The 66122-nt window shown below is 35.8% G+C and overlaps 3 protein-coding genes and 1 non-coding gene across 5 annotated transcripts; 3 read left to right on the top strand and 1 right to left on the bottom strand.

Annotated features, from left to right (window-relative positions):
• Positions 1–14654: 14654 nt before the first annotated feature.
• Positions 14655–19930, top strand: LOC141713624 (uncharacterized). 2 transcript variants are annotated; one of them, XM_074517123.1, is made up of 3 exons: positions 14660–16447; positions 16771–16843; positions 19560–19927. In XM_074517123.1, exons 1-2 carry the CDS (start codon positions 15376–15378, stop codon positions 16803–16805), a joined length of 1107 nt encoding a protein of 368 aa, XP_074373224.1. In that variant the 5' UTR covers positions 14660–15375; the 3' UTR covers positions 16806–16843; positions 19560–19927. The 2 variants fall into 2 exon arrangements, with proteins under 2 accessions (XP_074373223.1, XP_074373224.1); XM_074517122.1 differs by having other exon boundaries at positions 14655–16843; positions 19560–19930.
• Positions 19931–25388: 5458 nt separating this feature from the next.
• Positions 25389–25495, top strand: LOC141715373 (small nucleolar RNA R71). Its single transcript, XR_012572138.1, has one exon. It is a non-coding gene; the product is annotated as a small nucleolar RNA R71 (small nucleolar RNA).
• A 10523-nt stretch (positions 25496–36018) lies between these two features.
• LOC141715215 (protein ALP1-like) lies at positions 36019–37598 on the top strand (the record flags this gene model as incomplete). Its single annotated transcript, XM_074518692.1, has 1 exon — positions 36019–37598. A coding segment is annotated over one exon (1416 nt), but the record flags the coding sequence as incomplete, so codon positions are not given.
• Positions 37599–38900: 1302 nt separating this feature from the next.
• On the bottom strand, positions 38901–39788 carry LOC141713623 (uncharacterized). Its single transcript, XM_074517121.1, has one exon. It carries the CDS (start codon positions 39693–39695, stop codon positions 39060–39062), a length of 636 nt encoding a protein of 211 aa, XP_074373222.1. The 5' UTR covers positions 39696–39788; the 3' UTR covers positions 38901–39059.
• Between the last annotated feature and the right edge of the window lie 26334 nt (positions 39789–66122).

Raw genomic sequence — 66122 nt, 5'->3', positions numbered from 1 at the left:
ATCGAGCCGAATTCGAGTTTCAAATTATTGACTTGTAAGATCGCGAGTCTTTAGACTTGTAAATTTTAATATAGAATATATTTTAAGATAAATATTAATATTTTATTTATATTTTTATATTAATCAAACGAAATTCGAATCGAAATGATTATATGAGTTTTTATCAATATTGTTAAATCGACTTCGAGATTTCGAGCCGAACCAAGCATAGAGATTCGAGCGAACCCCAACATGTGAACATGAGCTCGAGCTGATTTCGAACATTTTAATATTATTATTGTAAAATAGATGATTGTATAATAAACAAAGACAAGAGGCTTTTAAGGTTTAGGGGAAGCTGCTGGACTTTATGAGTCAGTCTTCTAATCCCCCTAGTACGCTAGCGTAGGGTGGACGGGTGGTCTTGTGTCGACGGGGCTGTAAAATGACCCGACCCGACCCGACTAATTCATAGTATATTAAGCGAGACTAGTTTATAGCCGTGCTCTGCACACGGGTATTTCAAAATTATTTAATAAAATAAATAAATAAATTTATAATTAAAATGAATAATATTAATTCTGAAAAATTAAGTTATTTATATAATAAATGTATTGCATCTACATGATAAATTTATTTAATGAACTACTTTCGTTACATAAATTATTTATGTTATACTCTCAGTCCCTTCCAATTATTTACATTTATGAGGAAGTGTCCGCCACGTATTTTAATGTGCATAAAAAGTATAGGTATGTAACTTATTTTTACAATTTTCTTTTTTATGAATAAAAGTGAATGTTTTAATTTTTATTCAGAAAAACAAAATTGTAAAAAAAAAATTACAAAACTATATTTATATGCACCTTAAAATGCGTGTCGGCACTCTCCAAAAAATGTAAACAATTGAAAGGGACGGATGGAGTATATTTATGAGATTATTTCTCTAAATAGGTTTGTCAAAATTTAAAGTTTACTTCAAATTATATTAAAAACTTACCATAAGTGACACAATATATATTTATAATTGTATTGTAAAGTTCTATAATTAAAATGGATAATAAAATATTGATTTATTAAACTAATATGAATACCAAACCTATATGGATCTTCAAATACGCAGTCTGAAAAACTTATTTGACTAGTAATTTCGTCTATTTCTTAAACATGATACTTTGGTTACCCATTCAAAAATTGTATTAATTCGGCCATCACCTTCGATAAAGTATAAAAAAAATATTAAATATCAATAAGATCCAGGGTACTGCAGGATTAGCAAGTTACTCCTCCATTCCTAAAAACGTTTCTTATTGTGTTGAACACGTTTGCCAATACACACTTTTGATGTTAATATCTTTAATTTCATATTAGTATTAAATATAAAATTTTATTGTATAAATTACTCATAAATACGAATTCAACAAGATCATGACTATATTTGATCTATAGATTAGACGTAAATTAATAGTCAATCGATTATGATGAATAGTGTCAAATGTCAATATAGGAACGTATATTGGGACGGAGGGAGGGAGTAGTATTGAAAAATCTTAAATCTAAATGTGATTGTTGGGTGGAGGATGAGCTCGGGTTAAAGAAAATATTGTAATTTACGGGTATTTTTGTAAATTGTAGGAGGTTGTATTTATATTCACATATTTGTTATTAATATTTTATATTATAAAATGTCATAATCTCATATAATTTGCATAATAAACATCTTCAGATTATTTTTTCAATCTAAATACACGAATCATTCAATTTCATAAATAATATCATATGAGGAGTTACCGTAATATGACATCTTATAAACTCAATTTGACATACAAACATGATAAGTTTGAAAAAGGAAAATATAAATTAATAATAAAAAGTCAGATGGCATTTACATATATGATCAAAATCGAACAAACGTAAAAATATATTGTTAGATATATTTGATAATGTCATGGCTAATATGTTTTATGTTTAGATTTCAGATCTTATTTGAACAGAACAAATCAGTACTTAACTGATCAGTACTTATACTGGACGTCAGAACTTAAGGGATATCAGTACTTATGTTATCAGGAGATAAGCATCAGGAGATAGATATCAGAACTTAAGTGTTGAAGGATGATCAGATAAGGACAGTAGCTGATTAAAGTTAAGAAGATCAAGATAAACATAAGAAGAGATATGCATGAAGAAGGAATTCCGTGAAGAATGGAATACTTGGAATAGAAGATATCTGATTGATATATATTAGGAAGCAGAATTATATTCCATATCAATTAGCGATTATCTTGTAACTGTGTAGTATATAAACACAGACATAGGGTTTACACTATAAGTGTTATCATTATCGAGAATATTATTTACTGTAACCCTTAGCAGCTCTCGTGATATTTTGTTCATCACTGAGAGATAACAGTTCCAGATTGTAACAGAGTTTATTGTTTCAATAAAGTTTGTTTTTCTGTTACATAAGTTCTTGAAGTTTGATTTGATTGTAATAACACTGTATTCACCCCCTCTACAGTGAAAGTGTGACCTAACAAGTGGTATCAGAGCCTTCTGTTAACACACATACAGTTAAAGATCAAACACAACTCATGTCTGACACAGAAACTCCAACTAAGCCTACCAAAACTGAGGAATCATCAAAGACATCAACTCAGAGTCGATATGAGACTATCAGAGTTCCCATATGAGACATCTGAATATTCCATATGGAAGGTAAGGATGACCATGTTTCTGGAAGCAACAGATCCAGAATACCTTGATAGAATCAAGGAAGGGCCTCACAAACCTACCAAGCTCGTTGTTGTAGTTGCAGGGTGAAGCAGCAAAGACCGTACCAAAGGAAAAAGAGTGATTACACTGCTGAAGATATAGCATCTATTGCTAAGGATGCCAAGGTACGACACTTATTGCATAGTGCCATTGATAATGTAATGTCAAACAGGGTAATCAACTGCAAGACTGCTAAGGGCGATATGGGATGCACTGGAGACAAGGTGTCAAGGAACTGAAACAGTTAAGAAGAACAGGAAGATAATACTCACTCAAGAGTATGAACACTTTGACTCTCGGACTAATGAGTCATTGACTGATGTATATGATAGATTTGTCAACTCTTGAATGGACTTGTCATTAGTAAATAAGGAGTATGATCTTGAAGATACAAACCTTAAATTCATGTTAGCTCTTCCTGAATGTTGGGATTTGAAGGCAACAACAATAAGAGACAACTACAATCTTGATGAAATTATGGAATGCTCAAGACTCATGAACTTGAGATGGAACAAAAAGAAGCAAGAGGAAAGGAGGAAAGTCAAGGACAGTTGCTCTCAAGGCTGAAGAGGAATCCCCCAAACCACCTTCCTCAAAGAAAGACAAGGGTAAAGCTCTTATCATAAAGTCTGATACTGAGTCATCAAGTTCTGAGAGTGATGATGACTCAGATTCTGAAAGCTTGCCTGAAACTGATGCTGATGAGGAGATGATGAAGCTGTGTGCTCTTATGGTGAAAGGAATCACAAAGATTGCATACAGGAAGTTCAGGAAGGGAAAGAAGTTTTCCAGGAAAGGCATAAGTTCTGATAAGAAGAATTTCAGAAGATCTGAAGGAAGAGGAGGAAAGTCTGACAGAGGAGATTACGCTAATGTTAAATGTTATAATTGTGGTGAGAAAGGCCACATATCTCCTGATTGCAAGAAGACCAAGAGTGACAAAGGCAAAGCTCTTGTCACAAAGCAGAAAAGCTGGACAGACACCTCAGACTCTGAAAGTGAGGAGAACTATGCATTGATGGCAAATGCTGATAAATCAAGTTCTGAGAGCAGTTCTGAAGCTGCTGAAACAAAGGTACCCTCAGACTACTTATGCTTTTCATACTGATGATATTAATGAGTTGAGAAGATATCTTAAAACCATGTTTGTTAGTTATAGAGATCAAACTTTAACATGTGAAAGATTAACTTCTGAAAATCTTGCTTTTAGGAAAAGAAATGATTTCTTAGAAAAAGAGTTAGTCATGTTCCATCAAACTCAGCAGGATAGAGATGATGCTTTTTATGTTAGGGATGAAGTGCTAAAAATGAATGAATCTCTAAAAACTGAGTTAGAAAATGAGAGAGAGATTATCAGAACTTGGACTAACTCTGGCAAAACAACTCAAAATTTACTAAGCAGTGGAAACTGGAAAGAGGGCTTAGGTTATGGAGAAAATAAAAATGAAAAAGGAACTGTAGAAATTAAGCCTGTTGATAAGCAAAAGCTGAAGTTAAAACCTGTTAAGTTTGTAACTGAAAAATCTGAAAATGAGAAATCAGAAGTTAAAAAGGAATTAGCTTCTGACAAACTAAAACAGGAAAAGACAGCTGAAGTTAACATAGGCTTAATGACAAAGAAGCAGCTTAAGCATAAGCTGAAAGATGTTAAGAATGCAAACAAGGTAAAATCACCTAGGAAAAAACAGGAATGGAAAGGAAGGTGTGAATAAAAGCAATAACTATAAATCTGTTCCTGATGCTCCTAGGAAAGCGTGTCATAACTGTGGAAGTTCTAACCATCTGGCTTCTTTTTGCAGGAAGAATAAGAATATTAACTCCTTATCTACAAAATCAGGAGTTAAGAGTCAGTCTGTTAGATACAAACCACAAGATCCTTGTTTTCATTGTGGTAGTTTATGGCATTCCAATTATACTTGTAAGGAATATCATAGTTTGTACTATGATTATTATCAAATAAAACCTTCTTTAAAGAAAGTTTCTGTTGTTCCTTCTAGTGTAAGTTCTGATTCAAAGTCTGGTAGTATAAGTTCTGATAAGAAAACTGTTAACATAAAATCTGATGCTAAATCCGCTGCAAATGTTAACAAACCTAAAAAGGCCAAAGGATCCAAGCAAGTCTGGGTCCTTAAAACTAATAATTAGTGGTTTTTTTGATTGCAGGGCAACAGGAAAAATATTTTAGTTCTGGACAGTGGATGTTCAGGACATATGACTGGAAATAAGGCCCTGCTATCAGACTTTGTGGAGAAAGCTGGCCCAAGTGTTTCTTATGGAGATGGCAACATTGGAAAAACTTTGGGATATGGCAATATCAATCTTGGGAATGTCATCATTAAAGATGTAGCTCTGGTCTCAGGACTTAAACACAACTTACTGAGTATAAGTCAAATCTGTGACAGAGGTTATCATGTTGATTTCTTTGCAGAACATTGTGAAATAGTTAGTAAATCTAAAGAAAAATTGTTCTGAAGGGATTCAGGCGTGGTAACATTTATGAAGCTAAGCTTTCAACAAGTTCTGATGGTTCTGCAATCTGTTTAGTAAGTAGAGCCTCAACTGAAGAAAGCTGGAATTGGCACAAGAAACTCTCTCATTTAAACTTCAACAAGATAAATGAACTGATCAAGAAAGATCTTGTGAGAGGACTGCCAAAATCAGTGTTTGTTCGTGATGGTCTTTGTGACTCATGTCAGAAGGCTAAACAAAGAAAATTTTCGTTCAAGAGCAAGACTGAATCATCAATTCTTGAGCCTTATTATTTGCTTCATGTTGATCTATTTGGTCCAGTGAATGTCATGTCTATTGCAAAGAAGAAATATGCGTTGGTCATAGTAGATGAGTTCACCAGATACACATGGGTGTATTTCTTGCACACAAAAAGTGAAACTGCAATCTATCCTGATTGATCATGTCAAACATCTGAATAAATTGATCAAAGATTCTGTGAAAATTTTGAGGAGTGATAATGGCACTGAATTCAAGAATCTGATAATGGAAGAGTTCTGCAAAAATCATAATATAAAGCAGGAATTTTCTGCTCCTGGAACTCCACAGCAAAATGGAGTTGTTGAAAGGAAGAATAGAACTCTCATTGAAGCTGCACGAACAATGCTTGAAGAAGCAAAGCTTCCAACCTATTTCTGGGCTGAAGCTGTGCAGACTGCTTGTTTTACTCAAAATGCAACACTCATTAACAAGCATGGAAAAACACCATATGAGATGGTGAAGAACAAGAAGCCAAATCTCAAATACTTTCATGTATTTGGATGTAAGTGTTTTGTTCTCAAGACTCATCCTGAACAGCTATCCAAGTTTGATCTAAAAGCTGATGAGGGAATCTTTGTTGGATATCCACTTTCTACAAAAGCCTTCAGAGTCTATAATTTGAGAACAAAAGTGGTCATGGAATCTATCAATGTCTCTTTTGATGACAAGAAGATCACTGGACTTGAAGATTGCATTGATCATGATCAGCTGAGATTTGAAAATGAAGATTCATATTCTGATACCTCAAGTCCTGACAGTCTAAGTCCTGATACTGTAAATTCTGATGGATTAAACTCTGATGTTATTGAAACTGTGGTGACTACGTCAAAGGAAGATGCACCAATGCAGGGGGAGCATACTCAAGATATTATCACATCTCAAGAAGCATCAGAACATACATCTGGCTCTTCAAATTCTGATTCGTCAAGTTTTGATAAGCCAAGTACTGAAAGTACTGAAAATCTAAATACTGAAGGATCCAACTCAGAGAGCATAGTTTCAGGGGGAGCATCAGAAAATGAAACCGAAGACAGCATGAATCATGGGGGAGCATCCAGTTCTAGAGAAAATCTTCCATCTGCAAGGAAGTGGACAAAATCACATACACCTGATTTGATAATTGGAAATCCTGAGGCAGGTGTCAGAACTAGAACAGGTACTTCGAATGAATGTCTTTACAATTCTTTTCTCTCTCAGTCTGAGCCAAAGAAAGTGGAAGAAGCTCTTCAAGATGCTGATTGAGTGCAAGCAATGCAGGAAGAGTTGAATGAATTTGAAAGAAACAAAGTCTGGACCTTAGTGCCAAGACCTAAGAATAGATCGGTTGTTGGTACAAAGTGGGTATTCAGAAACAAAACTGACAGTGATGGCATAATTGTAAGGAACAAGGCAAGGCTGGTTGCAAAAGGATATTCTCAACAGGAGGGAATTGACTATGATGAAACATTTGCGCTAGTTGCTAGGTTAGAAGCCATAAGGATATTCATGGCTTATGCTGCTCACAAAAAGTTTACTGTCTTTCAAATGGATGTGAAAAGTGCTTTTCTCAATGGAGAATTGGAAGAGGAAGTATATGTTGAACAACCTCCAGGCTTTGTAGATTCCAAACATCCAGATTATGTCTACAGGCTTGATAAAGCACTTTATGGACTTAAGCAAGCTCCTAGAGCATGGTATGAGACTTTAGCTCAGTTTCTTCTGGAAAGTGGATTCAACAGAGGAACTATTGACAAAACACTGTTCTATCTCAACCATGGCAAGGACTTACTTTTGATTCAGATTTATGTTGATGATATTATTTTTGGGTCTCCAAATGACAAACTTTGCAAAAAGTTTGCCAACCTAATGCAGTCAAGATATCAGATGAGTATGATGGGAGAACTTAGTTATTTTCTGGGCCTTCAAGTCAAGCAGAGTGAAGAAGGAACTTTTATTTGTCAATCTAAGTACACCAGAAACTTGCTGAAGAAATTTGGAATGCAAGACTGTTCAAGTGCATCCACTCCCATGGCCACTGCAACAAAACTGGATAAGGATACTGGTAATTCAGTAGATATTACTGATTACAGAGGTATGATTGGCTCACTTCTTTATCTAACTGCTAGTAGACCAGATATCATGTTTGCTACCTGTCTTTGTGCAAGATTTCAAGCAGATCCAAGAGAACCTCACTTAACAGCTGTAAAAAGAATCTTTAAGTATCTTAAAGGAACAGCTGATCTAGGATTATGGTATCCTAGAGAATCAGATTTTAAATTAATAGGTTACTCAGATGCAGATTTTGCAGGTTGCAAAATTGACAGGAAAAGCACAAGTGGTAGCTGCCAATTTCTTGGAGGCAGGTTGGTTTCTTGGTATAGCAAGAAACAAAAGTCAATTTCCACATCAACTGCAGAAGCAGAGTATATTGCTGCAGGAAGCTGCTGTGCACAGATTCTCTGGATGAAGAATCAGTTACTGGATTATGGGTTAACATATTTCAAAATCCCTATTTACTGTGATAATCAAAGTGCTATTGCTATGACAGGTAATCCAGTTCAACACTCTATGACAAAGCACATCAGCATCAGGTACCATTTCATCAGGGAACATGTGGATGAAGGTACAGTGGAATTGCATTTTGTTCCCACAGATCAACAAGTAGCAGATATCTTCACAAAACCACTGTGTGAAGCTACCTTTACAAAATTGGTAAATGAACTTGGAATGATTTCAGGTTCTTTCTCTAAATCTGCTTAAACTTGTTCTATGTTATCAGACTTTATGATCAGTATTTACAGAATTAATCTCTTTGTATATTCTGTGCATTAATTGATAAATGTCTTTAAGTACTGACTGTTGTCTGATATATGTTTCTAAACTCTGATAAGTGATATGTCTGTTTCAGTAACTATTCAATCCTATGAGGATAACTGTGCTAAATACTGATCTAGTAATCTTCAATAAACAAATGATTCCATAGAAGAAGTAATTATTTCAGTGGAAATCTTATGACACTAGCAAATTCTGATAACTGAGCTTAGTTAAGTTTACTTTGTATATCTTATTACTAAGTCACAAATTAGAATAATGCTACTCATCTGTTAAGTTCTGATACTAGTAAAACTGCTGAATGTACTAAGTGCTGATAGACCTCTCTTATTAAAAAAAAAAAAATCTAAGAATAAAATCAGGTACTCCTTTGAGATCTAGAGTAAAAATGTGAAAGGGACGACCCAAGTGCATTGCTGGTATTAAGTAAATATGCATTATAAAAGCAAAATATTTTCTTGGTGACTTTTCACACTCTATGATTACTGGAGAAATACTCTGATAATAGCATAAATTCTGATAAGCAGTCGTGACTCACTTACACTGAGAAGCCACTGTAAAAGAGAATTTTAAAGATGCATAAAATTAGCACAAAAACAGTTGAGGTGGACTCATGCATGAACTCATTTATCAGTAGGTTTCAGGATAATGACAGCTCTTTAGCAAAATTTTAATTATGACTTATTTCTAAGATGTACTGAAGTAGATCAGACTTTACTCTTTGTCTGTTATTTAGCTTAATGCACACACTAATCACTCCATCTGAATGATGAAAATTTCTGTGGTGGTCTATGTTATTTTAGATAAACAGTCATTGTGTCATTTTTGCACAAATTCTGAGGACAAGTTCTAGTTACACGTTCTGATGATTAAGTTCTGACGTTCATAACTAAGAACTTGTATGAGTATTTACTAAGATGAGCATTCCTTTTTCGAGTTAAGAAATTATGTTCTGATGACTGTTAAGTTCTGGTATAGGTCTAAGTTCTGATTTCTCAGTCTAATCCTTTACTTGGCTTATCTTTGAATGAAATTTAATACCAGTCTCAGTTTGTACTCGCATATGTTGAAGTGGAAGATTAATAGTCACTATGATTAGGATTAATAGTTTTGTACTTGAACAGTCCACTGTTTCTTGTGTCTTGTGCGGTCTAGACCATGATTCCTCTTTCCAATGACTGTTATTCTTTTTCAAAGTCTAGGGAGACGAGGTAGAATTAATTCTACCTGTCAGCATTAAATATCTTTGCGTCTCTTGGCATTCTCTTGCCTATATACACAGCCACTTCACATTAGTCTTCTCATCACACTTGTATCACAAATTCAGTCTTGTTTTTCATTTACTATCACAAATGGCTGAATTTGGCTGGTTCTACAATTACGGTGATGAGACTGTGCATGTCTTTTTGAATGGAATTCCAACTCCCTACCATATCACCAACATCCCTCACAATCTCTGGATTCAATTTCCAGAGGTTATCAAACGTGATCTGGTGGCCATTCGAAGAGACCTTCACCTTCGTCGTATCCGTCAGCAAGAGCGAATCATACGACTCGCCATCTTGTTCGTCGAAGATAGGAAGAGGAAGATGACTTAATCTCGTCTTCTTCCTGTTCTTCTTCATCCTCAGCTTTGTCAGGCTTCTTAGCTAGGACTAAAGCTGTTGACGTTAGGATTAGAAGCTTAGGGAAAATCTTGTATTGATGTAATTTCTATTTCATATATGTATTGACTTGATATATTAATGAAAACTGTTTTTACTTCAAGATTTTGTCTCTGAGTTATTTTATCTTGTGTTGTTAAATCCTGCTTGATATTCTGATGACCATTTAAATTTTGTCTTTATTTAAGTTCTGATTCTTTGTCAGCACTTATTCATCGAAATTATCTCGGTCATTTTTAACATGATTCATTTTCAGAATATTAATGTTGCAGTGAAAAATAATTCAATCAGTGCTAACGGTTTAAATTTTGAATTAAAACTGTGTCTCTTGATAAATGAAATGGTTTTTCCTTGAAACAAGGCAACTGGGTAAGTAATCATTCCTGTGTCTTCTTCAGCACCTACTGTGAAGCCTACATCCTCTAAGCCAAAGAGAACAAAGACTGTTCCTCAAACACCTCAAAAGAAGAGAAGCATTACTTTGAGAGATGAATCAGATTCTGAGGATCAGATTCCCTCTTCAGAACCTGTGGTAAATGAAGCTGAGAAGGCAACTTCTCAGAAGGATTCTGCAATTGGGGGTTCTAGGCTTCTCAAGAGGCTTAGACGTATGACGGTTCCTGAAACTCCCAAGGAATCCAAATCAACAAGGAAGTACAAGAAACAGAGGGCACAAAGGCCAGTTTCAGATGATGAGGAGGAAGCAGCTAAGGAAGGGGATCAGGAATCTCTGATCTCACAAGACAAGGAATTTGCTCCAGTCACTTCTTCTCCATCAACTCCATCTCAGGAACCTGTATCTGACAAGGCTAATTCACCTTCTATGTCTCTTGTTGATCCAGGCACAAGTGCTGAAATTGATATTCAGAACCTGGTTGTGCCTGAAATACTTTTCTTAGAAGCTCCAACGGCAAATAATCCTTCCACAACACCTGTTACTGATGCTGTTCAAACTCCTGAGTTATCACTAACACCTTCTATGCATCAAGATGCTGATGATCAGATTTTAGGTGAGCATCGGGATATGGCTGTTGATCAGAACTTAGTATCAGATCAGCAATTAGAGGATGTTAAAGCCTCCATTGCTACTCACACAGTTGTCTTATCAGAAGATACTGATTCTCTAAGTTCTGATGCTGCAAATGTTGGAGATACTGGTGAGGCTGCTACAACTGTAGATGCTGATGAAGCAAGTCCTTCAGGACATACTCCTCCACTGACTCTTCCTAAGTCTGAACTGGTAAAGGAGTTTGTTATCAGGGATGCACCAGTACCTTGGAGTGAAACTCCTGCAGGTCAGGAGTGGACTAAGGAATGGAACTCAGTTTCATGTGTTCCAAATGCTTTACATCTTGCTGAGCACTTGACTAAAGCTGATGAAATGTTACATTCTGATGATTTTAAAACCCAGCTTAGAGTCACTGCATTGAGTACTAAACATCTACAAGGTCTTCATTCCAACACTCATGCAGAGCTACACAAGATTCAGGAGAACTTTATCAAACAGGAACAAGTTTGGAAAATTGATAAGAAAAAGTTCTTCCAACCTACCATTGACAGGGTTGCTTATATTAAGAAAACTCAAGAGAAGCAACAAGCTCAGATTGATCAAATTCTGACAAATCAAGCTTCTCAGCAATCGCAACTTACTGAAATCCAGACCTCAGTGGAACTACTTATCTCTCTTTTATTACCTGCTGATGCCAAAAAGGGGGAGAAGGTAATTAAGTCCAAATGCAAAACCAACAAGTCACTGCAAGGAAAGGATGATGGAAAAGATGACCAAGGAAACTCTGGAATGGGTAGTGGTCATAGTCAAGGTAGAAGGTTTACATCAAGACAAGCTAGTCACAGAACAAGTTCTGATACTGGGAAAAGAATAAGTTCTGCTGCTGGTAAAAGGATAAGTTCTGATGAACTTCTAGATCTTGATGAGGAAATGTCAAGACAGTTATTTCTTCAAGAAAATCCAGGGATGGACTTGGAAAGTTTAAAGGAAGAAGAAGCCAGACTTAAATCAGAGAAAGTCACATCTAAATCTGAAGCTTCTGGTAAAAAGTTACTTCCAAAACCTAAAGGCATTGTGATCAAAGAAAGGATACATACTGAAGAAACTTTGGCTAGATTACAACCACAGATAGATCCAAGATCCAAGGGTAAAGAAAAGGTTGGTGAACCTATCAAGCCTTATGTACCTCCTGAGGAAGAAGAAATTACTGATGGAAAAGATGATCTTGCTCTGACTTCAAGAAAAGTTCTTAAAACAACCTCTGACATGGCTCAAGTTGTTCAGAGTCAAGAAATTGTAAGTTCTGATATTCAGAAGAAGCAAGTAACCTCTGACAGTGCTCAAGTTAACTTGATATCAGAAAATAAATCTAAAACACTCCTACCAGGATTCACTAAAGCAAAACAGACTCAATCTTTGAAGACTACTCCAAGTGGTTTTGAAGCAAGAGTAGTTACTGGAAAGGAAGCTAGAGATAAAACTGGATTGGGAAGTGCTGATGAAAGAAGAGTACACAACACTACCGATGATCCAACTTCCTTGAGTGAACCAGGTATTGGAGCAACTCCTGAGAGATTGAATCAACTAGAATCTGTACAGATGGTTTACCATACCTACTTGAAAGAATACATCATGTTGTATTTCATGACAGATGGTAGGGTTTATCATATAAGACAAAATGCCATTCCTTTGAAGTATTTTGAAGAATTGGAGCATGTACTTTTCTTACTTCAAGTGGATAACAGAATAACAGAGACTGTTGCAAACTACTTAAAAGAACAGATTCAGAGACAGAAAAGGCTTTATTCTGTTAAGTCTGACAGCAGATATGTTCCAAAGTACAGAGATCACAATGGGGATATTGTTGATATGAAGCCTAATATTGCACAGATTAGAACATATCTTGGTATTAAGGGGCTTGAATTCAATCTAGAGTCTAACAAAGCTTATATCATAAGACTAGATCGGGAGTTGAGAAGAGCAAAGATTAATGATCTCAGAGCTGCAATATTTCAAACTGGTGAAGATACTGCAGAGCTTAAAGATGTCAAACGGAGAATGATTGATGAACTCAGATATGCTGAGAAATGTTTGTTGAAGAATTATCTCAGAACAACTCCTGACATCAGAGAGATCAGAAAATGATGAAGCCAAGTCAAAGATTTACAACTACTTAAATTCTGATGTGTATACAGACCAAAGTTGTTATCAGAAGTTGAATTGGTAAAAGCTTTAAGGACTGTAAGTTGTAGTTATCTTGTCTATTTCTCATGCATTTGTACTTAATGTTTTTGAAATCATCAAATATCTGTTAAACTTGTATATTTTGCTAATATACAAGTTGGGGGAGATTGTTAGATATATTTGATAATGTCATGGCTAATATGTTTTATGTTTAGATTTCAGATCTTATTTGAACAGAACAAATCAGTACTTAACTGATCAGTACTTATACTGGACGTCAGAACTTAAGGGATATCAGTACTTATGTTATCAGGAGATAAGCATCAGGAGATAGATATCAGAACTTAAGTGTTGAAGGATGATCAGATAAGGACAGTAGCTGATTAAAGTTAAGAAGATCAAGATAAACATAAGAAGAGATATGCATGAAGAAGGAATTTCGTGAAGAATGGAATACTTGGAATAGAAGATATTTGATTGATAAATATTAGGAAGCAGAATTATATTCCATATCAATTAGCGATTATCTTGTAACTGTGTAGTATATAAACACAGACATAGGGTTTACACTATAAGTGTTATCATTATCGAGAATATTATTTACTGTAACCCTAGCAGCTCTCGTGATATTTTGTTCATCACTGAGAGATAACAGTTCCAGATTGTAACAGAGTTTATTGTTTTAATAAAGTTTGTTTTCTGTTACATAAGTTCTTGAAGTTTGATTTGATTGTAATAAACACTGTATTCACCCCCTCTACAGTGAAAGTGTGACCTAACATATATTGTTTTTGAATCCTTCCTTCTTGGAGAGACAATCAAATGATTTTTGAAGAGATATGTATATGATGTCATCTTCCAACTATTGTTTCGAGAAATCGACCACAAATGCATTACTATAAAAACCCTTATCACTGAATCATAAACATGAAAATGCCGCAAATCTGTAATCTCGGACATGATGAACAACAAACAAATCAAAATAAAAATTAAACTCTCAACCAAAACAAAAATCAAAGTCTCAAAAGGAGAGACCGAACAAAACCCAAATAAATTGGGAACTCATTGAAGAAAAATAAGAGATGAACTAACAATAATAAAAAGAAGTCGAGATTAGGGTTTTCCACCGGTGAAAGCCGATACAAACTTTATCGAAAATACTGTGCAATTGCGGTAAACTTTACCGTCTTATATGGTTATCTATCTTATTAATAATCTTATTAATAATAGCCCAACAAGGGGTAATATGAGACTTTTAATTATGCTCAAAACTTCTTGAGCCATTTTAATGCCTTCCAAAATGGTGAGTAATTTTATTTTATTTTTGGGTAAAAAAAACCGAATTGGCCCATCAGTGTAGCCCGTCATCTTTTAGGCGCCCTTGTCGGGCCCCTTTCATTTATATTCTCCATCTCTGTGGTTGTTCCCGTCAATCTATTGGTGGGGATGGAGGGTCATTTCTGGAGCGGTTTAATTAATCTTGATTGTTTAATATCAGCCTTTCTTTTTGGTCGTGTATGTTGTTAATACTAGTAGTCTTTAGTAGTAGTCTAATCAAGTCAAACTATAAATAGTCTTTTAGTAGACCTTTTGTAATTTAATTCAGTTACAATATTCTGTAATCATTTCTATTTTTCCTCTCAGCTAAAATGTAGACTTACAGTCTTATGCGTATACAATTCTGTTACAGTTTCATCTACTTTCTTGATCTTCATTGCTTTAATGGAGATTTGTTAACTTCAATAAACTCTAGATGGTATCAGAGCAATTCCGCATATACTTCTCGTTTATTTTCTTGTGATTGATTGATTTTCGATCTGTTCTCATTTTTCTTTTCGATCTTATTCTTACGATCTCGATCTCTCTCAGATTTTATCTTCTCAATCGATCTCGATCCCTATCTCTCTCTCAATATTTCTCAATCTTTGATTGATTGATCTCTCTCAATCTTTCTCGATTACTTTGAATTGATCTTATACGATCGATTCACTTATCTGTGATTCTAATGGCTTCTGCATGACATCAATTGTATGCCAATGCTGTGTCAGGTGATCATTCTCATCGCCCTACCAATACTACTACACAAGTAAGTGATTCAGATCCTCTTTTTCAAACACAGATGATATATCCAGTATAAATGTCAATACGCATCCATTATTTCTGCACAATAATGATCAGCCTGGTATGATTTTGATATCTAAGAAGCTTACTGGATCTGATAACTTTGCTAGCTGGAAACGTTGTTTACAAATAGCACTTTCTGCTAAGAATAAACTTGTCATTTTAACTGGTGATTTTGTTGCTCCTGCTGTTGATTCTTCGCTTTTTCCGCACTGGAAACGAGTTAATGATATGGTAATTACATGGATTCTTAACACTGTATTGGATGATATTAGCAATAGCATGAATTATATGGACAGCGCCATTGATGTTTGGAATGAGCTTAATGATCGTTTCTCGGTTGTTAGTGGTCACAAGTTCTATGAAACGCAAAAAGAATTATTCAAGTTAGAACAGGGCAATGATTCCATTGAGTTTTACTTTCACAAGCTTATAGGTCTATGGGATGAATTACATGCTTTAGAACCAGTTGTTAAGTGTACTTGTGGTGCCACTAAAAACTGGGAAGAACAACTAGAAAAGAAGAGGCTGATTCAATTCCTTATGGGCTTACATACAAGCTATACTACAGCTAGAGGAAATTTGCTTATGATGAACCCTTGGCCTTCTGTTAATCAAGCCTATATGCTGCTTAAACAAGAAGAGAGGCAACATCAAGTTCATACTACATCTTCTCCACTGGCTATGATGGTTAGCTTGCCCAAACAACATTTTCAGCATCAAAATAAGCCTTTTAGTTCTGGCTCTTTGGAATGTAGCTATTGCCATGGTAAAAACCACACACGAGATAAGTGTTTCAAGTTGATAGGATATCCTTTGGATCATCCTTATCACCCTAATAACAAAGGCAAGAAAAGGCCCTTTAATAATCCTACTGGAGTTTTTTCTAATCCCCAGACTTTACAGCCTCATAAATCTGATCATGCTATGCACATCAGTACATCTTCTGGAAGTTCTGATTCTAGTTCTTCTCTTCATCCAACTGCTGCATCAGAGAGTTCCTCTACTTTGAATTCTCAGATGGATGTTCTGCAGCAACAAATGAATACACTAATGCATTGTCTTTCTAAGAATGGTACTGGTCCTCAATCTTCAGTCTCTTCCATACCTTTTGCATATGGACACAATGTGGCAGGTACAACATTCTCTTTGACTTCTATTTCTGATTTATCAAGCAATGTGTGGATACTTGATACTGGAGCTACCAATCACATGAGTTGTGACAGTAAAGCAATGCATGACATTAAGGCTTTGCCGGAACCAATTTCAGTTAACTTTCCAAATGGAGAGACTTCTGTTGTCACTCATTCAGGATCTGTTATGCTAAAGCCAATTACCACTATTATTCATGATGTTCTCTTAGTTCCTTCTTTCAAGTTTAATTTGCTTTCTATTAGCAAATTGGCTTCACAGACTAATTCTCACATTTACTTTACTACCAACGAGTGTGTTATGCAGGACCAGTCCAAGACCAGTCCTCAGATTCTTGGTAAACTTGATGAAGGGTTATATCAGCTTCAAAATCAACCTGGTAATTCTTCCACTTCATCTACTTCTTTTCCTGCTGCTTTGTCTATTGCTGCATCATCTATACCTTTGTTATGACATCAAAGGTTGGGTCATGTCCCTAGTCGAATTATGTCAAAAATACCATTGTTGTCAGGATTAAAATCTGATTCTCATAAACTGTCTTGTGATACTTGCCCTTTAGCTAAGCAAAGCAAACTTCCATTTCCAGTCAGTCATTCTTATTCTGATTTCATCTTTGATCTTGTGCATTGTGATTTATGGGGACCTTATCGTACCTCAACTTGCAATGGTTGCAAGTATTTTCTTACAATCCTAGATGACAATTCTAGAGCCTTATGGACAATTCTTCTACCTATTAAACAACACGTTGTTCAGGCTTTACAGGATTTTCATTTTTATGTTCAAAATCAGTTTAAGCGTTCTATTAAGTGCATTCGTTCAAATAATGGTCGAGAGTTTATAAACTCAGAATTATCTTCTTTTTTCTCCAAACATGGAATTATTCATCAAACTTCTTGCCCATATACCCCCCAACAAAATGGTAAAATTGAAAGAAGACATCGAAATCTTCTTGAAATGACTCGAGCACTCTTATTTCAAAGTAAACTTTCTACCAATTTCTGGGGAGACTGTTTACTTACCTCTACCTATTTGATAAATCGATTGCCAAACTCCAAGTTGAATTTTGATACTCCTTATGCCAAATTATTTAAAGAACCACCTGATTATAGTCATTTAAAGGCGTTTGGTTGTCTTGCCTATATGTCACTTCATTCAGGTGATAAGTTGGCTGCTCGTGCCCTTAAAACAATTTTCATAGGTTATCCATCCCATCAAAAAGGTTATAAGCTGTATGATCCTATCACATCAACTATTCATGTTTCCAGACATGTAATTTTTGACGAAACTCAATTTCCTTCCATTCAGCCTTCTGTATCTTCTCCCATTTTCATCCCTCCTGATCCAGTTTGTCATGAATTTGACAATCCTGTTCATGAAATTCATCTTTCATTACAAAATTCTAATGATTCTTTATTACCTACCCTCACTACTCCTGATTCAGTTTCTACTGATTTACCCGGTACATTACCATCTGTCATGCCCAGTGTTCCAGCCCCTCGTGTATCTTTACGCAGAAAAATCCAGCCTTCTTGGTTTAAAGATTATACAGTTTCTTCTATTACCACTTCTGCTAATAACTGCATTTCTGTAACTTCAATCCTGCAAGATTGTCCAATTGATGCAACTAAATATGGTTTTAGTCTTTATTCTAAAATTCCTAGCACAATTTATTCATGTGTTGTCAGTAAAGATGTTGTTAAGGAACCTTACAACTATAACCAAGCTATAACTGATTCTCGTTGGATTGAGGCTATGTCAAAGGAATTACTTGCTTTAGAGTCAAACAATACATGGACTCTCATGCCTTTACCGCAGAATAAAAAGGTTGTGGGTTGTCGTTGGGTTTACAGAGTCAAGTACTTAGTTAATGGTGCTATTGATAAATTCAAGGCCCGTTTGGTGGCCAAAGGCTACACCCAAACTGCAGGGGAGGATTATCACAATACTTTTGCACCCGTAGCCAAAATGGTTACTGTTAGGACCATTCTTTCTATTGCTTCAGCAAAGTCTTGGCTTGTGCATCAACTTGATGTAAATAACGCTTTTTTACATGGCGATTTACCCGAGGAAGTATACATGGAACTTCCACAGGGCCATCCTCAGTATAATTCTGCTGTACCTCTTGTATGTCGTCTCAATAAAAGTATCTACGGTTTAAAACAAGCTTCCAGGTTATGGTTTGAGAAACTAGGAGCAGCTTTACTTACTTTCGGTTTCAAACAAACAACTGCAGATTACTCCCTATTTACCTTTAATCGTCATGATGTTTTTGTCATAGCTTTGGTCTATGTTGACGATATTCTTTAGACTGGTACATGTTCTGAGACTACCTCCCAAGTCAAAGTTTTTCTTGATCAATCTTTTACTATAAAAGATTTAGGTTTAGTGAAGTATTATCTGGGATTAGAAGTAACTCGTTCTGATTCTGGAATTTTTCTTCACCAACATAAATTCATCCATGACTTGTTAGTAGATGTTGGTCTTGAAGATAGTAAACCTCTATCTCTTCATGTGGACACTAATGTCAAATTATCTTTAGATGAAGGTCTTCCTTTAGATAATCCTTCAGTTTACCGGAAATACGTGGGTAAATTGTTATATCTCACTGTTTCACGACCTGACATTGCTTATATTGTTCATCACTTAAGTCAGTTTTTACAAGTCCCCAGGGTCCCTCATTTATTGGCTGTGCAAAGGGTTCTTAGATACCTTAAAGGCACTTCTTTTCAGGGATTATTCTTCCCTGCAACTTCAAATTTGCAACTGCAGGCTTTCTGTGATGGTGATTGGGCTAATTGCCCTGATTCAAGTCGAAGTGTATCTGGTTTTTGTATACTACTTGGTACTTCTTTAGTGAATTGGCATTCTAAAAAACAAAGAGTTGTTTCTAAATCTACTGCTGAGTCTGAATTACGTGCACTGGCTGATACTGCTTGTGATCTCTCTTGGATGCACTTGTTGCTCAAAGAATTACTTATTCCTCAGTCTTATCCAACTGTGATATACAGCGATAGTCAGGCTACTCTTGATATTGTAGCAGATCATGTCTTTCATCCAAAAACTAAGCATTTTGCTATTGAATGTCATTTTGTCAGGGAACAAGTACAAATGAAGTTAATTCAGCCGGTATACGTGCCTAGTGCTTATCAACTTGCTGACATTCTAACTAAGGGATTATCTCGTTCAGCTCATTGGAATCTGCTTTCCAGATTGAACGTGTTGTCTTCTTCATCACATTCCAATCTGAAGGAGGAGTGTTAATACTAGTAGTCTTTAGTAGTAGTCTAATCAAGTCAAACTATAAATAGTCTTTTAGTAGACCTTTTGTAATTTAATTCAGTTACAATATTTTGTAATCATTTCTATTTTTCCTCTCAGCTAAAATGTAGACTTACAGTCTTGTGCGTATACAATTCTGTTACAGTTTCATCTACTTTCTTGATCTTCATTGCTTTAATGGAGATTTGTTAACTTCAATAAACTCTAGATATGTGCTTCTCGTATGGTGGATGAGTCGTGCTCGTGTGTATGAGTTTATATAGATTTTTGACCCTTGGTATGTGATGCTTTTTGGGTATGGGTACCTTGATTTGAAGTTGAAGTGCTTACAATTTTCAATTTCATCGAACTTGAGGTTTAGGTTTAAGCAAGTTGTTAATCTGTGTTGCTTTCACGCCTGTGGATCCTACAGGAGGTAAGAGGTATGGTATCTAGTGTCCACCTTTAATTTATTCTTTGTCTGAACTATTCATGGAAAATATTAGTAGGTATATTTGTAGCACATTGTGGGAAATATCATTTGGAGATGGTATGGTGTTTACCTTCAGTTCAATCAAGAGAATAAATTATAATTTAATTTTCTTGTGATATAAATAACCTGATAATATAAATGGACATAGTGTAATTAACTAAAAACTTATCTGAACTACGATTCTAAATGTGCTACACCAAGTGTGTGAAATCTCCTAACACTTTCATTAACATATTTTTGGGTGTACCACAAAAACTACAAGGTTAAAACTTATAAAATTGGTGACATTTTATGATCTGGGTCATGCAGATTTTAGGCTTAATAGAATTCTTTCTGGCATTACACGAGTTGGTTCACAGAAGATTGTTGCTTGCCCAATATAATCCCCGCAATATATGTGGGAAGTATTCTGTAACAATATAGTAAGGACATGGTACCTAAAAATAACAGATGTAGAGAACATATTAGCGAAAAGGAAGCATCGAATCTATTATCTCTTTAGTCTTTTATCTTTAGCTCAATTTTTTATGCATGTGGTTATTCTAGAATACAAGAATATTGTATTCCAGAGGTTTTGGAATAAAATTTTTGTTTTTGGTAACATAATGGTGGAAGCACAAATAAGTAATTCGTAGAAGTAACAAATACATGAATAAATAGCGGTAAAAACTTGTTGCCCTGACATAAATGATTTGAGCACTAGACCCCTATCGTGCCACCTCTTGACTTTCTCCTTATACATCTTGTTGTTCTCATACGCTTGAAGTCGAAACTCATCGAGTTCATTCAATTGAAGCATCCTCCTTTTACCAGCTACATCCATATCAAGGTTTAATTTATTTAAAGCCCCATATGCCTTGTGCTCTACCTCTACAGGCAAATGACATCATTTCCCATAAACCAATTGAAACGGTGACATGCCTAACGGAGTCTTGTATGCCGTTCGATATACCCAAACAGGTTCATCCAGCTTCAAAGACCAATCCTTCCTTGATGGACATACAACTTTCTCTAGAATATGCGTGATCTCTCTGTTAGATACCTCAGCTTGACCATTAGTCTTAGGATGGTAGGCTGTAGCAATGCGATGATTCACATTATATCTTTGCACCATAGCAGTGAACTTGTGATTGCAGAAATGCGATCCCTCGTCACTGATTATGACTCTTGGAGTTCCAAATCTTGTGAATATCTTCTTATAAAGAAAATTAAGCACTATCTTTGCATCATTCGTGGGCGAAACTTTAACTTCAACCCATTTCGAGACATAATCAACTGCCAACAAGATATACTGATTATTGCAAGATGAGACAAATGGCCCCATGAAGTCAATTCCCCAAATATTGAAGACCTCAACCTCGAGAAGCACATTAAGAGGCATCTCATCCCTCTTGGACATATTACCAACACGCTGGCAGCGATCACACTTCAAAACGAACCGATGTGCATCCTTAAACAATGCAGGCTAGAAGAATCCTGCTTGAAGGATACGAGCTGCTATCTTTTCTCCACCATAGTGGCCTCTATAAACAGTCGAATGACAGTCTCGCAAGATACCTTCCGTCTCGCTGTACGGAATACATCTCCTGATGATTTGGTCAGCTCCTTGCCGAAACAAAAATGGCCCATCCCACATGTACCACTTCACCTCATGAAGAAACTACTTCCTTTAAGCAGAAGACAAATCTGGAGGCATAATGTTGCTCACAAGGTAGTTCACAATATCGGCGAACCACGGTTCTTCTTCTTGCACCCCAAACAACTGCTCATCGGGAAAAGACTCATTTATCAATGTCTTATCAAGTGAAGCTGTACTTGGATCTTCTAATCGAGAGAGATGATCAAAAACTTGATTCTCAGTACCTTTTCAAACCTTGATCTCCAACTCGAACTCCTGAAGTAAAAGAACCCAACAAATTAGTCTAGGCTTCGAGTCCTTCTTCGAGACGAGATAGCGAATTGCAGCGTGATCAGTGAAAACTGTCACCTTCATCCCAAACAAATAAGATCGAAACTTCTCAAGACCGTATACAATAGCCAAAAGTTCCTTCTCGGTAGTAGTATAGTTCAATTGAGCACCATTGAGGGTCTTACTAGCATAGTAGACCACATGAAATATATTGTTCTTCCTTTGCCCAAGAACTGCTCCAACTGCAGAGTCACTTGCATCGCATATCATTTCAAAAGGCTCATTCCAATCAGGTGTAGTTATGACAGGTGTCGTGATCAAACTCTTCTTTAAACTCTCAAAAGTAGCTAAACACTCATCATCAAACTTGAAAGGGACATCTTTCTCTAGAAGATTGCACAACGGTTTAGAGATTTTAGAGAAGTCCTTGATGAACCGCTGATAGAAACCCGCATGACCAAAAAAATTATGGATTCCCTTAACAGAAATTGGTGGAGGATGGTTTTCAATGACCCCCACCTTGGATTTGTTTACCTCAAGAACTTTACTAGAGACCTTGTGCCCAAGAATGATGCCCTGTTGTACAATAAAGTGACATTTCTCCCAGTTGAGAACCAGATTGGTCTCAACACACCTTTTAAGAACTGCGTCAAGATTTTGCAAGCACTCGTCGAAAGAATCCCTGAACACAGAAAAATCATCCATGAACACCTCCACATTCTGACCAATCATGTCAGAGAAAATAGCCATCATACATCTCTGAAATGTGGCAGGTGCACCACACAACCCAAAAGAAACTCTTCTGAAGGCAAAAGTACCAAACAGACAAGTGAAGGTAGTATTTTCCTGATCTTCTGGAGCGATGCAAATCTGATTATAGCCTGAATAGTCATCCAGAAGACAATAGTATTCATGCCCAGCCAACCTGTCAAGCATCTGATCAATAAAGAGAAGAGGGAAGTGATCCTTCCTTGTGGCCTTGTTTAGCTTCCTGTAATCCATGCAAACTCTCCACCACGTGACTATTCGAGTAGGAATGAGCTCATTCTTTTCATTAGCAACCACTGTGATGCCTCATTTCTCCGACACACACTGAACTGGGCTCACCCAAGAATTGTCAGAAATAGGATAGATAATCCCTGCATCTAGCCATTTGAGAATTTCCTTCTTCACGACCTCCTTCATAATCGGATTTAGCCTTCTTTGTTGCTCAACAGTTGGCTTGCTTCCTTCCTCTAGCAGAATTTTATGCATGTAATAAGAAGGGCTGATTCCCTTGATATCTGCTACAGTCCATCCAATTGCCGATTTGAACTCTCTCAGAATTCTCAAGAGTTTGTCCTCATCACTACCTGAAAGGTAAGATGCAATAATAACAGGCAAAGTAGATTCATCACATAAAAACGCATACCTCAAGTGTTCAGGCAATGGTTTAAGCTCAAGTGTAGGAGCTTCCTCAATAGATGGTTTGAGATGCCCCTTAGCATTTTTGAGTTCTGAAATTCCAAGAGATTCAAAAGGCATATCCAGCCTTCGCTTCCAAAGAGAAGCATTCAAATACTGTAACTGCTCATCATCTTCATAATCTTCACTATCTGAATTTCCCAACAAGGCTTTCTCTAAGGCATCAGACCTTAGCAATTGATCAAGTTCTGAAGTAACCACGAAATCGACCGATTCCACTTTTAAGCACTCCTCTTTATCAGTAGGGAATTTCATGGCATTGAAAACATTGAACGTCACATCTTAATCCAGCACTCGCATAGTGAGCTCACCCTTCTGCACATCAATCAAGGTTCGGCCAGTAGCCAAGAATGGTCTTCCCAAGATTATGGGAATCTTTTTATCCTCCTCGAAATCAAGAATTACAAGATCAGCAGGAAAGATGAATTTGTTCACCTTGACCAAGACATCCTCCACAATGCCTCGTGGATATGTAATAGAGCAATCGGCCAATTGCAAGGACATATAAGTAAGCTTTGGATAAGGTAAATCCAACTTCTTGAAGATAGACAAAGGCATCAGATTGATGCTAGCTCCCAAATTATATAAACACTTATCGAACGACAAGTTTTCGATAGTGCAAGGAATAGTGAAGCTTCCTGGATTTTTAAGCTTTGGAGGCAACTTCTGTTGCAGCACAACACTGCATTCCTCCGTGAGAGCAACGGTCTCTAAGTCATTGAGCTTCACTTTCCGAGAGAGAATACCTTTCATAAACTTCGCATAGCTAGGCATCTGTTGAAGAGTTTCAGCTAAAGGTATGTCGATGTGAAGTTTCTTGAACACCTCCAGAAACTTAGCAAATTGCTTGTCCAACTTCTGCTTTTGCAGCCTCTTAGGAAAATGAGGTGGAGGATAGACCTGTTTCTCCCCTGTATTACCCTCAGGAGGAGTGTGTTCCACAGTTTTCTTCCTCAGTCCCACTTCGGCTTCCTTCTGCACATCTTCCTCAGCCACAACTTCATCTTCTCAAACTTGAGATTTTTCGGGATTCGCAACCTTCCCAAACCTCAATGTAATTTCCTTAACCTTCTCTTTTGCTTCCTTCTTGCCTGGAACTTCTGTGTCACTAGGGAGAGTACCAGGTTGTCGATTCTGCAAGGCATTGACAATCTGATCAATTTGATTTTCCAAGGTCTTAATAGAAACGGCCTGGCTCTTGTACATGAGCCTCAACTCCTCTAATTCAGATTTTCATTAGATTGTTGAAGTTGAAGTTGTTGTCTTGGTGTATATTACGGTTGCTGAAAACCAGGAGGGTTGAATTGCTTTGCTGCATACTGATTATAAGGCTGTTGCACCGCATTCTGAGTGTTGCTCCAGCTGAAGTTAGGATGATTGCGGTTGTTAGGATGATGGGTGGCTGGAACTGGTTGCTGCGACCTCTGAAAGTTGCTCACGAACTGGGCTGATTCACTAGAAATAGCACACTGCTCTGTATCATGCGTACCGGCATAAAGCTCACAGACACTAGTGATCTGATTAACCCCATAATTAGCCAAATAATCCACCTTTATCGTCAAAGCCTTAAGCTGAGCAGCTATAGCAGTAGCTGCATTCACCTCCAGAATTTCTGCTCCATTGCCTTGAGGTAGTCTCTGAGAAGAGTTCTGGTATTCATTAGCAGCCATCAGTTCAATCAACTCATAAGCTTCATCGCAGCTCTTAGCCCATAAGGCTCCACTTGATGCCGCATTGAGCATGGGTCTAGACTGTGCTCCCAAACCATTATAAAAGCAATTGATGATCATCCAGTCAGGCATCCCATGATGAGGACACTTTCTAAGCATCTCCTTATACTGGTCCCAAGCTTCACATAAAGAATCTCCTGATTGCTGCGCAAATTGAGTTAGAGCATTTCTGATTGCATCTGTCTTAGCCATAGGGAAGAATTTAGTAAGAAATTTTTGAGTAAGATCTTCCCAAGTAGTAATAGAGCCTGGTGGTAGAGAATGCAACCAACACTTAGCTTCCCTCAGAGAGAATGGGAAAAGCCTCAGCTTAACAGCAACTTTAGAAATATTGTAGAATTTGAAAGTATCGCAAATCTCGATGAAATCTCTAATATGCATGTTGGGATCTTCCATTGGAGAACCCCCAAAATGGACTGAGTTCTGCACCACCTGAATCGTGCTAGCCTTGATTTCAAAAGTGTTAGCCACGATGGCTGGTCTGACAACGCTAGACTGAATATCATTGATCTTCGGTTGAGAATAATCCATCAAAGCTTTCGGATTTGCTAATGGTTCTCCCATTGCAACGATCGCTTCTTCTTCAAGTTTGTCAACTAAGACTTCTTCATCTACTTTCTCCTTAACAAGAACTTCTTCTACTACTTCTGTAACTTCTTCCTCCGTTTTATCTGGTGTTCTCTTTCGAGATCAAGAACGCATTATCATAAACGCTCTTTAGAGTACCTGAAAAAGCAACAAGCAAACAAGTAAGTAAAATATCCGAGTCAGTGAACTAACGACCACTGATGTCAAGCACATAAACTAAAAATTAACACTGAGTCCCCGACAGCAGCGCCAAAAACTTGTTAGGATGAAAACACACGCTAAATTTACACACAAGTATAAGCGTTCACAAGTAATATAGAATTCTTTCTAGTTCATTCCCACAGAGATCAGTTTAGGTTAACTTCAATCTATGCACTTATGCAACAATGATATGGTTATCGTTCAATGTTAAGACAATTAACAATTTTGGTTTTTATTAAACTATGAGATTATACTAACTAGAATTAGCTAAGAGAATTAAGGTTGAATTACTTATATGAGACAAACATGGGATTCTAACTTCATTACTACTTCATTCAAAGTCATTGTTCTTAACCTTAGCATACAATGGTGATGACGACTAATCAGATAACACGAAACTAGTAAACGCCAACTTTCGTTGTACGAACACCCTACTACTAGACATTCACAAAAGAGATAGAAGCTGAATATACACCACTTATATTGAGACCCTATATGTCTATAGAATTTGACAACATAACGGTCTAATGCGCAAGTTATCTATCGTGATTACATAGGACAAGTAAGATGGTTAAAATTACCTACGAAACATGCATAACAAATACATGAACCTATGCAAGCATGGCAAGTTCTAAACCTCTATATTCACTGTCGCTTCAATAGAGATTAACACGTTATCTTATAAGTTCGCGATGCTCATAAGACGAATAAGCATAACCAATACTAGGATATCATACAATCACCACAAACTAAGATATCGAAACAAATTAACTATTGAAATCCATCAGTAAATCCGCTAGAACCCTACGATAACTATTAACTCATAACCGTACTCATCATCACAGTGGGTTCCGATGAAAGCATGATATAATAAACTAAGTCTTTATAAAACTGAATAATAAACTAGAGTACATAATCAAGAGTAATAGGTTCAAAAAATAAGAAAACAAGCATCCAAGATTACAACTCAATCAAATAATCAAAAGTAAAAACAAGCTTTCTTCTCCTTCGTTGAATTTGTGCTCCTAGGTCTTCTCGTCGTCTTCTCCTTCTCCTCATTATGAAAAACGTTTTAAAAGAGTCTTTATATAGCAGCCCAACTCGAATAGAAGTCCAGAAAATCAGTCTCAAAATAGAATCAGGATTCTCAAAATTCGACCTAGTGCGGCCGCGCGCTATCCCAACGCGGGCGCGCTGCACTTCTATCCAACTGGCGCGGGCGCACTAAGCTTCTGGAAAAATTTCAGACTTCTGCTTTATAGGCTAGTTTTTTATGGCGATCAACAAGCAAGCATCTGAGGCACCTTCCTAACACCAATTTAACACCAAAATAATGTTAAATCTCTTTCTTCCTTCATCTATGCCCTGAAATGCAAAACAATACAAAAAGGCATCAAATACACAAACAACTTGAGTACAAAATACAAATCCGAGTCTTTATAAAGCGTTCTAAGTGGATATAAATGCCACTTAACACTACTCGATACCTGAGTTTGCAAATTTGTACATTACGAGGTTATGATGAATCATCAATTTCTTGTAATAGAGGTACTCTTAGTGAAATGATCAAAGTTTTTGATCGACCGAGTGTTGATATTTTAAATATTGTTTTGGAAAAAGTATCAAAAAATGTCACTCCAAAATTACAAAAATATATTTTACATATCCTTACTTCTAAAGCAAGTAATAAATTTCGTGATGAGTTGGGAGATTCTAAGTTATGCATTCTAGTTGATCAAGCAATAAATGCATCACATAAATAACAAATGGCTATTATGTTTTAATTTGTTGATGTGTATGGTATTATTCATGAGTGTTTTTTTCTTATTGTTAATGTGGCTGATACAACATCGTCAACCCTTACAAAAAATATTTGATGTTCTCATTTGAAATAACTTAAGCATTTATAATATGAGAGGTCATGGATATGATGGTGCCAATAATATGCGTGGCGCATTTCATGATTTACACGCTATGTTTCTTAAATATTGTCCACTGATTATTATGTACGTTATTTTGCACACCGTTTACAACTAGCATTAGTTGGGGCTGCTGAGAAACACGATTCTATTTGGGAATCCTTTTCTATTTGTCTAATATTGTGAATATTGTTATTGGTTCTTCTAAACTCCTACATGAGTTACAGACTACTAGAGGTGGCCAAACGGGCGGTTAGCCCCGCCCCGGCTCGCCCCGACTCGTCAAATAAACCGTATCAACTTAACTCGTAACGGGCCAAATCTAACTCGGCACAATTCGTAAAAAATAACGGGGCGTTTATGGGTTCAGTTTCTAGGATTCGGTAATCGGCACGACACGACACTCTTAACCGGCACGAAACAGACCCGACACGCGAACCCGCTCGATTCGTTGGAACCGTTCGAACCGCGAACCCGCGAACCCGCTACAACCCGTTCGAACCGTTCGAACCGTTAGAACACGCACGCGCCTGCACGTTCAAAAGCTGCCGACACGTTCTTCCTTTCAACTCAGTCTGCAACTTCTGCAAACTTCATGCCTGCATTCAAAACTTTTGCAGTGAACAACCTTTCTTCTATGTAACGTAAACCTGAGCCTCTAACGTCTCTTTTCTTTAATCTCTCAAGTCCAACGGCTAATATTTTCTCCCTATAAATTTTGTACCAGTTTCATTTTTGTTCCACAGGCCACAAAGCCCTATCTCTCTCATTCTATCTCACTCTCACAATCTCTCATCTCTCATTCTCTCTCACTCTCACAATCTCTCTTCTCCTCGCTCGCTAAGTCTCGCTGTAAAAAAATTCCGGCGACCTTGTAATTATTCCGGCGATCTTATAAATTTTCCGGCGAAAAAATTAAAATGGAAGAAGGAAGGGGCACAGGCACAGCCTCATCACACGGTTCAACTCAAGCAACATGTATGAGACCACCTCGACCCCTGCAACCTGGTAAGTTATTATTGTTTTTTTTATGTTTAAAAAAATATAATTTCGATTATTATTCATTTTTTATGTTTTAAAAAATGTAATTTCGATTATTATTATTCATTTTTTATGTTTTAAAAAATATAGTTTCGTTCGACTTATAGTATACTTAGTTTTTTATTTTTTTGTTTTAAAAAATATTTGTTCTTTAAATATATTTTTCTGCTGTTTGCTAATAATGCGAATAATTCAAATATATACTTATTTACGTGTTTTCAAAATAATTTATATATATGGTTATTATTGAAATAATTCGAATGTGTGAGTTTGGTGTTTCAAATTTTGTAAGCCATCCGAATTAAAAAATTTGTAAGTTTGGTTATTATTTTTAATTTTGCAGGTAGTGCTTCCAGTGCAAGACATCAATCACATGTTTGGAATTATTATTCAAGAGAAGCAATGGAGGAAGATCCGAATAAATTTAGAGTGTTTTGTTTACTTTGTATTCAAAATGGTCGAAATCCACAACCTTTTATTCACTCTAAAGGCTCCGGTACGGGTACACTTGATCGGCATTTACAAAAATATCACGACATTACGAAGCAAAGTCACGAAAGTGGAACCGCGCGGGGAGGTTCACCACAACAAACACAAATGGGTGGTTTTGTGACATCGTCTCCCGGTGGAGGTATGCCTTTCGTCTATAATAGAGATAGAATGATTGAATTTTTTGCTACTTATGTTACACTAGACGAGTTACCTTTTTTCTCACGGCGAGAGTCCGAATTTAGAGCATATGATTAAAGAATCAATAAACCCGGCATTTAAAAAAATTCCTAGGAATACACTTAAACGTCACACACAAAAACAATATTATTCTCAGCGAGCACAATTAATTGAATATTTTCGTGATTTTGATGGTATGGTTTCTTTAACTAGTGACTGTTGGAGTTCAAGTCAAGGTGAACCATTTATTTGTGTTACGGTTCATTGGATTGATTCCGAATATTTTTTACAAAAACGAATAATTGCTTTTGATGTTATGGATGAGTCACACACCGGTTATAACATAAAAACAAGAATAGTAGAAACAATGAACGAATTTAATTTATTTCACAAGGTGTTTACGATTTCTTTGGATAATGCTTCGGCAAATGATAAAGCTATTTATTATATTTCACAAGATATTCCTACCGTATTAGATGGCGCTTTCTTGCATATTAGATGTTGTGCACACATACTTAACTTATCAGCACAAAAGGGGATTTCACAAATAACAACTTTTTTATTACCCATTAGAAAAATAATTAAATATTTACGTATAGCACACACATTAAAGAGACAATATAAAAAATTATGTAGAGAAAACGGGTTACTACCCAAAAAGTGGGGTATTGATTGTCCCACGAGATGGGGTTCGACTTATAAATTACTATGTGATGCAATTAAATATAAGGTAGTTATCACGGAGTTGTATAATTCTGATCCAAGAAACCAAGTGGAGGATAGATTGATTGATGAATCTCAGTGGGCATTGGCAATTAAGGTACGTGATTTACTTGAGTGTTATGCACATGCTACTAAGATTTTTTCTTACGTTTACGAACCAAATGCACATCATGTTATTGTTGAGTGTGTTAATATTGTTACTACTTTAAAAGAATTTGAAAAAGATCAACATTTTGGTTCAATTGTTGTTGATATGAAAATTAAGTGGATAGAATATTTTACTGAATTTCCTTATGTTTATGGTGTTGCATGTCTTCTTGATCCTGGTGTTAGAAAAGAAGGTTTAGAAAATATCCCAGAACATTATTACATGGTGTTAGGAGTTTCATATAATCATATGCTTTATGTAACTAATTTTTTAGATTTATTACATCGTCTTATAGATGTATATACTCCCAAAACTCCAAATCTTGTATCACCTAAGACTAGTAATACTAGTAGTAGGTTCAATAGTAAAGTGATAGATATCCTAACTAAAAAACAAAAGTGTAGAATTTCCACTACTTCTTCTGCACCTACAACTTCTTTTAGCATGACTAGAGAGTTTTTTTCTTATCATTATGAGTTAGATGAGCATTTTTCAATACTAACATGGTGGAAAAATCATGAGAACCAATTTCCGGTGTTAGCTAAAATTGCGAGGGACATTTTAGTAGTTCACGCCTCTACAATTGCTTCTGAATCCGTTTTTAGTGCCGGTAGAAGAGTGTTGGACGAGAAGAGATCAAGTCTATCGCCGGATGTGGTAAAAATATGTGTTTGCAAAAAGGATTGGGATCAAGCCGCGAAAAGACAACAAGGAAGGAAAAAAGACGACTCGGATGGAGAAGAAGAGGTTTGGATGACAATGGACACATCATCGGAATCAGGCATGTCAACAACCGAACAACAAGAACAAGAAGAAGAAGAATTTGAATAAATGAAATAGTAAAATGATAGAATATTTTAATATTGCATTTTTTAATTTTCTTTTAATTTGTATTTTGTTCAAAATGTAAAATGCGGTTTGTTCCGTTTTTTAGAGAGGAGTCCTCTCAAATCAATTGTAATATTTTTGTAATTAATAAAATTTATAGAGGTACCGTCCTCTTTTCTTTTATTTATTTTAACACATGTTGATATTTAAAAAGATAAATATTTAACATAATAATTATTTATTATTATTATTATTAGCCGCAAATAATAAAAGTAAATGATTCAACAGCCATTAGTTTTATTATTATGATTCAACCACATACTGAAACCACTTACAAGCTACAGACATTGACATTGACATGACACTTAAATTCTTAAAATAACAATTGCTCAAAAATAAACACTATCAGACTCGCATAACTCGGTTCAAACGGTTCGAACGGTTCGAACGGTTCGAACTCGCCCGGCCAACACGCGAGCTCGTATAGCTCGTACAAACCGCGAGTTGTACGCGAGTTTAAGTATTATGATTCGGCACTAACCCGGCACGGACCGTAACATTGAACGTGCCGACCACGAATCTGCTAATACCGAACCCGCCCCGCCGGAAAACCGGCCCGGCACACACAGCACGCCCGTCTGGCCGGCTCTACAGACTACACATGTCATACAGGTTGATAATTCTGTGTCTAGTAGAGAACGTGGACTGGTGGGGGACTTAATCAAATTAAAAATTTACAACGATCTGGATCTACAAGGTGGAGTTCTCACTTTAATTATATTTGTAGCTTTTTTAATAAGTTTAGTTCAATAATTATTGTGTTGGATAGAATTAATAATCGTAGTACTTGTTCGAACTCTATGCGTGGATCAGTTAGAGGTTTTATAAAGGCACTGAAACTATTTGACTTTTTATTTGTGCTACAATTGATGCATAAAATCATGGACTTTACAAAGTAAATCAATTGATATCTTTAATACGATGGATTTAGTTGCAACAATAATAGAATTGATTCGATCTTTGAGATACGAGGGTTTTGATGTTCATTTAAATTATGTAATGTTGGTGTGTGCAAAGTATAAATTGTTATACTAGATATGAATGCTCATTATATGGATGACATTCATGTTATGCGACAAAGAAATAATACATCAGTTGAGCATCATTGCCATTATGATGTATTTAATGTTGCCATTGATTTTCAGTTGGAAGAACAACATTGTCGGTTCAATGATAATGTTGTGTAACTTTATGATTAAGTTCATTTTTGGAACCGAAGAATATTTTCGGGTTGTTTGACATTGAACACATTTGTACACTTCCTACCACATTTATCTTGCTGATTTTTGACAACAAGAGATGTACCATCTTAAAACTCTGACTTGATCATTACAAAATTGACGTGGTTAATTATGCTAAATTTATAGATTTATCTACTCTTTCTGAGTTATGTCTATGACTGGTTGATACAGGAAATACAAAACACTACAGTTTAATTTGTATTATATTAACACTCCATGTTTACACATCAACTACATAAAGGGTTTTTTCAGTTATAAAATTAGTTAAGACCGATTTTCGAAATAAAATGAAGGAAGGATATTTGAGAGACTTTATGCTTATCAACATTGAGAGAGAGTATAATGAAGATATAGATCCAGATGAGAAGATATATAAATTTTATACTCAAAATAATCATCGAGTACAACTTAAATGATTTGAGAAAATCTTCTTACATTTTTTATTGTAAATTAGTATCGTTAGTTTACTCGTATATCTTTTAAAAGAATTCAAGATTTTTTTTGTCCCGCCCCAGTAGGTTTAGAATTTTGGGTGACTGGGTCCGCCCCTGCATAAGTTATATAATACATAAAAATCTAAACATTAGCCTTACAAGAAATTAAAAAAAAAATATATAAATTTAAATCAACATATAATTAATTTGTTACATATACACGTAATTAAATTCATAGATTACATAATTTAAACATACATCATTTATTCAATGTATTTCTAATGAAACACGTACCAAAGAATAACACAAAGATTTATGCATATGATTGTTTGAATATAATATTATTCATTAAAATAATACAAAATTTATAAATATAAATAAAATTAAAAAAAGTTAAAAATCTACTAAGAATGTAGATATCAAGACTGACAAACAGCGGTAGGAATAAAATAGGTCACCGGGGCTAAGTATGTAAAGCGAATATTCTGTCACATGCCTCGAATGATAATGTAAATAATTATCTGTCAGTATCAACACATTTCATTCGTAGTTTTTCACACACTAAGATGATCCTTACACGTGTTCATCATTCAGCGCCTCGCGCACATGTGCATCATCTGCGCGCTCCACGGGTCCTAAAATCCTGCAAAGGAACAGTCTAGATTACGAGGTAACACCCCAAAACCCTAATCCTTAGCTTATAAATAGACCAAGGACCAGAGTGTTACGGGAACTTCAATTTTACACATATACACATACACACACCTATATATATGTATGTATATATTATAGACACTCTTTCTACTTTATTCTTTCTTCTCCAAAATCTTATATTTATTCTCAGAACGGAAGTGTTGCGAGACCTCCACCCCCGGCCCGCGTTGTTTTGCAGGAGCCCACTTCGACAGTTTCACCGCATTCCTACCATCCAAGCAAGATCAGAAATGAGGGCCGACCTATGGCGAACTGATCGTTATCATCACGTATACTTAGTTTTCATGAATACACCAAATTTTTATATTATCTCCTCAAAAGATCTAGATATTTAAATGATAGAAATGAGAAATATCTCTTCAAAAGATCTACTCAACGATGGTAGCTTATATGAAATTTTTTGCTCATATATCTGTTAAATTTTCGTATTATAATTATTTTTATATATGTTATATGACTTATAATTAGTGATTTGTTAGATAATATCTAAATAAATTGTTATAAATCAAATATAAGATATTTTATAAAGCGACCTCTATAAGTTATCATTGTTTATCGACAAGATAAATACAAATTTCTTTTTAATTTAATTTAATTTTAAGATTTTGATAATCTTTCTTAACATATATATCATGTACGTTAATATTTTGTAGCGTATGCATATTGATATATTATTTATCTTTGACTTTTTTAATATATAAACATATGAAAGTATGTTACAATATTCACAAAAATTATCTCTAACATTTCAACATCGTTGTTCATCATAACTTATGAATAACGAGGACATGGGGAGCAATAGCCAAGCAATAACAACAAAAATTGGACAAGAAATGTAAGTTATGCAATTTATTTAAGTTTTTTTTTATCATTTGTTTATACTTGTAAGTATGATTTACTTCGATTTTAATCCTTATCAATTATTTTAATATACATGTAACTATTTACAACATCCATCTTGGAGTAATTTAATTATTCAACTTGTTGATCGTATTCTTTCTTGATATCAACATAATTTACGGTTTGAATTTTTATGATAGTAATCTACGTGTTTTCCGTAACAGATCTTATTAAATTATGTTTTTGAATTTATGAAACCAATGCTGTCACATTCATGCCCTATAATTTATCTTAATATTTATTATAAATACAATTTGGACACTTAAAACAAATTTTATACTTTTATAACGGTCTTTCTAAGACACATAATAAGCACTAACTACCATGAGTTTGATACATTTTGATTGGTTCTTTAATTATAAATATTGATGGACCCCTGTATCTACAACAACTCCATCAATCAAAATGCATCAAACTCATGGGAGTTAGTGCTTACTGTGTGCCCTTGGCACACATTAGAACGAACGTTGTAATACATAAGTTGGGTATCTGATGATTGCATTAATAGATCTCTAGACTTTGACCCGCAAATTAGATTATCTAGATATAATTATATGAAATATATTTTTGATTTAATTTTCTATGTCACATATACTTTTCAATTGCTGATCATGAATCTTCTGTTATTTATCGATTTACCATTTTATAACCCGTACGATACACGACTTTTTAATAATTATATTTCTTATTTTTTAAAGTTTTTAGAATTATTTTTAAAATTTTAAATATATAAATATCACTATTTCTGATAATATTATTTTTATTTTTGATAATTTGTTATAATATTATTGCAACAAATATGTATATATCGAGAAGTACGCAGATGAAAAATTAAATTACAGGCTATATATAATACAATTTTCAATCATATTTTATCGATTCTTGTATCATTTTATCATATTTTAGTATTTGAATAGTAGTATAACAACGTAATCCTTTTATATTTTATCAAAAATAAAGGATATAGTATAATTAGCTTGAATCAATTTTGTTGTAAAAAAATATACTTCTAAATACGGATAATAGTAATATTTTTTGCCCAATTTTTTTATATAATCGAGTTAATTAATCACCGTCTAGCGATTACTCGACGGAGAGTAATCCGATTAATCACCGACGTGTAGAACACAAGAATACATGATATTAGAAATTACAAAACTTATAAATAATAATAATAATATTATTATTACGAAATGAAGCTGACATGGCACATTGTTTTGTAGGACGGTGATGATGGGCAGTGGCAGCTCAACGAACCAACACTCCCCTCAACAACAGAACCCAGAACTCCAATCCTCAATTTCCGACTCCGAAAGCACCAACATGGCCTCCACTTCCACCGGAAAAACCAAACCCAAAAAGAAAAAATACAAGTCCAAACAGCCCCTTACAACCCCCTCAACAACCCCTTTTAATTCCCTCTCCAATTCAAACTCCTTCTTCTCTCAGACAAAACATCGAACAGGTTGCGTGCGCTACTAGAGCCGCCTATAATTTCCTCTCTGACAACGATCTTCGCTTACACCCATCTCAGACATTAGCTTTAGAAGCCAAAATATCAATTGCGGCGCGCTCTCTCTCTGATCTCCATCTCTCTCTCTCTAAAAACTCTTCTTCTCTCTCTAACCCACCTTCTGTGTCAACTAAGTTGTGTTGGTTTAATAGGTTTTTGACTGATGCAGCTGATGAGTATGATAGTAGGTGGACTGAGTGTTTTCGAATGTCGAAAACTTCGTTTACTCTCTTGTTAAGGCTTGTGAGTTCTTCACTTGCTGGTTTGGCTCCTGTTCAGCCTAATTATGCTCTTGGTGCTGCGCTTTTTCGGCTAGCGCATTCGGCTAGTTATAAGGCGGTTGGGAATAGGTTTGGGATTGATTCTGCTACTGCTTGTTTGGTATTTCATACTGTTTGTAAGGCGATTATTGATAATTTAGCGCATTTGTTTGAGTTGAAGAACGATATTAATAGAATTGTGGTTGGGTTTGGGTGGATTTCGCTTCCGAATTGTTGTGGGGTTTTAGGGTTTGATCGGTTTAAGGTGGAAGGGGATTTGTTGGGGGAAGATGGGTTTGTGATGGTTCAGGCGTTGGTTGATTCGGAAGGGAGGTTCTTGGATGTGTCTGCTGGTTGGCCGAGTAATGTGAAGCCTGAGTCGATTTTAAGGCAATCGGAGTTTTATTCGCGTGTTGAGGAGTCTAAGGAGTTGTTGGATGGACCTGCATTTGAGCTCAAAGATGGGAATTCGGTGCGTCAGTATATTTTGGGTGAATCGTGTTTACCTGTTTTGCCTTGGTTGATTACGCCTTTTCTTGAAACTGATGATATGAATGCATCGTGTAGAGCGTTTAATGCAGTGCATAAGGATGCTTTGAAATTGGTTGCCACGGCTTTTGGTAGAGTTAGAGATCACTGGCAATTATTAAAAAAGGAGTGGAAAGAAGGATGCGTTGAAGCATTGCCTTTTGTTATTGTAGCATGTTGTTTGCTTCATAATTTTCTGATCAAAAGTAGCGAGGTGTCACCTGAAAGCACGGCGGAGTATATTAAGGATTTTGAACTTCCTGTTTTCGAAGGAGAGGTAGATGAGAGTGGTAGTAGGATTAGAAATGCGCTTGCTGTGCATCTGAGTCGGGTTAGTCCAAGTTCATGACTGTCTAATCGCTTTTGTTGTTTTCTTTGTAAAAAACTTATGTTCTGTATTCGTACTATCACCTAATGAATTAGAAGTTATTTGCTGTTGTGGCCGTAATATCTGATATCTCTGCCTGTTTCCATATATTCTCAGTCATGAATTCCATCTATTTGTTTACTAAAAATAGGCATATTTCTGTTAGCTAAAGCATTACGGGTAAGGATTGCTGGAGTTAATTTTTATTTGGAGAAATTCATTTCAACTGTACATTTAGTAGTGTGTGTCCTTGAGTTGAATGTAATAGAACTATTTTGACACGACAATGACAAAGCCTAGTAAAGAAAGGGCATAAGTTTTAGGCCTCACTTTCTCTTATTTCATGACTGTACTAAGGTGATTCTGCATTTTAGGAATTCAAGTCTCTTCATTTTGTGCAAATTTTCTCATTGATTGCTCTAAAGCCTTTCTGTTTCTATAAGAGTTGCCCTTCTACATTCCCATCCATATTTGTTAACCATCACTACCTTTCTTAAAGGTTATTATCACTATCTTCCCCTCATTCTAGGCAAAGCTGACAGAACTCTAACACTCTTCACCCAAAAGTGCGTATATGTGTGGAGTATTGCCTTAATATTTGAGATCTGAATGATAACGACACATTGTACACTATCCAAGTTTACAGGCTCTAGGACACTTGTTGCAGTTTACTCATATAGGAATTACCAAGACAAATGATAGGAAAAAAATGCGTACATTACTGTTAATTTTTATAAAATCAAAGACCCCTAGTAATAAGAAATCCAGAACTCGAAAGTTTGGAGAGATAGTCTAGTACACCACTACTTGGCAATCCCGTACCTTTTTAATTGGACGGATTGTGAAAACGGCTCCAAATCGACCAACGGGATCCATGAACACCTCTGGACCTAAGCAACAAATAATCCACAATGGCTCCAAACCGACCAATCGGATCCATGAACACCTCTGTACCCCAAGTAACAAATAATCCACAACTATACTTCCAGAATTATAATTAAAAGGGAAAAGATTAGCATTTCATGTTGGCCTACCTACAGATTTCACAATCACAACCTTACCTCGAATCTGTTTTTTTCTTTGCTTAGTTATCTTCTATGTAACATGAATTCAAATCTTCCATGTTTAAAGTAGTTCAAAGATGGAGACAGGCTCTTCTAGACAGTTATAATGGATCAATTGCATTGCTTGACAGCCAATTTAAATATGGACTGATAATGATATATGTCGTATTTGGAATTGGTGTACCCATCGACCTACTATAAATATCTACTTTCTACTTAATGATGGTACAGATCGGTATCGTTACACCCAATACAGAAAACGATAGACAGAAGTAAAACTGATCGTTTACGGAATATCGATGGTTCGAACTTTGCGTATTCGGTATAAGTATAATCAAGAAAGCACAAAATTTAACAATAATAACAACTGATACAAAGAATTAATTACCAAAACTCAGGAGATCAACTCCTGAAAATTTTATTAATGGCTGCAATTAGTAATAACAAGAATTTTCTTATCCACATGAAAAGAATTATAAGTAATATATACAATTTGAATCCTATACTTTAATTAATATCAAAACTGAGAAACATGAATATAAACTACAAACTATTAGCTGAAGGATCATCCTCTGCTTTGGACATAACTGAGAGCCTGCTAGGTTTCGGCTCAAACGAGCCGCGACGCCTTTGACTATGAGACGAAGGCCTGATCAACGCAGCCAATGCTCTCTTCACCAATTCACCTTCTACGGTACCAATCCGAACTAATGAATTCGTCATCGCTGATCTCCGAGCATTCAGGCTGTTTCCACGATATGACGATGTTTGAGTCTGGCTCGGTACGTTCTTGTGCATACTGCACCGGAATGAACCTGGATGGTTCGTTGGAGAACACATACACGTCCGCTTCTGACTCGGGACTGTAGAATTGCCTGGTTTTTTAACCACCTGGTTACGGTTTGTTGCTGAAATTGAGCTTGTTGGAGAACCATGACGGTTGGTGGAAAACTTTACCGATGAGGACGGAGATTTTGATGAGGCGTAGAGATTGACACGTGTTGGGGAAGATGATCGAAGGAAAGTAGATTGATGTGATGAGAAGGCTGTAGAAGAGGAAGATGCGAAAGGAGAGGAGAACGACGAGGAACGAGGAGAGTAGAATCTTCCAGAAGGAGATTGAGAGTGAGAGCGGAGTACAGGTCCGTTGGTTCCAGTTCTTCTAGTTGAAGTTGCCATCGTGTTGTTTACGTGCACCTCGACTAATCGGGAAAGAAGGTTTTGTGTTTTGCAAGTAGAGAGGGGGGTTTTGTTGTTTAATTTGGCAAACCTAGCTTGAGTGAGGATATGTATTTATAGGATGGGGAAAGAGGGGAGGTTAACTAGGGTTAGATTTTAACCGGGGTTAAGTTCAAGGAAACAACGGGCAGGGCGCACCAGGATAGGGAAAAAACAGGGGCGTTAAACAAACGGCACTTTGTGGTGGGGAGAATGAGAAAGCTACAATGTCACGCTCATTGTTTTGTTTTGTAGTTATTATAGTGGGTTCGCTGGATGGTTTAGACGTTGAAAAGGTTTACACGTAGACTCGTCTCCAACAAGTTCGTTCCTAAATACTTATAATATAAAAACTAGTATATAATTCGTGTGATGCACGTTATTTTTTATTATAAATATAAATTTTGTTAGCTAAAAAATCATTATCTAAAATTTTGTTGAATTGGTAAAGATTTGTAGTGGAGTGATGTTAACTATACAATATTAGCTGTATTTAAATTATTATTTTTTATTATTTTTAAATATACAATTAAAACAAATTTAAGTTAGTTTTAATTAATACAAATTAAAATAAAACATGTATTTAATAAAAAGATATTCAAAAATAATATTTTTATATTTTCATATTTATGTAAATATTATAAATAAAAAAATATTAAAATTATTAATATATAACATATTTAATTTGGAAAAAAAATATTAACAAACATTACTTATAAAAATTCTAAAATATATGATTAAAACATAGTTTATTATATCAGAATTTTAAATTTTTTGTTAACAATTAATAATATTTAAAAATGATTTGAAGTAGTATGTTATATTTTTAAAAAATAAAAAGAGCACCTAGATTAGGTTGGGTTTATAAAAAAAATTAAGCATAAAATCACATGAATTAGTTTAGATAATGGGAGCAAAGTCAACAAATATAGCACGTCCTTCTTATTTAAAATTATATCTAATATGGATATCATTTGAATCCTTTGAAGTGAACAATATTTTACATATTAGCTATATTCCATTGACAGGTAGATATTATAACTAAGAGGTGAGAAATATTGAAAATTCTCTAACAAGTTAGTGATGTATTTTCTTGTCAAATCTTGGCAATACTTTTTATCTTGACTCCTAAACAATAAAATATTTATATGTGAAATTTCACAATAACAAAAATGTGAATGTAAACATAAAGAAATGATAAAAATAGATGATTTTTTAAAAAAATTAACAAAAATAATTATTTTGAAAAAAATGTCCAATTTTAGGCTATTGATAACTTAACTCTCAATTGATTATCCCAATTAGAATAAGATAGGTCTTATATATATATATATATGTGTGAGAGAGAGATATTTCACTAACATTTGGTATCTCATATATACTGAATACTTTATAGTTGGTATCCATACCTTAAAATTAGTCAACTTTTCAAATATTGGTCATTTTTGCTAATTTTATATAAAAATAGGTTAAATTTATCCTCCATGTGTTAAATATATTTTAATAATAAAAAATAAGTTAAGAGTCCTGGCAGACTCTCAAAGGTTTAGGAGCCACCAGATGTATTGTGGGAGCTTCATTTTTTATCACACTCTGTATATTTAGATTTAGGAGCCTTTTTAAAGAGTATATTGGATATACTCTAGGAGATTAGAATTTTTAAATGAATTAATATTAATCTTTAAATAACATAATATTTGAAATAAAATTATTAATTTCAAAATATTGTTTGGGAATCAAGAATTGAATTATATATGGACCTAGAAGGGTTTTTATATAGAAGCCTATTTTATTGTTAATTTGGTTATGATGAAAGATGTGCGTCTATTAGCCACATACAAATTTTCATACAGAAAAATATGTCATTAAATATGCAAATGCAAACTCTTGTCTTCCCTATCTGGGCACAAATTAAGGGGCCATTTGCTAAATCTGAATCATTTTTTCTGGACGATTAAAATTCTGAACGATTGATAATCTGAATGCTGGACTGTTAATTTTGGTAAATAAATATGAAAATTTCTGAACGCTAATATTTATTGATTTACATATATGTAAAAATTAATATATATTTTAATCCTAATAATCAAATAACAATTTACAAGTATTTTGAAAATTTAATAATAGAAAACACACATATATTTTGAATAAATATTATCCATTTAACGAGTAAACAATATTTTTCAGTCTTAACATAAAAAATATATAATTGGAAGTTTAATTTAAAAGTATTAAACAAATTTAAGACAAATGTATTCATATTGAAATCCACATAATTACTTGAATATAATCATATTTAAAAATTAAAAATATAAGTATAAATGTTAAATAAAATTAATATATGGCATGGAATTTTAATTTTATACTTTTTTAAAATTCTTGACTCGTCCAGCTAACAAATTTTTTTATCAAACAATCTTAACAGGTGATTCAGGCCTTGATCAGTACTTTTGATATGGTACAGGGGTTAACAAATGAACCGTAAGTGACTAAATTTTGATCAATGTGTATGTTTCACACTACTCTTGAACAAAACTAACCACTCTAATCATGCTAACTGAGCCTGTAATCTTCATGTTTAAAGTTGAATTCAAAAGATATTTGGGCACAACATCATCGGGTTAGGTTCTATGGAGTGACCTATTTCATTGGAGTCCTTGGAGTCCATATATGTTCTGCAAGTAAAATATAACTTAAATTGTTACAAAACGTATTATTTTTTGAATGATATTCTACAAATATCACAATTTTATTGAAAATCTTGCGGATTAAATAGATTTTACAAGTCGAATGTTGCAAAACATATTATTTTACAAAACATGCTTAGTTTGCAAAACATAAATGTTCATGTTGCAGAACATACAAATTATACTTGCAAATATATGATATTTGCACGATTTTATTGAAGTAATGATATTTGTGAAACATGTTTTGCAAGATAATACGTTTTAGAAGATATTTTATTTGCAAATATAGATGGACTCCGATTACTCCAATTAAAAGGTGGACTCCATAGAATTTTACTCCAACATCATCAATGCGTGCATTAATGCGTGCAGTTGTTTACACACAGGAGTAGCCCTTTTAGAAGACTGGCTATGGAAGAAGATTTGATGGCTGGAACAAGTCTTCATTCCATTTTGGCATCAGAATGCACATTTTATTTTGATGACCTACTCATAAAGTTGGTATGTTCCATGACTTTGACTATTGTATCAGTCCTCCAAACAAGTCCCAGCTACTTCCAGATACTAGTACACTAGTTGGTTACTAATTTGGTATACCATGTAGACTGTAGAGTTTGCAATGTATGCGTCCTGTTTTTTGGTTCGCCTGTATTCGTGTTTTCGTGTTATAAATACTAGCTTAAATCGGGTGCGATGTACGGGTTTCCGTTAATATTTAAAATTTTTATTTATTCTGTCATATTCTAATTTTTAAAAATATTTTTGTAAATATATAATAAATATAAATTTATGATAGGATAACCTTAGTAGAATAAGTAGACTATGTCTGGTGATTTAACAATTTAATAGTTTAGCGGATATATAACAATATTTTTTTTTTATTAATAAGATACGTTGTGGTCGTAGTTTAGTAGGATAAGTAGAATATATATAGTAATATAACAATTTAATAGTTTAGCGGATATATAACACTATTTTTTTTAATAACCAAAATTAGGGGATAACTGTTGAACCAAATTATATTCCATTCCGGTTATTATAGTATAGTATAGATTAAAACCGAAACCGACCCAAATTCTATATTTTTATTCATCTAGACTAGATTTATAACCAAAAATCAATATATCGTGTTGAAATTTAATTGCACCGAAGTTTATAATAGAAAGTTATTTTTTTCACAAAATAAATTATTGACACACAAGTCGAATCTTCTCCCAAAAAGATAAGAGAATCTCCAACCACATAAAATCCTTACCTAAAAATCATTAATACATAATATAAATAAAAATATAGAAATTATAAAAAAAATCCACCTCCAATGGTACATTCCCCTAATTTATAAATATAGTCAACCTCTTGATGTTGACTATGTTGAACTACTACAGACCCGTAAGAAATTTGTAAAAAAAAATTAATCGTTTATTATTATATTGAAGTAATATATTTTATTTATAACAACATAAAATTTTAATAACATACTATTTTAAAATATAAATAACCAATATAGCCAATACCATCGAAGTACAATGTCTTACAGGTTCAACAAATTTTACATATTGTCCTACATGTCCAATTTTAGCCAATCAATTATATTTAACACCATTGGAGATGCTCTAAGTAGGGGTGTACGCGGTTCAGATCGGATCGGTTTTGGGGTAAAAGTCGAACCAAACCGTGAAGAGCGGTTTTAGAAAATTGTCATCCGCAACCGCTAACCGCGTCAATTGCGGTTGCGAATTTGCGGTTATTGCGGATCGGTTTGCGGTTCAACCACTTATTTTAAAATAATTAATAATTTGCAAAAAATTAAATTCGGAATATTAATAAATTGAAGTTTAAGTTACGTGATAAATTTCATTAAAAAAAATAAATAAACTAATGTTCCGTGTAGAGCAAGAATATTAAAAACATACAAAAATGTGGAGGCGAGAGAAAAGAAAAAAGAAAAAGATAAAAAAAATTACATGTTGATTATATTTTTCATTTGTTTGGTTATATATCTTATAATGATTGTGAATCTTATAAATAATGTCTTAACATTAACCTAAGATTAGTTAATAAATGTGTATACTTACTAATTTATATGATATCAACTACATTTTTGGAAATATAATTTATTATAAATATATGTTGCGAGTTGCAGTTGCGGTTGCGATTTTGCGATTTTCAAGAATTTAAAACCGCATCCAAACCGCGAATCAGCGGTTTTTAAAATTTGAATCCACAACCAATCCGCATTTTGCGATTATCCGCAAATGCGGTTCGGTTGCGAGCGGTTGAGCGGTTAGATGCGGTTGAGCGGTTTATCTGTACAGCCCTAGCTCTAAGTGTTCGGTAAATAAAAATATCGCCAGAGACAAAACAAAATTTGTTACAAAATGACATACCGGGGGTGATGTGGCAGTATATAATAATTTAATTGGTGATTTTACTGTGAATGTAGAAAATCCATTAACAACTAATCACTAAAAATCTGACACGTATGATTTTATAACTATTTTGAATAATATTTTTCAATAAATAAAGCTGATACTAAAACAATAAAGTTTACACCAACTAGTAACCAAACAAAAGAGGTTCTTTAGGGTAAAAAGATGGATTAATTAATTAACCTCTATTTAAAAATGAAAAAGGGTTATACCTCATCAAAATTCCATTTATTGAGTATAAGAATTGCCTTTCACTCTCATGCATGCAAAGATGTATCAACAAGGCCACTTTTTAAATATCTTATAAACAATAAGAAAAAAAATATCTCGAGTGAATTATCAAAACCGAAAAAAAAAATATCTTGAGTCTTCAGCTCTAAGCAAGGAATCTTGGGCATATCTATTTACGTAGTGTATTGGGTCAATTGGGGGCCGACCTCAAGTCGACTTTTAATTATAAATAAATGGTGATTTTCCGAAAGTAAAAATTCTTTATCGTATTTATTAAAAAAATAATTTTAATCGTATCAAAAAAAAATTTACCCCATTTGAAGTGTAATTAATTTTTATCAGATATGACAACTATAATTTGAAGTTGATGCAAATTATTTTAATATTTAAGCACATTTACAAGTATTTAACTGCTCATTCTTATATTAATTTATTACTTTCCTAATTATTATCTGAATTTTAAGCAAAATTTCATATTTACAGTATTAGTTAAAGTCAATTGTTATTAAATTTTACAAAAATATATTCTTTCGGAAGCAGAAATTTTAACCCTAATTAAAATTCTTGTAGCCATGTCCCATGGGCCCAGCAATATGTCCAATAATTGAATGAAAGCCCAAAACCCAAGCAAATAGGTCGACCATTGCAAGATCTCACAAAAATATCCTCTCCGATGTTCGCACCCTTTTTTCACCATAATGGACAAACATTAATCATAGGTTTCTATTATGGCTGAGCAAAACCGAACCGAAATCGAAAAACCGAATCGAACCGGTCGGTTCGGTTCAGTCCTGATTTTTCAGAAATTCGGTCTATTCGGTTCCAGTTCGGTCCGGTTCTTGTAAAAAATATTTCGGTCACCGGATAGACCAAATCATAATTATTATAATTTTACATTATATATATTTTACGTATATCTTAAAAATATAATCATAATTTTTAATTTGTAATTGTATTTATACTCTTTTAGAACTCTACATATCACCTTACTTTAATTATATTTTAGATTTTATAATTTTAATATTAAAATTTTTATACAATTTTATGTTTTAAAAAAATTCCGGTTCGTTCGGTCCAACACCGGACCGAACCGAATTATTTCGGTTCGGTGCGGTTCGGTTCGGTTCGGTCCGGTACATAATATAATTTCGGTCCGGTTCGGTCCAATAAAAAATAATTATTCGGTTTTTCGGTCTATTCGGTTCTGTCCGGTTTTGCCCCGAACCGACCGAATACTCAGCCCTAGTTTCTGTGATTGATTCTTAGCTCGGCATCGGATGAATATAAACAGAATGATTGAAAAAAATAAAAGACTTTTACACAATCATACACTTTATATTTTTATATTTTCAAACCTACACATTTTCAAATTACTGATATTCACACCGGAGGTGAATCGGGAGATAATCCCTAACATTTTTTCCCTTTTCAGGTCAAGTTGAAGGTCGTTCTAAGCAGGTCGAAGGATGTTCTTCCTGTCTGCATAAATCTAGGTGTAACATTTTTATAGTTATTATGGTGGGTTAGCTGGATGGTTTACACGTTGAAAATGTCAGCACTAAGTAATTCTGTTGGATCATAGATTTATTCTGTTTTCTTTTTGACGGAAAGAGAATTATTCCGTTGGGTAAAGATGAAATATTTTATATTCCGAGCTTGTAGGGTTTACCCAGTGCGCACCCGAAGGGTAGCGGCTGCGGGTTATTTACGATAAAAAAAATATCTTTTAAATTATCCGGGCCTTTTCAATTTAGGTCAATTAAGAAATCAATATACTATCAATATATCAAAATATAAAATTATAAATCGAGGGGTTTGTTATATGAGAAGAGTTTAAATATATCGAGAGCGAGAGCGGTTGGAATGATGGTTAACCGTCTTCTTCCGACTTTTCATATATACATTTGTATGTGTATTTGAATATTATTTCTAAATTAAACTCTTGATTTAATTATTATTATCGATTATACGGTGTGAATGTATTAATGTTTATGCTTTGTAGTTTGTATTTCAGGTAGCAAATTGATGGGGTGTCAAGCCTTAGGGATTTTAAGGCACTTTTTCTTATGTAATTTAAAATTATTGTTCCATTTTCAGGTTTATTTTACTATTTTTTATCGCAGGAAACCCGCAACCGCAACCCTACGGGTGCGGACTGGGTAAATCCCACAGACTCACACATTGTTTTATTATTTATCATGAGTTAAATGCACTTTGTATCCTTTTATTTTGTTTCAATAACAAATTTGTACTAGAATTTTGGAAAACTCAGTTTGCACCCCTACTTCAACTTGGGGATTAATTATGCACCCCTTTTCAGAAATTTGTTAAATTGGACAGGGGTAAAACCAGAAATTCAGTAATATACTTTATCAAAATAAAATTTATTTTTCTTAAATACTATTAAAAATTGAGTTTTTGTTTATACCAACTATGAAATAATAATTTTTGAGTTTTTAAATAATGCTATTAATTTCAATTTTGATTTTTATAATATTAATTTTAAAATTTTACGACTCTACTACAATTAAATTTAAGTATATAATCAAAACTACTTATTAAAATAATTTGTATTATAACTATAAAATATTGGCATTAATACTATAAAATGAAAATCAAACTGAAATTACTAGTATAATTTGAAAATTTGAAATTTACAATTTTGTAACAATATTTAATTTTTAATATTATTTGAAAGATATAAAATTTAATTTACTTATTTTTTTTGTTAAATTTCCAATTTTGCCCTTTTCAATTTAATGAAATTATGAAAATGGATGTGTAATGAATGCAAAATAAGTTAAGAGGTGCCATCCGCTTTTCCCAAACTTCTATTACACATTTGTTTTTCATCAAAGTTGGTGATAGGGATAAATAAATCCTGATTGTGTAATTAAATATTACATTGATTATACAAGGTGTGGGCTGCTAGGCCCAATTAGAAGATGTATGATATTCAGACCAGAAAGGTTAACGCGTTGATCATGCCTGATGGATCAGATCAGTCCTGATGGAACAAAGAAGGACCCAAAGCCCTGATTATTTATTAATTTCGTAATTAATAAATAAGGGAGGAAAACAGCTATTAAGATAAGTCCTAGTGGGGATATAAATCCTTGTAGATTGGCCTCCAAGGAAACTCATGGGATAAGGAATCAACTTCCTACTTCCTAGGACTCCTAAATTATCCTAATTCAGAGACTTGACCACCAAGTCTCCTATACCAAGTCCAATTCAAGGACTCCCACATCTATATAAGGGGCCTCACCCCACGAATCTGAACTACATTTTTTTGACTTGATCCTTGGCAATCAGCAAGGTACGTAGGCATCTTGTTAAGGCAGATTGAGTCACGAAACACAAGAGCAGTCAAATCGAGCCTTGAAGCTCACGTTCCTTAGTAATAAATACAGCAATTATATATATTAGTTTTTAATCCATAACATTTGGCGCCGTCTGTGGGAAAGCACAACAACAACCATGGTGAGAACACGGAGAACAATTAGAGCTCTGGAGGAAGGAACACCATCGGGGACAACTCAAGTGATTTCGTCAACCGTGGAGATACCCCCTCACTCAACTTATGTATCTACTCAAGGGGAAGCCCAGATAGGGGCAACTCAACCTCAGGCACAAGGGACGATTCCACCGGCTATTCAAGGTACGAATCCTCAAATTCAACAAGTACATGTACCTGTGAATTCTCGACCCGTCGGGTGTGAATATTCAACCGTTGTTACTACTAACCCCCCTTATGGGATGCCCCTTTACCCCGAGGTTGGAGGAAGCGGACAAGCTGGGCGAAGTGAAGCACGAGGGCAATCGCCCCCCTACATACGAGGTTTGGCTCCTATCCCCGAGGATCGGAAATTTTCTGGTCCTTACACTGAGAGAGACTCCGAATCTTCGGATGATGAAGTGGCCCCAAGAAGGAGGCGTGCTGGCAAAGAGCCGATGGCTGATGGAAGCCAACGCCCTCAAAGCACCCAAAGGGCGAATCCCCAAGAAGTGCAGGAAAGGATCAGGGCTCATGAGGCTGAGATTCAAAGGCTGAGGCGCGACTTGGAGGCGGACCAGACTACCAGACCCCAAGCACCTCCTAGAGGGAGAAATCCTCCTCCCATCATAGACCTGGACGGTCCGGTGCAGAGAAGGGCTGTTGTCCCAAGGGCTGATCCAAGCAATCTTCTTCCCCTTGGAGATCCTGATGATCCTACTCCGCCCTTCACTGAAGGAATAATGAATACTCATATCTCAAGGAAGTTCAAGATGCCAACTATCAAAGCTTATGATGGCACGGGAGATCCCGCTAATCATGTTAGAACATTCTCTAATGCACTGCTGTTGCAGCCCGTGAATGATGCTATAAAGTGTCGGGCCTTCCCTCAAACCCTGTCGGGTATGGCTCAAAGGTGGTACAGTCGCTTGCCCCCAAACTCTATTGGGTCGTTCAGAGAATTAAGCCAGGCTTTTATTAAGCAATTCATCAGTGGGAGAGTTCATGAGAAAAGTTCTGCATCTCTTATGAGCATTGTGCAGGGGACAAAGGAATCCTTGAGAAATTACCTGAATCGTTTCACAAAGGAGGCTTTAAAAGTCCCAGACCTTGATGATAAGGTAGCCATGATAGCACTGCAACAAGGAACTAGGGATGAGTTTTTTAAGATGTCCTTGGCCAAACGCCCCCCTGAAAGCATGTTGCAGCTCCAAGAGAGAGCAGGGAAGTATATCAAAGTCGAAGAAAGCATGAGGAAGACTGTAGTGAGTATTGAGCCCGCTGTAGGCAAGAAGCGGAAGACTGATCTGGAGTATATCGCTAAGGACAGGTATCCTAGAACCGAGCAAAACCCTGATTCAACCCCCAAGAAGGGAGGAACTGGGCAAAAGTTCACCGAATACGCTAAGCTGAATGCTTCTAGAAGCCAGATCTTGATGGAAATCGAGAAAGATCGAGATATTCGTTGGCCTAAGCCCCTGAAGGCTGATCCTGCCAAGCTAGACAAGAGCAAGTATTGCAGATTTCACAAAGATGTTGGTCACGACACCGATGAGTGTAGGCAGCTGAAAGATGAAATTGAGTTCCTCATTCGAAAAGGAAGATTGAACAAATACACTGGAGAAGGAGGGGACAGGAATAATAATGGAAGGAAGAACTTTGAAGATCGTAGGAGGGATCAAGACGATCAGGGGCGAAACCCCAGCCTAGAGGACTAGTTATAAACACAATTTATGGAGGGCCGCGACCTCGAGGGCCTGTGATAAACACGATCTTTGGAGGTCCAACTGCTGTTGGATTATCCAAAAATTCCAGAAAGGCATATACTAGAGAGGTTATGCATATCGTTGGAGAAGCCCCGAAGAGGGCCAAGACAGAAGTAATATTGGCTTTTGATGATTCTGACCTAGAGGGTGTGAAGTTTCCTCATGACGACCCGCTGGTCATAACACCGGTAATAGGAAATAGCCCGGTGAAGAGGGTCCTTGTGGATAATGGTGCTTCAGTGGATATCTTGCTCCATGACGCCTTTCTAAGGATGGGGTATAACGACTCCCAGTTGACACCAACCGACATGCCGATATATGGATTTGTAGGAGTAGAATGTGTTAGGTCCCAATGTGTTTGTAGAAGGGGGGTTAAATACAAACAGTACCGAATAATCGAATTAAATGCGGAATAAAAATGTGAAACAAAATTCAAGTTAAATAAGAATATTATTAAACTTGAAAGGTGTTACAACAACTGTATCGATTACAATGAATTAATCTCAAATTAATTATCACAAATCTATAATAAATTCGACATGAACTTTTTCTATTTTTGCAATAAAAAGATTCAAATGCTAAACGCAATTTGAGATTAAGTTATAGGGATTTTGATCCGCTAGATAGTTACACAAGAACAAGATAAAGATTTCTAGTGGTTTGGATTTAACATTAAAACTAGAAATTGATGATCATGAATTAGCAGTTGAAGGATAAAATATTTCTTCTGCGGCTGCTTTTTCTTTTGTGTTCTTGAGTTGTTTTCAGATGATATATACTTTCTACTGATTCTGTTTCTTTTTAATTCATTCAATAGAATTGAATTTAACTGGAATGACAATCCCATAGCTGATAGGGCTTTCGGTATGACAATCAGTTGTACTAGTATGACTTTCGGTATGACTATCTGTTGTACTAGCATGACAATCTGATTGTACTAGCAAGACTATCTCCTCCCAGTGTAACTTTCGGTAGGACTATCTAAAAAGGCTTGGAAAGACTTTTGGTATGACAATATAATTGTCATACCAGTTCAAATATTTGTCTTGCTGATTTAATTTTGAATATTAATTTAAAATCATTTCTGAAAATCCTTAATATTAATTCATAATTAATTTATTTTCTTAATTAAATTATATGACTTAATTAATTAATAGAGAATTAATACTAATCTTGAGCAGCAACCATTCTTCTGAAAATCTTCTGAAAATCACTGAGAATTATGAATCAATTCCACCACTTCAATGTTGACACTCGATGTACTGTCTGGTTCATGAGTGACTAACTTCCGTGACGTTTCTTCGTGTCTTGACTTTGATACTTGATTTTCTTCAGATTAAATCCTTGTAATTCTTTGATACCCTGACGAAATCTCTGTCACTTGATTAAATCCACAACCTTGATTTATATCACTGAGGCTTGATCAATTTCTTGAACTTCTTCCAGTGAATTAATTCCTCAAGTCTGTAGATGAACCTTGTTTCTGAATCCTTTGACAGGTGTTACTTTGCGAGATCTCTTTGACGGTAGATCCACTATTTACTTATTACATTCTTATTTGAGTTGAGTTAAATCCTCGAATATACAAATAGGCTATGACATATGCCTTACAATCTCCCCCTATTTGTTTGTTAGACAATAACAATAAATACCTAGAGGATAACTCAACTAACAAATAAGAAAAAGATATAGACAGAAATGCAAAGTAAATAGTAGAAAAGTTCTGGACTAGATTTAACATTTTCCAGATTCCAAATAGATGTTCCTCTAGACTGAACATATCTTCAAGTAGTTTCATCTTCATTTGTACAACCACATTTCCTTTTGAGAAGCGCATATATGTCTTGCTTCTCCCCCTATGAGAATCAACTGATTAAAGAAGATCACCTTCGTTTACCACCTCTCCCGTACAATAGGATCCGCAGATAAAAACCAATGGTACTCCCCTTTTAGAAAATAGATTCTTCCCTTACTAGAAAATCACCTTGTGTTTACCACCTCTCCCGTACAATAGGATCCGTAGTTACAAACAACAATGGTGTGGTGTAGTGTACATATGCAGGATCTTTTTCTTCCTCTTGCTATTTCTCCCCCTTAGTTGAGGAATCCTCCAAACTATTACTTAAGCTTTTATCTTCCCCTTAAAGAAGGAATGTATGTCGTCGTCTGAAGGAGTTCTCATATTTCACTTGGTTAGAAAAGAAATAACAAGTAGTTTCTCTTTCTTCCTCACTGTGAGTGTGTGATTCTGTTTAGTGTACCTCACATGTGTTTCACTCTTCTCTCCACTCGTGTTTACACTCATTCTCACAAGTGTATCACTCTTTTCTCATAGCTCCATAATCCAGCTGTACCTGCAAGGAAAATCACCTTAGCCATCCTTAAGGAGGTCACAAGTGGTGCAATGGGAGTTCGCAAATCCCCATCCTTGTTAAACTCGTCAGATGAATCTGAGTCATAATCTACAAGTTGCTAGTTTCCCTTTTAGGGTTCCAGATTTGAATTCTGGGAAGGTAAACAATGATCCAACGAATTTAGCATAAAGATCAAAGTTCCCTTCTAATGTCTGTGAAGACATTTCCTTGTGACTCATCAGGTAATATCTGAATCATTGTCAACAAGTTGCCGATCTGCACCTATGTCAGATCCACTATCCGCAGATGCATCCAGGGGATTTAAGCCTGGGGAGGTAGACACTGACCACTGACATAATTCTTTTGGATCAGTATCCTCTCCTAACACCTATAAAGGCAATTGGTCCATTAACGAACCTTAAACAATCGAATATGACCTTAAAATGGTCGAAACTCTTATTTCCGTCAACTCATCCTTTGTGTGTGTAACCTTTCCTTGTGCATCAAGAATTGTTTATGTTTAAAGTAGTGACACTACATCGGATACCTTGGCCGACAGGCAAATTTTAATAGACGCACCCTGTTGAGAGAATGAATCTAGTAACTATTTTTGTGCCTTTTCAGCCATTACATCTTTTTGAGAAGATGTATGGGGGCTAGCAGTTGTCTCGGTTTAAATACTACTTATCTATGTAGGAGACAGAGCTACTGGGTTGACTATAGAACCTTCCTTATGTGGTGCACTAAGGCACTATCTCCCTCACGCTCATTCATACTACATTTTAGTGGTAAGAGAGTGTTGGTTGGTTCTGTTTCTGTGTTTGTCTTTACAGTCTGGGATAGATGTTGTGGGTTTTCAACCTCATGACTGTCAATGAAAGAAAGTCATTGGAGACTGAACCTATATCATAGAACATATGGCAATAGAGAGATAAAATGTACTTAGGATCTATAATGAATGAAAATTATACATTTTAATCTTTTGAGAGAAATGATGTAAAATAGTGATTTCAAAGGATTTTACATGAAATAAGAAATCACTAATGTAGAAAGAAGTTTGAGTTCAATGATAACATTACCAGCTTACAAACATCCATATCCCTCAGATAAACCTTTGTTGTTATCTCCAAAGGTAACCAGTGGGCCAGCTTTCTCAACCACATTTGATAGCAGGGCTCTATCTCCGGTCATATGTCTTGATGATCCCCTGTCAAGAATCCACACTACCGGTTACACCTGTTTAATGCCCTGCACTACAAATGGATTAGACCTTCTTCGGAACCCAAACTTGGTTGGGCCCGACATACTTGTAGAATTGTCCTTTGTCAGGCAAAACAACATTTTTAATTTTAATGGTCTCAACTTTCTCAATGACTGAACATTTGACCTTGTAAACAGCCTTAACAAATTTCTGTTTAGGCTTAGGCACAAATGTCTCCTTTCTAGCCTTAGAAGGACTAGCAGTCTTAGACCTATCATGCTTCTTATTATTCACATGCTGACGAGGAGTAGTCTTATCACTAGAAACATGCTTACCATTAAAATAAGCATACATCAAATTAAAAGCACAAGACATACAATTAGCAACACCACATGCTTTATGAGAGTGATTAACAGCAGGCAATTTATGCATGGTAGACATGGCATTTTTGTTATCCAACTCATGTGTGTCTGAGTTAGTCTCAATTGCTTTCACAACTTTGACTGGAACTTTCGACACACTTGACTCGGAAACAACCTTCTCATTAGCATGATCTTCAGCACGTATTTCTTCTTGAATAACAGAAGAGGTCGCATCAAATGGTTCAGCAATTGATGCTTTATAGAGGGGTTCATCAACACCCTTAAGCACATGTGGTACTTCCCTACCTTTAGCACAGACATGAGGAGGGGAGTTTATGCCCAATTCTCCAATAACAGCATTGTAATCATAACCTATTCCAGATATTTGATTAACAGCTTGCTTACTGTAAAACTCTTTAGCCTTCAAATAAGAATTGAAGTAGGCTCTAACCTTAGTCTCAAGACCGGTGATCTTGCCTTTGAGAATAGTTTCGAGTTTTATATAACAGTTAACTCTATCCTCTAGAAAAGATACTTGTTCTTTTAACTTGTCTTGATTAATGTGCACAAGTCTTAATTCATTGACCTCTTTCTCAAGGTCTTTGATCTGTTGACTTAACAGTTAATTATCACGATGAGCACAATCTAAGTTGCCTCCTAGATGATAGACTAATTCAGCATCAGTATATTTTACCTCTTTTCTTGATGATGAAGTCATTATGAATTTTTGAAGAAATAAAAATTCACGGAGTTGAAAAAATCACAAAAGTCTAGGATCTTGATTTGTTCGTTAATCAGAAGGCTCTGATACCAATTGTTAGGTCCCAATGTGTTTGTAGAAGGGGGGGTTGAATACAAACAGTACCGAATAATCGAATTAAATGCGGAATAAAAATGTGAAACAAAATTCAAGTTAAATAAGAATATTATTAAACTTGAAAGGTGTTACAACAACTGTATCGATTACAAGGAATTAATCTCAAATTAATTATCACAAATCTAGAATAAATTCGACATGAACTTTTTCTATTTTTGCAATAAAAAGATTCAAATGCTAAACGCAATTTGAGATTAAGTTCTAGGGATTTTGATCCGCTAGATAGTTACACAAGAACAAGATAAAGATTTCTAGTGGTTTGGATTTAACATTAAAACTAGAAATTGATGATCTTGAATTAGCAGTTGAAGGATAAAATATTTCTTCTGCCGCTGCTTTTTCTTTTGTGTTCTTGAGTTGTTTTCAGATGATATTTTCTTTATGCTGCTTCTGTTTCTTTTTAATTCATTCAACAGAATTGAATTTAACTGGAATGACAATTCCATAGCTGATAGGGCTTTCAATATGACAATCAGTTGTATTAGTATGACTTTCGGTATGACTATCTGTTGTACTAGCATGTCAATCTGATTGAACTAGCAAGACTATCTCCTCCCATTGTAACTTTCGGTAGGACTATCTAAAAAGGCTTGGAAAGACTTTCGGTATGACAATCCAATTGTCATACCAGTTCAAATATTTGTCTTGCTGATTTAATTTTGAATATTAATTCAAAATCATTTCTGAAAATCCTTAATATTAATTCAGAATTAATTAATCAATAAATTAATCTTTGCAGTTATAATTTATTTTCTTAATTAAATTATATGACTTAATTAATTAATAAAGAATTAATACTAATCTTGAGTAGCAACCATTCTTCTGAAAATCTTCTGAAAATCACTGAGAATTATGAATCAATTCCACCACTTCAATGTTGACACTCGATGTACTGTCCGGTTCATGAGTGACTAACTTCCGTGATGTTTCTTCATGTCTTGACTTTGATACTTGATTTTCTTCAGATTAAATCCTTGTAATTCTTTGATACCCTGACGAGATCTCTGTCACTTGATTAAATCCACAACCTTGATTTATATCACTGAGGCTTGATCAATTTCTTGAACTTCTTCCAGTGAATTAATTCCTCAAGTCTGTAGATAAACTTTGTTTCTGAATCCTTTGAAATATGTTACTTTGCGAGATCTCTTTGACGGTAGATCCACTATTTACTTATTACATTCTTATTTGAGTTGAGTTAAATCCTCGAATATACAAATAGGCTATGACATATGCTTTACAGAATGTCCTGTGGAAGGGATAATCAAGTTGCCAACCACCATAGGTACGGAACCAAGGCAAGCAACGCAGATGTTGGACTTTGTGGTGGTAAAAGCTAGTTCAACCTATAATGCTATCATGGGAAGAACAGGGATACATGCCTTTAAGGCAGTCCCTTCTTCCTACCATTCAGTCATGAAGTTTCCCACCCGGAACGGGATTGGAGAAGAGAGAGGAGATCAAAAAATGGCTAGAAGCTGTTATGTGGCCTCTTTGAGGGCATATGGCGTCGGGGGGCAAGTTCTTCCTATTGAAGATATGGATGTCCGAGAAAATGATGAGAAGAGAGGAAAGCCAGCAGAAGACTTGGTTTCGATTCCTTTAGACCCCGAGAATCCTGAGAGGATGACTTTCATTGGAGCCACATTAGAGGAGCCCCTTAGAGGGAAGTTGGTGAAATTTTTGCAAGAAAATAGTGATGTGTTTGCATGGTCAGCAGCTGATATGCCAGGCATAGACCCGGAGCTGATTACTCACAAGTTAAACGCGGATCCAAGCCGGAAGATAGTGAAACAAAAGAAAAGAAACTTTGCCCCGGAAAGACAAGAGGCTATAAAACAGGAAGTAGAGAAGCTCTTAGAGGTTGGTTTCGTTGAGGAGATTCAATTTCCAGAATGGTTAGCAAACCCTGTAATGGTGAGGAAAGCTAATGGAAAGTGGAGGATGTGTATAGACTTCACTGATCTGATTGATGCATGCCCTAAAGACTGTTTTTCGTTGCCAAGGATTGATACTTTGATTGATGCCACTGCTGGGCATGAGATGCTGAGTTTCATGGATGGATTTAGCGGATACAATCAGATTAAGATGCACAAGGATGATATTCCAAAGGATCTTATTGGTAAGACTATGGAAGTCTATGTTGATGACATGTTAGTCAAGAGTCTATTAAAGACTGATCATATAACCCATATTGAGGGAAGCTTTTGAGGTCCTAAGGTACCACAAGATGATGTTAAATCCTACAAAATGTGCTTTCGGAGTAGGATCTGGAAAATTTTTGGGATTGATAGTCTCCAAGAGAGAGATAGAGGCTAACCCCGATAAAATAAAGACAATCATGGATATGGAACCCCCAAAAACTGTCAAGGATGTTCAGAAGCTCACAGGAAGGGTTGCTGCGCTAGGACGATTCATCTCCAAGTCAGGAGACAAGTGCTTGACATTCTTCAAGTCACTAAAGAACATTAAGGACTTTGTATGGAATGAGGAAAACCAGAAGGCATTCGAAGAGTTAAAGAAGTATATGGCCCATGCCCCGTTGTTGGCCAAGCCAGCTTTGAATGAAGTTTTATTCTTGTACTTAGCCATTTCAGAAAGTGCTTTGAGCGCTATGTTGGTTAAGGAGGAATTGAAAATCCAGAAACCCGTATACTATGTCAGCAAAATTCTACATGGTGCTGAGTTGAATTATTCGACTATTGAGAAATTTGCTCTAGCCTTGGTAATGGCTTCGAGAATGCTGCGTCCTTACTTCCAGGCTCATCAGATTGAGGTGCTAATAAATCAGCCCCTGAGAAATATCATTCACAGTCCCAAGGCAAGTGGGAGATTGATTAAGTGGGCAATAGAGCTGGGAGAGTTCAATCTCAAGTATAAGCCACGAACGGCAATAAAAGCCCAGGCACTAGCTGACTTCGTGGTGGAATGTACCATACCTAACCAAGAAGTCGTGGGGCAGGAAGATACCATACCTCAAGACAAGGGAGTCGATAATGGGGACAAAGAGAAGGATGATAAGGAGAAAGAATATTGGGTTCTCTATTTTGATGGAGCATCAAAAACAAACTCCAGTGGAGCAGGATTGGTTTTACAAAGCCCTGATGGGTTCTTAATTGAATATGCTATGAAGCTAGACTTCCCAACCACAAACAATGAGGCAGAATATGAAGCTCTGATAGCTGGTCTTGGCCTAGCTGGAACACTTAGAGTAAAAAACTTAAAGGTTCGTGGAGACTCGAAGCTGATCATATCCCAGGTAAAGGGAGAATTTGAGGCAAGGGATGATACGATGGCTAAGTATGTCCGCCTAGTAAGGGCTGTGATGACCCAATTTAATGAATGTCATGTTGAGCACATTCCAAGAAAGGAAAATGCTAAGGCAGATGTATTATCAAAGTTTGCTTCATCCGAGATAGAAGAAAGTTCAGGAAGTGTGTACTTCCGTGTTTTAAAGACACGAAGCATAGATGTTAAGCTTGTGGCTCCTATAGGCCTGGGGACGTCATGGATTGATCCCATTAAGGCTCACATTCAAACCGGTTGGTTGCTAAGCGATGCAACTGAAGCACGGAAGTTAACTGTTCGGGCACTAAGGTACTCTTTGATATATGGGATTATGTACAAAAGATCTTTCATGGTTCCTTACTTAAGGTGTCTCAGGCCCAATGAGGCACGCTTGGCTCTTGAAGAAGTGCATGAAGGTATTTGTGGGCAACACTTGGGGGGCAGAGCCTTGGCTCATAAGATAACCCGTTAAGGCTTTTATTGACCAGAAATGATGGCTGATGCCAAAGAATATGTGAAGAAGTGTGACCGCTGTCAGAAGCATGCACCTGTTGTTAGACAACCCCCCGAGATGCTGACCTCTATCAACTCGCCCATCCCCTTTGCTATGTGGGGAATGGATATTCAGGGGCCTTTCCCCATGGCCACGACACAAAGAAAGTTTCTGATTGTAGCCATTGATTATTTCACCAAGTGGATTGAAGCCAAACCCTTGGCCAAAATCACAACTAAGCAGGTTGCACAATTCCTATGGGAAAATTTTATGTGCTGGTATGGAATTCCCCGCATCCTAGTCACCGACAACGGAACACAATTCAACAACGAGGAATTCAAGAAGTATTGTGAAGAAAATGAAATTGAGTTACGGTTCACCTCTGTGGCTCACCCGCAAGCCAATGGGCAAGTGGAGGTAGCAAATCGAATAATCTTGGATGGACTAAAGAAGAGGATCGAGAAATCAAGAAATAATTGGGTGGATGAGATACTTCCAATATTATGGGCCTATAGGACTACCTGTAGAGTCACGACTGGAGCAACTCCCTTCATGTTGGCATATGGGGCAGAAGCAGTTGTTCCCGTGGAGATATCACATTCCTCTCCAAGAATTCAAGCTTTCAATGCTGGGGAAAATGAGGAAGGACAAAGGTTGGCTCTGGACTTAATTGATGAAGTGCGAGATGAGGCACATGCAAAGATAGTAGAATATCAGAAAAATGCTTCATTTTACTACAACCTAAGGGTTAAGGAAAGGTTTTTCAAACAAGGTGACCTAGTCTTGAGGAAGATAGAAGCGTCTGGTGTAGGACAGAAAGGGAAGCTTGCCCCGAATTGGGAGGGGCCGTACAGAGTCAAGAGCGTTCAAGGTAGAGGAACCTACAAACTAGAGACTATGGATGGTTTTGAAGTCCCGTGAACTTGGCATGCACAAAACCTGAAGGTTTACTATGTGTAGGGTAATTGGATACGATTCTCACTTGTCAAGATGGCGAGTAGGTTGAAAAGCACCTTGAAGCTTTGCTTGCTTAGGATTTATATGTTCTAGTTTTATTTTGAAGTCTATTAAGACTTGTGTAAGGGATGAATCCCAAACAATTTATGGAAGTTCATGAAGTTTTCAAAATATGTTTGAATGCAAGGCAAGGAAAACCAAATGTGTGAAATGCAAGCGTAAAATGTGATAAATAAAGTAGATCGGATAAATATTACAAGAGTTCGATAAATAAAGTCTCGAAAATAAGATAAAGAAAACAAGCAACGCAGGGCTGAAAAAGCTCTAAGGAGATGAGGCGCCCTCGGCATCCATATCATCGTCCCCTCCGCTCTCGCTAGAAGTCTCTGTCGTCTCGGAGGAAGAGGAAGAGCTATCGTCCTCAGCAGGCCTGGAAGAAGACTCGGGAGGAGGAAGGAGCGGATCCTGAGGAACATGATCCGAGACAACTACTCGGGTACGAAACCTCTGTAGCAAAGCCTCATCATCAGGGCAGACATAATCCGCCGGGTTAATATCAGGACAAGCCTCGTTCATGGTCCTAAGGGCCGTGTCCCAACCAGTCCTAAAAAACCCGAAAAAGACTGAGTCATCCCTAATCCTCATGGATTGGGCAAATTCCTCCGAGTCCAGGTAGTTATCTATAGCTTTGTCCTTCTCCGCCCGAAGTACCACCAGTTCGGCGTTAGACTCCCCGAGTTCTTCCTCCTTGCGCTTGAACTTCTTCTCTAGAGTAGCATACTTCTTCTGCTGCCTCCTGAGGGCATTATCGGCCTTGTCCGAAGCCCGCTTCCACGACTCGGCCTGTCTCACAGCGCCTTGGAAATAGGCGTTAGACTGAAACAAAATAATTAACAAAGTATAAGGCAAGAAAGTGCTACAAGTAAAAAAAAAGATAAGTCCAAAAAGTTGAGAAGGGAGGTATACCAAAGCCAGAGACTGAGCTCCCATGAGCTTTATTCTCTCAAGGTCAGGGGTGGCCATTACATCTGTAAAATCCTTTGGAGTCACGCCATAGTATGACCAATCCCAGGCATGCTTCGTGGATCCAACCACGGTATCCCCTCGGCGGAACCCCCAGAGAGGCTGGAAGGCGCCTGTAGCAGCAGCAGCAGGAGCAGCAGCAGTGATAGGAGCACCGTGGCCCTCAGCTCCCTCAGTTGAAGCCTCCCCCATAGGCTCCTTGTGTTTCCTCAAGAAGCTAGGCTTTGTGGCCTTTCCTCGAGTGTCCAGGCCTGCAAGGCGAGCTTTTTTCATCCTAGCAGTCTCTTCAACGGGAGGTACATTGTCCTCGTTGATCTTCTTAGCAGCTGCAAAACAAGGCAAAAAACAAAATAAGTGGTGTTAATAATGCATGAAATGAAATAAAATTGAGAAGGGAAGAAAAATACCCTGTTGAGAAACAGAGGATAGTCCCACGTGAATGAGGGAGAACTCCTCTAAGAGAGTCCATCTGGTAGTAGTGCCGTCGTCCTGTATAAGCCCATTATAAATAATAGTTTCCTCGGGAGTTAAGTGAATGGATTTGAGGCTACCATCACTAACCTTCCCGAAGGAAGATCGGAAGAGTGTGCCCCAGTCGCCATTCTCCCAACGAAACTATTCCTCCAATTTTGATTGTTATCGGGAATGGAGGCGCTGTTAAAGATATGTTTACTTTTGGGCCTTTGCTTAACATGGACCCAACCACAAATACTAGAAGAGCTATTATAGCACTGAAAGACCTTCCTAAAAACAGCTACAGAAAGGGGAAAACCCTCCCTAAGGCAGCAGACCATAAAACATAAAATGTTCCTCCAAGCGTTTGGAGGAAGCTGACATGGGTTGATTTGTAAATCAGCTAAAAGATGAGGAATGAAAGGATGGAAAGGAAACCTAAGCCCAGCATTAAGGGCATCTGTATAAATAAAAAGAGTGTCGAATTTCCAGTGGCAAGTACGGTCACCGCCAGAAACTGGAACTAATCTAAGAGGAGGAAGGACATTATAACGTGCATTTAGTTTATTGAAATCAATGTTGTGCCAAGTGTTACAATGATTAAAAGAATCGAGATGTGCAGTAGAGGGATATTCATCCCCCCTAGTGTTAATCATATCGATTAAATACATGTACAAAGAACGGATCTCGATATCCTTACCTCGTTTTGAAGCCGAGGCAATCTTCGCCGTTCTCTCGGAATTCTTGTCAGCCATTAGTGAAACCTAGAAAACCTGAAAGTCTTGAAGGGAGGCGTGGCCAAAAAAAAAAACTAAAGGAAGAAGAGGGAGGAATTTGTAGGATGAGTGGAGAAGTGAAATGAGAGGTGTGAAGAATCACACTCTCATCCCACCTTTTTATAGCCAAGAAGAAGGGGATTTGGGCCTTGAAAAGCCCATTTGGGCCCAAAATAAGAAGGTTCTGGATTATCCAGGAAAGTCCTGGAAAAATCAAGAGGAAAAACTTGAGTTTTTTTAAGATTCTGGAAGAATCCAGAAAAACCCTAGAAGAATTAGAAATTTGGGCTTAGAAAATGAAAGCCCAGCTCAAAAAAGGGGCCAATTTTGGAAAAAAAGCAAGCCCAGTTAAGGGCCCAAGTGTTTAAAAAGCCCAGCCTGATTCAATAATAAAAAAGGGGCCAATTTTGGAAAAAAAGCAAGCCCAGTTAAGGGTCCAAGTGTTTAAAAAGCCCAGCCTGATTCAATAATAAAAAGGGGGCCCAATTAGTTAACAAACAAAACCCAAATTTAAGAAATGGGCCCAGGATTAAAACCCACTAAGAGGTTGGCCCAAGAAAATCCAGGCCCAAATCAAGGACCCAAAAGATTCTAGCCCAGAATTAAGGGCCCAAATCCAAGTATATGCAAAAAAAATATATATGTATATATCCCTGACCTGTTCGACCAGAAAACACGAAGAAATCCTGGTTGAATGGCCTGAGGTCAAATTTCCCTCAACCAGGGCTGAAAAAAGAAGTTAATTCGGTCAAGAAAGGAATTCTGACCAAAATTCTTGGTCGAAAATGATTGTTCTTCGACCAAAATGCCAGACTAGTTTTTGAACTTGCTTCTTGACCCTGTCGACCAGGAAACAAAATAAAATCCTGGTAGAATGAGCCCTGCCCGAATTTTCATCGACCTGGGCAACAAAAGATGGTTAATTCGGTAAAAAAAAAGAATCCTGACCGAAAGGGAAGAAAATCCTAATCGAAAAATTCCTGGTAGAAATATTAAAAAAGGGGGGGGGGAATCCTGGCCGAAATTCGACCAGGATTCCTGATCGAATGAGCCCTGCTCGAAATCCTGTCGACCAAGGCATATTGAGGGGTAATTCGACCAGGATCCTGGTCGAAATCTATATAAAAAAAAAGAAGAGAGAAAAAAAAGGAAAAAGAAAGAAGAAAAATTCCTGAAAAAATTGAGGAAATTCCTTAAAATATTTTTGAAATATTTTCAGAAATAAGGAATAAATCCAGAAAATAAGGATAAATCCCAGAAATTAGGAAAAAAATCCAGAAATTAAGGGAAAAATCCAGAAAATTAAGGGAAAAATCCAAAAAAATAAGGATAAATCCCAGAAATTAGGGAAAAACCTAGAAATTAAGGAAAAAATCCCAGGATTAAGAAAAAAAATTCCTGAAAATTAAGATTATTCCTGAATAAAAGGAATAAAAGTAAATCGTTGTAAATGTGTAGGTCGCTCCACACTTTACGCAAAAACGAAACCCTGTAAAGGAACGAATGGACTTAACTTCTGCGAAACATAGTCAATGCCTCCCAAAAGTTGGGGGGCAAATGATAGGGATAAATAAATCCTGATTGTGTAATTAAATATTAAATTGATTATACAAGGTGTGGGCTGCTAGGCCCAATAAGAAGATGTATGATATTCAGACCAGAAAGGTTAACGCGTTGATCAGGCCTGATGGACCAGATCAGTCCTGATGGAACAAAGAAGGCCCAAAGCCCTGATTATTTATTAATTTCGTAATTAATAAATAAGGGAGAAAAACAGCTATTAAGATAAGTCCTACTGGGGATATAAATCCTTGTAGATTGGCCTCCAAGGAACCTCATGGGATAAGGAATCAGCTTCCTACTTCCTAGGACTCCTAAGTCTATCCTAATTCAGAGACTTGACCACCAAGTATCCTATACCAAGTCCAATTCAAGGACTCCCACATCTATATAAGGGGCCTCACCCCACGAATCAGAACTACGTTTTTTGACTTGATCCTTGGCAATCAGCAAGGTACGTAGGCATCTTGTTAAGACAGATTGAGTCACGAAACACAAGAGCAGTCAAATCGAGTCTTGAAGCTCACGTTCCTTAGTAATAAATACAGTAATTATATATATTTGTTTTTAATCCATAACAGTTGGGGATGTAAAGTACAATTAACTCATTTATCATTCAATATGATCATAAACACGCATATCAAATAAATTATGCATGTTAGAAGTAGGACGCTAAAATCCAAGATTTATAAAATCGCTGCGAAACGCGGTTTAGTAAACACTGGGTCAGAATCAAGAGTTTCAATGGTAAAAAAATCGTATAAAAGTTCATATTCAAAAATATTTTTATTACTATTTTAATTTTTTATATTTTATAAGAAAATTGTAGAAGAGTTAAGAAACAAAATATTCATAACTATTTTATTTTTTTATAAATAGTAATTATAAACTAATAAAAAATTATAAATAATAATTTTAGAAAAGGCTTTCATGCTTATGAGATCACCCTCGTGAGTCGTGTTCTATGGTAATTTTCCATCAAAAGTATAAATGATTTTTAGTATTATGATAAGAATGAAAGGGAGACGGACCCGGAGACTAAGGGGTCATTTGATAAATTTGAATAAAAATTTCTGAATCATTAAAATTTCTGAATAATTAAAAAAATCTGCATTCTAAATGAATAATATCATTTGCTACATAAAATTATTTAAATTTCTAAATAATGATAATTTTATATTTTTAATTGTAAGTTAATTTATTATTTTAGAAATTATTAATATAAAGCATAATACAAGTCATTAGTAGTAGTTTTTTTTTTTTAATTTAATATAGGTTATAAATAATTAGTTTCTATAATAATTAATATTTAAAATTAAAATCACCGATGATAACACATTGAATAATATTAAAAAAACTTCCTTTAGAAACCTGTAAGATTATCCTTGACAAAATTTAAATCCTAAAGATTATATTCATTTTATTTAATATATAATAAAGTAAAATGGGAAAATGGCTTCATTAAAATAATTAAAACAAGCAAATAGAGTACACAGTGGTAACATCATTCATGTCAAATAAAAAAGCATGACACTAAACCAAGACAATGATGTTAAGAAGGATCAAGAGATTAAGATGAAACCAAATGACCCTTAAGACCGCACAGGTAAGTCACCCCTGTTCACCCAACAACAGCACCCCTAATAACCCATTAATCCACATAGAGTTGCACAAAAAGCCCATTGGACCGGGTTTTATTTGGGCTTTAAAAATCCCGTTTTTTTTTTAAAACGAATCGGACCGGTCTTTTTTAAAAATCGGGTCGGGCCGACTTCCTAAGAAATATAAGACCCGTTTTAGGCCCGCGGGCCGGGCTTTATCCGGACTTTTTATTTATATATTTAAAATTATTTTAATATTTTATAACTCGAATTATGAGCAGTTTAAATACCGGAGAAAATAATACCTTGATATATTAGATAGATTATTTTAAACACCGATTTTTTTTAATGTAAGATATAAAAAATCATATATACCTTAATTGCTTTTAATATTATAATATAATATTTTAAAAATTATAAAAAATATTGTATATTTTCAAATTTTATATAAAAAATTCGTTTTTTTAATCGGACTTTTCAAAAAACCTGGGTTTTTGTCCGGGTTTTGTTAAATCCAGGCTTTTATCCGGATTTTTCGGATTTCTGGTTGGGCCGGATTTTCGAGAAAAAAGGAGGCCCATTTAAGGCCAGCGGGTCGGGCCGAAGCAGTCTGGGCTTTTTTACGAATCGGATTTTTCGGGTTTTTTTCCGGATCGGATTTTGGGTTTCAGATTTTTTGAACATCTCTAAATCCACTATCATCATTCTTATTACAAACACAGTGTATAGTGTATACATATACCAGTGCTTTGTTCTCGACACAGCACAGGTAAGTGTGATAAAAAAAGGGTGAAAAACCAAAATACCCATCATTTGGGGGTCTGGTGCCCAAAA

The sequence above is a fragment of the Apium graveolens genome, chromosome 3 (genome assembly GCF_009905375.1).
Source record: "Apium graveolens cultivar Ventura chromosome 3, ASM990537v1, whole genome shotgun sequence".
NCBI lineage: Eukaryota > Viridiplantae > Streptophyta > Magnoliopsida > Apiales > Apiaceae > Apium > Apium graveolens.
This window is presented reverse-complemented; position numbering and strand designations above follow the sequence as displayed.

Excerpts from the sequence above, each read along its gene's own strand:
- LOC141713623 (XM_074517121.1), bottom strand. The coding sequence starts at position 39,695 with ATGGCAACTTCAACTAGAAGAACTGGAACCAACGGACCTGTACTCCGC.
- LOC141713624 (XM_074517122.1), top strand. The coding sequence starts at position 15,376 with ATGATTTTGATATCTAAGAAGCTTACTGGATCTGATAACTTTGCTAGC.